We start from the raw sequence: 72089 nt of genomic DNA on the forward strand, positions 1-72089 counted from the left end.
TTACACTTTCCCTTTTTGGCGATACTGCATGAATTATACTGTTATTGATAATGCAGCAGTTCCTACTCGGTTCCTGCACAGTAAACACTATCTTGGGTGAAGAACGTGATGGCCAGAGGGCGGAAGATCCATCAATGGAGTGACGGAGATGAATATTGATTCAAAGGATGTCTACTAGCCTCTCAACCTCTAGGCAACCATTTTTCAACCAGTTTAAATAAACAGCCGTTTCACACCATTATAGAAGCAGCATCACTCTCAGACTACGCCTCTAACTTGATTACCGCAACATGACAATAAATACAGCTCCATGCGAGCTATAGAGGGGCATCACTTGTTTCAATACAATGACAAAAAAAAAAAAAAACACCATGCCTTTAGATATCAAGTATTCTGAAGTTTGACCCTGACTTGAGCGTCGTTGTCTTCTTCGCAGGTTTCACGCACTGGTCGAATTAACGAGAAATTCATAGCACGACACACAGGAAGCAGGCATTGTAGGAACCCTTTTTTGATGTCGACGAGATATATTTTGGAGTCCAATTATAACCATAATAACAGAGATTATTAATGAAACTCATAATATTAATTAGAGAGTAACGTCAGTAGAAAGTCTTAACCGAATAGAGACAGCTAAAAATACTTTTCAAATTTAGAAAAATTACAACATACATAAAAACCTTATGTGGTAATACAATAATAATTGATGGATTTGGATGCTCTAAATTTTGAAATTCACTTTAGAGTGTAAAGTGTAATTTTTCACCATTTATTTCATAAGTGGGACTAAAAAAAATATGAGAGAGAAATCATTCAAGGGTGAGAGATCACACATTACCTTTTAAAGTGAAAATTCAAAATTTAAAAAATCCAAATTCATAAATAATACGTTAATTTCTAGATATAATAAAACTTGTGTTTGAACGAACGAAAACATAAAAAGTCAAACATTACCTAACATAAGATATAACAAACATAAACATTAATAAATTTACAAAATTAATGAAAATATAGCTTAATTTCGTAAATATAAAATCTAAAAGGATAATTTTTCATATATCAAAATTAGTCATAGTCATAACAAGTTCTCGCTTTATCATTTTTTCATACTGCCTTCCAATTAAATACGATTTACAAAATAAACAAAAGTAATAACATTTATCCATGACTATATAAAATTTCATCTTCATTTTATCACATCCAGCAACAATGTGTTGATTTTTTTTAGATATAAAATGTATTGATTTTTAAATATACTTAATTTATGCTATTTTATTCTTTATTTTTTTACATGCTCATTATTAATTTGTATCTAATTAAGTCTACATAAGTTTTTGTTGCAAAAATCACAAGAAGAAGAAGACATTTAAATCAAACCCAATCTTACCATTCTTGACATTTTTTTTCCTCTTCTAACAATCCTGAAACTCTCATTTCCTTTTTTTTTTGGGCACGTGAAACTCTAACTCCTTAAATCCACTAACAATCTATACACACTTGGTCCAACTTGTTTCTTCCATAGTCCATTTTCTATACAATAACGGTTACGGAACCCGCATCCAAAGCCCGTTACGGGCTTCCCTCCTTATGAGTTATGACCACTTAGCGCGGCTCCAAGAACTCCCAGCCCCAACAACACCTGACACTTCTGCTGAGCTGCTCCTCTACAACTATCAACACGCCACTTGTCACGACAACCTTTAACAACACATAATCTCTTTAAATCTGTATAACATTACCTTTATACGCTATAATTTTCTTTATTTTTATATTGTATATGTTTAGCATAAAATATATAACTCAATAGTCAACTCTTTTATAAATTGTGTAGTCTTTGATAGTTGCAATTATAACCTCTCTAGAACTAAATTTTATTTCAATAATAAATTTGCCGTCTCCAACAATAAGTGGATCTGCAATAATACTACAAAAAGTAATTATACATTACAATTAACAACCACAGTAGAATCATCATCTCATAGAACAAAAAAATATAGAAATACTCTATTAATATCATATTCACATACTAGCATTCACATATTCGGAAAAACTCCGATGCATTCAAAGCCACAAGATCCAAATCGCGCATAAAAGACGGTTTTCTAAACAGATGTTGACTTGTTAGGACATTTGTCACTTCATCTAAAAAATGGCTCATTAGTGCAGTCAACATCATCTCCATCTATATTTAGATCATTTATTTCATAGTTACCTTCAAATTCATCTTCGTTTTCACTATTGTAGCATTCAAATTTGTCTCTATCGACTTCTTCAACACCATAAGTCAATTGTTCGAACTCAACGTATAGCTCGATGGCAAAATCATGTGATCGACTTTCGTGATATATTGAAAACATTTTTTGCATCGTTGCTTCATTAGTGGCATACTTCGTCTCGAACTGTATGAATCTTCCAAATACTGTTACAAGATATCTGTATACAATGCTAGTCACTCTTTTCAATATCTGAGGATATATCCTTTCACAAATTATACTTGTTAGTTCTTCAAATAATATGGTAAAAGTAACAACAATATCACATAAATTCTCACACATAAATCTTACACCTTCAGATGTCTAAAATAAAATTTGACCATTATAATATACTCTCAAATTAATTCTATCACCCATTTTTTTAATATTTTTTAAATTAAAAACAACAGCAACAAATTTACAAGAAGAATAAAAACAGAGAAAGAGTAGAATAGGAAGAGAAACAAAATGAACACGAAAATTCGGATAAATCCTTATTTGTAGCCGCTGCGATTCATTTTTTTTCCTGAACAAATCGCTCCAAACATCCATTGAGTCGCCCCACCATACATCAATAGCCTCCACCACTCCTAAGTCACCTCCACCATTTTTGTCTATTAAAAGAAAAATCTTTTTTGCAGTAATCGGTCTCCCTTTTCTAACTTTTTTTTGTCCTGTTCTTACTTCACACAAATTGCCGGCAGCGATTTCTGGTAAAACACAAATTAAATCTGCATCATAATAGAAAATAATATCAATCGCAGTTTAATATTAAAAAAATTTAGCATTTAGTAGATTCTCAATCGAGTAAAAATCTTATTCCCTATCTTTGTCTTCATTTTTTTGTGGGAACAAATTTCATCTCTTTTAAAACTTATTAAAAGATCTCTATTTTTATTTTCATAACGGATAATACCTGTATATACCTATTTTAATGGATTTTTTTTTTCATCCATAACCCAAGCAAAATATATAACCCAAGCAAACCAATAAAATTGCTACGTTCAGTACATGTCCACAAGCTTCTCATTCCAAGAACTTGGAATCCAAGTAAATTAAAGCTTCTTAATGATGATATACACACCATGTCCTGGCTCTACAATCATTCTATATGCTGGAGAATGGCTATAACTAGGCGAGAGTGAGAAGCTAAACTTAGAAATAATAAGTGCCAACACAACCTTCAATTGGACCATAGCAAAGTTCCTCCCCAAGCACAATCTAGGCCCCAATCCAAATGGCACATAAGCCTGTGGGAACTTGCATGCTTGAGACACACCTTCTTTGAACCTTTCTGGCTTGAATTCATTAGAGTCTTGCCCCCAATTTTCAGGGTCTCTATGCAATGTTGGAATTAGGGTCCACAAACAAACTCCTTTAGGAACATTTATGTCTCCAATTTGAATGTCTTCATATGCTTCCCTTGATACAAATGCTGCTGGTGGGTACAAACGTAGCACTTCATGAATCACCATATTCACCTATATATATGTATAGATTAAAGCAACACTATGAATAAGTAAGAGTATATATATTCTTCACATTAATTAGTTATTTTACAGTGATTATAATTTCCTTACTTCATCCACTCCATGTCTCCGTACCAATTATTTCACATTGACTCCTAGATGTCTAAAGGTTTAATTTTTCTGTTGGTTCTTATAGTTTCACCAAATTTTTAATTAGATCTTTATACTTTTTTTTTTCAATTGAGTCCCTACATTGTTTTTAATTTTGTAATTAAGATTTTTTTATATAAAAAATATTAAAATTAACAGAATATTTCTCCCAAAATACATAGAATTAAAGACGTATTTAAGTTTTTAATTATGAATACTTTTAATTTATAAAGAAATATTCAGTTAATTCTAACAAATTTTTTACACTAAAAAGGACTTAATTACAAAATTGAAAGTCGTGTAAGGATCCAATTAATATATATATATATATATATATATATATATATATATAGAGAAAACTAATTAAAAATTTGGTAAAATTATAGAGAGTAACATAATAATTAAACCATATTTAAATTGTGATTGAGGAAAACATTTCTTATACAATATACAAACTTGATTTCATAAAATTTTTATTTTTCAAAGATAATTTATCTAAGTTAATTTTTGAAAGATACTTTTTTAAAAATTCTAACATCTATAAAAAAAAAAACTTTCAATATGCATAAAGAATAATTATTATATTTGGTAAAATATTTTTTAAAATTTAAAAAAATTATAATATTCACAAATCAACTATATCCAATACATGCATATCATATCTAGATGACTAGATGTATATAGATTTAGGAACATTTTTAAAAAGTGAAAACAACACTAAATGTAAACAGAGAAAGTATATAAAGTTGTGGAAGAAATCAAAGTAGCAAAAAGAATGCATGAATTTGAACATACTGTTTTGAGGAGGGGAAGAGAATCAGCATGAGGTATGCCATGGGGGCAAACCTCAGCAACCTCAGTCCTAATCTTTTCTTGCCATTGAGGGTGCAAAGCAAGCAGCATCAAGCTCCAAGACGCGGCGATGGCGGTGGTCTCATGTCCGGCGAAATATATGTTCTTGCAGTTGTCAACTATGAACCTCCTTGAAAATTCCTTCCCTAGACTCTTATCAGCCATGGCTGCTTCTAAAAGCAACTGCATCAGATCCTTCTCCCACGATGAGCACTCTCGCTTTCGCTCGTCCACTAAACTCCAGATCAGTGATTCTATCTCTTTCTCTAAGCTGCTGATTTGCTTCTGCTTCTTTGAAGACAAAAATAGTTTGCCACTGTAATTTTTTTCAATCAGTAAGTTCGAACACAATTCAACATAGTCACTACTCTCTCAGTATTGTTAGAGAATATATCCATTATTCATATCTGGATATGAATAATGGATTCAAAAATTGGTCTACTAAAATAAAAATACACTGCACCCGCAAATTATTCACCGAAATCTTAATATTAGAATAACTATTTGCACATCAAATTAAACATCTGATACATTCATTGTTCACATTATTTAATATTTTCATTGTCAACTTATATTTTTTTTAAAAAAAAAACACATAAATAATTATATTCTCTAACATATTTTTTTGAATATGATTCTTTTTTTGAGTTTGGTTAAATTTTTTACATAAATTTTATTTTTTTATTTATTTTATACTATTTTTTAAATCCCTTTACATCTACTTTCTTTATAATAAATACTATTTTAACATCATTATTTTTTTAACCGCGCTCTCTTTATTTTATTAATTAAAAATAATTTAAGTATACAATTAATTAGTGACAACCTGTTTTATATGGGTATGAATAATATTATTTTGGAAAAGTATAGGTAAATAATGAGAATATTAAACAATATGAACAATGGATATGTTGAATGTTTAATTTAAGAGAAAAACTATGCGTACAAGCGATTAGGGCTTGTAAGTATTACAAGTCAATTAAACTCTAATTCCCAAAATTCGCTGCAAGTGCTACATTCCTTACACGCGCTACATCCCTTCTTCTTCTCCTTTTTTTTCGATCGTTCTTTTCTCCCTCTTTCTCACTGGTTTGTTCTTCGTCGTTGACGTTAGTTCCTCCACATACTGTTACGGCACGTTTTCATTGCACCTTCTTCTTCTTGCTGCACGTTCTTCTTCCTCTTCCTCTTCTTCTTCCTCTTCCTCTTCCTCTTCTTCTTCTTCTTTTCTTCTTCTTCTTCTTCTGCACGTTCTTCTTCTTTCTTTTTCTTCTTCTTGCTGCACCTTCTTCTTCTTCTTCTTCTTCTTTTTTCGTTATTCTCGATTTCTATTATTTTTTGACATCAAGCTCTGAAATCGTTTTTGAAGAAGAAGTAGCAGAAGATGAGGAGGAGAAAGAGAAAGAGTTATGAATTATGCATGATTTTGGGTGTATTTTCTTAAATCTTTTGGGTGTATTTTCTGTAATCTTTTGGGTGTATTTCTATAATCATTTGGGTGAATTCCTGTAACCGTTTGGGTGTATTTCTGTAATCTCTTGGGTGTATTTTATGTAATTGTTTGGGTGTATTTCTGTAATACTTGCCATTTTTTCTGAAATGAAAAATACACCCATAGATATCAGTCAGATATCACTCAAATATACCAAAATGATTACAGAAATACACCCAAAGGATTACAGAAAATACACTCAAACGGTTACAAAAATTCACCCAAACGATTATAGGAATACACCCAAAGGATTTAAGAAAATACACCCAAAGGATTTAAGAAAATTCAGAACTCTTTCTCTTTCTCCTCCTCATCTTCTGCTGCTTCTTCTTCTTCAAAAACGATTTTACCATGAAAAATCGAAAAAAAAAGAGAAAACAGAGAGAAAAGACGTAATAGAAGAAGAAGAAGAAGAAGAAGAGGAAAACGAGGAAGAAGAACGTGCAGAAACGAAAGAAAAGGAGAAGAAGAAGAGTAAGAGGAAGAAGAACATGCAGCAAGAAAAAGAAGAATTTCAGAAACCATGAAAATCGAAAAAAAAAAAACGAAGAGGAAGAGGAAGAGGAAGAGGAAGAAGAAGAAGACAAAGACGAAGAAGAAGAAGAAGAGAAGAAGAAGAAGAAGACGAAGAGGAACTGTTTGAGTGGGGCGCGTGTAGTTACGCTTCATTCAAAATGAGTTAATGCGCGTGTTAATGAAGTTTGGGCTGATAACTTGTAAAACTTGTACGGCCTTTTTACTTGTATGTGTAGCAGGCCCCTTAATTTAATAGATATGTAGATAATGATGTTGATTATTTTTAATTGGATGGTTATTCTTTTTATTCGATTTATTCAAACACAGTTAACAATAGCTGGATGTTCAATTCACTAGATGTACAGATTGGTTATCTTTATTAGGGTTTAGGAAATAATTTTGGGATGGAATATTTTTTTACTTTATTAGATCAATTTTAAAATCCATTATTCACATTATTTACAAAAGTTATTATCTACCTAGCAAAACCCTTCTTTTTATCTGTCCTAAATTTTTTAAGATAGATAGTATCATCACAAGTACCAAACAAAGATGAGTATAAATGCACGGTATTATACTATTATTTACCGGAAACCGTTGAGACCAAAGAGGAAGCCACCCTGGTCAGACATAGTCTTCTGAAGTTTTCTAAGCTTTGAGAATAGATCCTTTCCTTTGAAATATGAATGTCCAAAGCAAACCCTTGAAATAACATCAGCAGAGAAGTCCCTCAAATCTGCATCAACTTTAACTTCTGCCAAGCCAGTGCCAGTGCCACTAATCAATTCCTCCCACTTTCTTAGTAATGGTTGTGCTGACTCTATCATTAACCCCACCATACCCTACCAACAACAAAAGAAAGTGATGAACAAGGCCAAGAGATTCATCTATATACCAAAAAAGTAAAGGAAAAAACATGCTACCACAACTGTGCATTAACAGACCTATATATGACATTGATATATGCAAACAACTTTATATGGGCAATACAAAAAGGACAGCCTAGTGGAAAAACATATCGTATTAACGCAGGATTTAAGGAAGGACCGTGTTCAAAGGGCGTAGTGTTCAAAGCCTAACTTAATAATTATATATAATTATATCAGTAGTTATTTTCACGGTTTGAATTCGTGACCTTGACGTCAGATAGAGACAATTCGTGACCTTTAGTACGAGAGATATCATTTATGATACTGTCTAATCTCAAAGAAGTTACTGTAATATACCCTAAAGATTACACTAAGAACTTAATGGCAAAATAACATTTCGTAATAAAACCACTAGTAGTTGAAGTGTAAAAAATCTAATCTTAGTGTAAAATACAAATAAAACTAGATAATATTATGATTTATGAAATATTATTGATTATTAAACAATAATTGGTGTTGTATGTTATGCATGCATATAATATATACCTTTACTTTGTCCATGAAAAACTCAGCTGCAACAAGTTTCCTCTGGTTTGCCCAACTATGACCATTGGCTCTCAAAATGCCATTACCCAGCAATGGTGCAAGCTTGTTTGTTATGTAAGTAGGCTTACCCAAATCCAAAGTTATAGACTGATTCATTTCTGTCACGAGCTCTGGGTTGTTCACATATAAGTGTTGCTTCATCCCTGTGGAATATGTGTACACTTGACCTGGAATAAAATAATCTTGTGTTTCTTATTGAACTAACTATACATTTATGATTTATCATACATATCTAATTGTTAAATGTTAGATAATTAATACATATTATGTGATGTTTGATTCGTCATGATCACCTTAACTTTCCAGAGAAGAGACTAGTGTTCTACATATTAAAGAGATTAATGTCTCATTTTATAAAATTAAAGCTGAAGAAAATTCATTTGTATTCAATACACACAAAAATATTATATATAACTAGTTCCTCAAGACAACCAACTTGAATTGGTCGATTAGTCAGTTTACTCGTCTATTTAAACAAGTGTCAAAAATTTGAATCCCGCCTTATGCATACAGCAACCCATTGGCCAGCGACAAGACTTGTCAGATTAGGAAATATCGTGAAAAAAAAAAAACTAGTTCCCCAAGAGATATTAATTAGGCATCCTTTTATTTTTTTACATTAATGTAATTTATTCAATTTAATTTAAATATATATATATATATTATTTGAATATATACATATATTTATACAATCAACTATACTATATATACACTAAAATCAACCACCAATGTCAACCACCAATATAAAATACATATTTAAAATATAAATAGTACTTTTATCAATATTTTCCTAATTCGATATGAAAATTCAACCCATCAATCAAAAAATTTTATTTATTTAAAATTTTTTATCTAAAAATAATTTTTTTGTCAAATATTTAAAAAAAAATAAAAAATAAACGAGTCAACCCATTTTGCAAGTCAAATGGGCTATAATCCGAATTAAAAAATTACAGTCCATAATATATAAAATGAACATAAACAGACCTGTCCATATAATTCGTGAGCTTAGATGGACTAATCTGATCCATTTGACTATCCTATTTAAAGGTAAGTAAAACATATTTTGATGTGTGTTTTATAAATATTTTTAAAATATAATAAATATATAGATTTAGCCAGAGACGGATACAAGTGCAATGGTGTGGGGCAAGCGCCCCCACTACAATTTGAAATTTTTTTGAGTAGTATATGATAATAATATTTATTTGTCCCCATTAGATTATTAAATTTAACCCCACAATAATTTTTCTCAACTTTTGGTGCTTAATCATCAATTTAAAATTTTATATTAGATATTCGTTAGAATGATCAACTCTCCGATTTAAACGAAATTAGTGTTTTTTTTAAATCAACTAAAAAAATATTATTTATCTTCTTTTCAAATTAGCTTTAATTTTTGCGTAACAACTATATTAATTGAAAGAAATTTTTTAACTATGAATATCAATAAGAGTCGACTTCTAATTGTGTTGGGAAGTGAATTTTTAAATAATTGTTTAGTAATATATATGGAAAAAGAGAAATTTTGATGGTAGTGTTAAGAGAAAAATTACTTAATTTTTTTAAAAAATAAAACCTAAAAGAATAGAATTTTAAATTATATATTATTATTTAAATTACTATTTTAGTATTTTAATTTGTATATTAGATATTTTGAAAGCTAATCATATTTTACAATAACAAAATATAATTATAACAATAATCATGCTATCATAAAAAATAATTATTTGTATAAAATATATATTAAAATATAAAATACATATTAAAAATAAGTTAAACAATACATATATTTATACATAGATATATAGTGGTTAATAGATAATTTAATATTTAATTTTTTATATACACATATTATTTTTATTATAAAAATTATTATCATGTTATATAAATTTTGCCCCCACTACCAAAATTTTCTGGATCCGTCACTGGATTTAGCTAATATATTTTCTAGCTATTATGATTATTATTAAAAAATAAAAAGTATATAAAATTTTTAAGTTTTTAATACATTCATTATATATTTATCAAAATAAAATATAAAAATTTCCATTTTTTATAATTTTAATATGTATTACATATATTAGCTAACTCTGAATAAATTATAAAAACATAACCAAAAATTCAGAAATGCGATCATCATGCATGCCTGCATGTCTTTTCAAAAAGAATACCTCACTAATAAGGTTGCACCATTATCGGCTATGATGCTTTTCTAAAAGAAACAAAAATTATTATGCTATAATGAGCTAGCTTCCAAATTAGTATAGCTATAAAAAAGCGATGAGCACCATATTTTTATATTAAAAAATAGAATATAATTATGCATTTATTTTAAGAAATTTTAACTTATATTAAAAGATTACTTATAAAAATATATTATTCATCTGATTATTTATATTCTTAAAATACAATTTTTTAGATATAATTTATTTACTTAAAAATTTTCTTTTCTAAGATATAACTTATTTATTCAAATCGATCCCTAAGATTTTTAGAGTTAGACACTTTAGTCCTTCAAATTTTAAAATACACAAAAATTCTCGAAGTTTAAGTTCGTCGATCAAATCAGTATCCGACTAAGTTATTTCATTAGTCACTAGCAAAAAATGCTGACATGAAATGTTAACTCACACACATAACCATTAAGTGTCTATCTTACTTACGAGGAGGATAAATTAGTCCCTGTGTTGAGAAGGAAAACGGCATCATTTTCCCCAGGAACAAAACACAGACACAAATTAGGAAATTCCAAGATCCCATATCAACATTAAATCCAAACATTCCATCACCATAATCAACTTCAACTGCATCAATAATTAAATACAAATAAAATACTCCTAAAATCTCAAATCAACATTGAATCCAAGAGTGCAATCAGCAGAGAAAAACAGAAGAAAAGAATTGGAGAGGTGGATGCGACGGTGGCAAGAGCGCAAGCAAAATAGTAGAGAAAAGGCAAGAGGATAGGAACAAAGACAGCAAGCGGGCTAAAGAAGCAAGGAGAAAAGAGTGCGGCAAATCGGAGAGAGGTGGCAGCCTGAGCGAGAGCTGAAGCACCGATTGTTCGAAGTAGATGGCGAAAGTGAAGAGAGATAAGATTGTTTTTTAGTCTTGGTACATTTGTGGCTTTTTACCAAGGTTTTGACAACCAGTTAATGAAATGGTAGAGAAACTAATTATCGAAGAGATTTAATGGTTGTTGCACACAGATTTTGAAGGAGGTGAGAGAATACAGGAAAAAGAAGGGGCTGAAAGTATCTGGCCATCAAACTCTACGTTGTGTACCTGGAAAAAACGACGATGTTTTTTTCCTCAGCACAGGGACTTATTTGTCCTCCTCACAATACTTCGACATTTAATAGCCACGTGTGTGAGTTAATACCCTATGTCAGCATTTTTCGTTAATGACTAACGAAATAACTTGGTCGGAGATTGATTTGACCGACAGAACTAAACTTTAAAATTTTTTTGTGTATTTTAAAACCTAACGAACTAAAATATCTGACTTTAAAAACTTCAGGACCAATCTAAATAATTACTCATAGATTATAACTAAGCATTTATTTTAAGAAATTTTAACTTATATCAAAATATTACTTATAAAAAATATATTATTCATGTGATTATTTAAATTCTTAAAATATAATTTTTTAGAAATAACTTATTTACTTAAAAAATTTCTTGCCTAAGATATAACATTATAGAAAAATAAATTTTCATATTTAAAATTTAGTAATTTTATGTCAATTATTTTTTTTTTGAAAAAATTATTATGAATAGCTAAGTGTTTTTGAAAAATAAAAGAAATAGATATCAAATTTTATTCCAATTGTTTGAATAAAGCTTTTAAATATTTATTCAAATATCGGTACAAAATTTATATCAATGAGATAAATTATTTGTCAAATATAAAGGTATTTTTGACACTTATAAAAAATTAATATTTATTAATTATTTTTATCACATTTTTAAATCATTCAACAATTTGGTTTATTTATTATAAGACCCCAGATTTTTAGAAATTAAATAATAAATTATTTATGGTTTATTTTATTTATTCAAGTTATTATTTTTAGAGATTTTTATATTAATTCAGTATTTCTTTTTATTATTGATTTAAAGCTTTAGAAATTAAAAAAATAATGAGAGTTTTATATGCTTAATTTTGAATATTTAGATTTTGAGTATTATTTTAAGATTTTAAAGAAAATTGATTTTATAATCTCTAATTCTTGAATTAGAGTAATTATTTGAAAATAATTTATAAGTTTATGAATAAATAGTGCTACTTCCTTTAAATATAATTTTGTTGGATTAAAATTTGTTTTCAATTACTATATATTCCTAATTTTTATTAAAATTACCAAACTATCCAAAAATTTCTAAATTAAAAACCTAACCCTAACCTTGAATCTATTACACACACACACAAACTCACTTCCACTCTTCTCCACAGCCGCCATTCACCCTCCCAAAACCCTCACCCATCGAGAAAGAAAGAAAGAAAGAAAGAAAGAAAGAAAGTGAAGAGAGAAGAGGGAAGCGAGAGAGAGAGAGAGAGGAGTTGTGATTCGTCACTGATGTCGCCACCGTTCATGGAGAGCCGTCGCAGCCATTTCTGTCACAGATGAGAGAGCCCAGAGGAGAGAGAGATCGCACGACGCTGAGGGAGGAGGACGCAAGCCATTGATGCATGGAGGAGCGCGACCCGCTGCGTGAAGCTGTGCCGCCGTGTGCTGTCGCCATGCTTCCTTGCTGCCGTCGAGCTGTCCGTTGCCATCACCACCGTTCTGGCCACCAAAAAACCACCGCTGGAGCCCTTGTCTTCTTGGTTTGAGTTCTGAGTCTTTCATGCTGAGTTCTATGGCTGAGCATGCGACATCAAGCTGCTGCATCGTCACTGGAGCTGACATTGCTTTATTCTCTTGCTCATTCATAAATACAGCAAGTTGTTCCTCATTTTGAACCTCTGTAGTCACTGTTCTGTTATATATTACTAAGGTTCTTGCGACATTAATATCTCAAGGTTGAGTTACTATTGTCGGATGGTGCTTTTGTGGTTGTTGCTGCTGCGGGAAATAGTTGGATTTGATGCCGTTGATTGCGGTCCTAGGAGATAAGGTTTTCTTAACACGTTGGTTTAGTAGGTTTTGACTATTCGAGGTAGGAGTTTTTATTAAAATTTATTTTATATTATAAAATTGTTATAAATAGATATTGATATGAAAAATATATTTCTGTGATTATGTGAGTCTTATGGATGTCGTTGTTTATTGGATTGAATTACTAATTGCTTGAGTGGTGTGCGGTTGTTGGTAAGAAATTGATTTGGAAAGTTAATTTGGTTGAATATTATGAAAAGTAGTTTTCTTGGTTTTGGAGTTAATTTGATAATGAAAATGAATCGGCATTGGAAATTATCTGAGATATTGGAATTGATTTTGTTGATTTATTGAAAATGATTCTAAGAATTGAAAATGATTTGAGATATGAAAAGGAGTTGATTTTGGAAGCGGTTTGATTTTGAATTGGTTTGATTTTATAAATGATTTGATATTGGAACTGGTTTGATTTTGAAAAAGATTTAAAATTGGAATTGGTTCGATTTTGGAAATGATTTGATATTAGAATTGGTTGTATATTGGAAAATGATTTGAGATTTAGAAATGGTTTGGTTGGGACCCTTGAAGGGTGGCAAAAGTTCGAGTTTTAGAGAATATGCTGTCGAAATTTTTATAAAAATTGGAGGCTTCGTTGAAGTGGTTATTTAGAAAGATTTGGCAAAATTGGAGGCTTCAGTATAAAATACATGTACTTACCAAAATCCTCAGAATCATCCAACTTATCAACATTCAGTAAATCTGGTATAGATTTGAAATGGAAGGCTTCCAATGAAAAGTATGGATTCTCCACATAGATGACTCGTGTTCTGTGGGAGAAGCAAAGTATCCATTTACTTGGAGTTATGATTGTGCCCATATCATTAGCAACAACAATGAAGTGGGTCATTTGGTAATTCTGAAACTGTACAATAGAACCCTTCCACTTGCTGACCAAAGACCTGGGGATTTTAGCGTGCATCCTATCGCTTTATTAAAAAGATTTGGTGTTAGTTACTGGTGAAGCATAAATATTTTAGTTAGTCGGAAGAAAATATTTAAAAACACAGTGTACAAACCTTACTATCCTGAAGAATCACTTGAATGCTTCCAACCTCCTTCTCATTATACTTGCTTGGGACTTCCCAGATCCTGATAACATAAACTTTGAAATTCCAGGAAAGTTTTGTTGGATTCAAGTCAAGTAGGTAATCAACGTGCTCGACCATTTGGATGTTAGTATTTATATAAGATGGTATGAAATGAAATTTTTGGGTGCCTCAGAGGGATATTTAGCTTATTTCTTTGAAAATAGAATTATGAAGAATAATGGCAGAACACTGGGTCAAGATATAGTGGAAAGGTCTGTATTTATAGCCACAGCAAGGGTCTATGTACTGCTCTCCTATTATGTACTACTTTCTTATTTAAAAAATTTGATTTCAGCAAAAAGTTGGTTCATGAGTGTTTGGTTTAAGGTTGACGTCTGCTCAAACTTATTTTAATTTTTATGTAATTATTATGTGACATCAAGTATAACTTTGTGTATGTATAACTGTATTATACTTTCAAAAAAATACTATCTCGTATATTTGAGAATAGGTTTGAATTGAGCAAAAAATTGGTCACTGTGTGTCCACTTTAGATTACCACCTGTTTCAACTTATTTTAATTTTTTTTATTATTATGTGACATCAAGTATAATATTGTGTATGTATAAGTGTAAAATTTTGTATATTCAACAATAGGTTGAGACAATTATCTACGTAAGTGACATTTGTATTTAACACTATCTGTATTTAGCAATCTACTATACGGTGATGCAACAACACAATGAGAAAGTTTCTTTTACACTACCATAGTGCCACATGTCACATAATGAAGTTCAACACTTGTCAGCCAATGAACTATGTGCTGCTCTCCTATTATATAGAGAGAGATAGTTTATACAATTTTGAATTTTACAAATGCTCCTATTTTATTATTAAGTATATGGAAGTCGTCTTAATATTCCTCACTATTAGAATAGCGCAGTCGGAAGCGTGACATTCTAGTAGTAAGTGTGTTATACTTATTGTTCATATTTTTAAGGTTATTTTTGTCACCAATACAAATTTTCGAATACCATAATTTATCCAAGCAACTGTAGTTGTATGCAAAGGTGGCAGTTTTGGATTACAAGCCTAACTTGGTGGTGACTGCAACAAGATGTTGTCAGGTTAGCCATTTTTGTATCTTCAGACTTCAGAGTAAGGAAGGACCACGGTGGTTGTGTTGATGAGTGATGGTTTGGGAGTTTTAATTTATAGAAAATTGATTAAATTAAAGAAAAGGTAGTAAAATGGTTAAGTTTTTGAAGGTTTGAAATTTTGACTTGACATAATCTATGTATTATATATTATATATAATGTGGATATAAAAAATGTTGGTAGATAACTTTTTTTATATATGATTTATAATAAATATTCTTTTTTATTATTTTTAAAATTTAAACCCAAGACCTTTTAATTACATTATAAATAATTTATCATTTTAATTGATTATATTTTTATTATTTTCATACATATTTAAGGAATAAAAGAGTAAGTCAATACTCAATAGTGTATATTGATACACTGATATTTACACTTAATGCCACTTTGATTGTGAAAACTCTGTTCAGTTATAGAGTGTGATAGTGAGGCAGAGGAATTGCTCCACGCAAGAGAGGAAGACTCAGAAAGTGTGAGATAGCAAAGAGAGGCGAAAAGTGTGATTTCATTATTGTAAACTAATATATATATATATACACACACACACACACTCAATGTGAGCCACACATTGATAACTACTTGACTAAACTCCTTATACTACTCTAACTAATTCTGATGTTAATTTACTAAGTAGGACAGCTTGTTATACATGCTGCCAAACTATCAACCTAAGCTATCGAGCTACTCCACTATAATTTGGCTACATCCCCCCTAAATTTGGGGGTGTGAAAATTAATCAGACCCAACTTAACTTTACAAGACAAGAAAGGATTAGGTGCTAGAGGCTTAGTCAAAATATCAGCAACCTGATTTGCTGATGAAACAGGGAGCAGCTTCAAAGTGTCTTCTTGGACTTTCTCCCTCACAGTGTGGTAGTCAATCTTGATATTTTTTTTTTCGTTCGTGAAACATGGATTTGGTTGCGATATGTAGTGCAGACTAGTTATCACAGTACAAGGTAATTGGCTTTAGAGGTGTTGCGTGAAATCTCGAAGAAGGAAGGAAAGCCAGATACCTTCACATGTAGCGAGCGTCATTGCTCGATACTCTGCTTCAGTAGAGGAGTGTGCAACAGTTTGTTGTTTCTTACACCTCCATGACACCAGGGACTTGCCAAGGAAAAAACAAAATTCAGACACAGACCGGCGAGTACCGGGACAAGCTCCCCAATCTGAGTCGAAAAATGCTGTCAAGTTAAGGTGGTCTGAAGCTGAGAATAGAACACCTTTGGCTGGAGCACCTTTGAGATACCTCAAGACATGGAGTGCTCCCTTGAAATGGGTATCAGTTGCACAATCCAGATATTAACTTAGCTTACTTACTGCAAAACATATGTTCGGGTGAGTGTTTGTCAGATAGATCAGCCGCCCAATCAATCTTCTGTATGCATAAACATCGTCCAATCGATTCCCTAATGACTTTGACAATTTTGTGTTGTAATTCATAGGTGTGGTGACTGGTTTTTTATCTTGTAGTCCAAATTTCTCAAGGAGGTCCAATGTGTATTTTCTTTGATACATTGCTACGCCTCTGTGGCTTCTAGCAAACTCGAGTCCTAAAAAGAATTTTAATTCCACAAGATCCTTGATTTTAAACTTGTCATCAAGCAAGTGTTTCACTCTCTCAATCTCTCTAAGATTATTCCCCCTAAAACCAAGTCATCCACGTACACAAGGATGCAAGTGAATGATGCAACTGTGTAGGTATTCTATTCACCCTAAGAGGCTAAGGGGTCGGGTCAGTTGTGCTAGTCATTTGCTCTTCCGACAAGAGCTCAAGGGCTTTTCTTATACGCCTACCTATATTAGTAGTAGGTGGGATCCCCTTCCACTTTCGATGTAGCTCATATGATTAAGGGACCTAAGTCACAGTCCAGTCCTACGATAGCTGCTGCTTCAGCCAGGTCAGAATGCGGGTGTGGGGGGATGAACTGCTTAATAATGTAAAATGCGCAACGGTTGAGCGATGGAGGAGAGCAAAGCTACCTTGAGGTTGGTAGCTGATGAAAGCCTTTAGGTGGAAGTGCTCATAGCCTTAAGTTAAGGAAATATTACAAAAAAAATAAGGGTTAACCGAATAATGCGCTGAAAAGATGCCTTAGCTTCAAGGCAAAGTTTGTCGTAGACAAAGGGTTGGTGTAACTAACTGAGCCGATAGGCAATTTCGGACTATTTATATTATAAGACAGTATACCTCGACGGTAAGAACTAGAGGAATGAAGTAGCTCGACTAGAGGGCTTAATTAAGCCTTTTTCTTTCCGAGGAAAATGGCCTACTAGAAATGAAAGCACAAGGCTCAGCACTAAAACTTTATAGGTTTTCGTATTTGGAGGGACAACTACGGCTTACCCATAAGCGAGGGCCTGACCTGAACCTGATTCCAACCTTAACCCAACCCCAGCATTGAGCCTTTAAAGGTATAAGCTGTGATGGCTTTTTTGGCCCACCAAATGATGCGAGGAAAGTTACTTAACTCTAGGTTTCTAAATTCGCTTCCAACTGTAGGCTTTTTACTAGTTAGTCCAGGTAAAGTCCCCAGACGGCGTATTTTTTTGAAACGAGGCCCTCTGTAGCGTGACATAAAGACTCCCTTTTTAATTAAAAAATGAAAAATCGAAATTAAAACTAAACTAAATGACAAATATGATATGAGAAATGAAGCGAAATTCACAAAAGCATTGTAGTACAAAGAAGAATTGTATGAATTCTATCAATATCTGAACCTTATTCTGCGTTTATTCTGCAGAAGCAAATTAAGTCAAAAGGGGATGCTATATTATGTTTTTAAATAAAAAAAAGCCTAATAGATATAAAAAAACAAAGTGCACAACTAGGGCATATCTGTGGCTAGCTTGTTTGGTGTATATGGCTTGTAAGTTTCTTATCTCGCCCACTAGTTTGTAACGACAGCGAAAACTTAAGCTCTTTTATGGGGCATTGGGATTGCCCTTTCGCAAAAAGACCACTTCGAAAGAGCGGATGTTGCGCTCTGATATTACGTCCCATGCGAATCTATTAGATGAGAGCGAAAACAAAAAAGAACAGCATTCAATATCAATAAATTTCAAGTTGGAAATATATCTCAATATAACTACAATATGGAGGTCCTTTTTTTTGGCAGCCACTATTCCGTACCGACTGACAATGTAAAAAAATACTAATACACAGCAGCCAACTCATCAACGTAATTGAAATCAAGGATTTCGCTTGAAAGTCTTATTTGTTCTGCTAAACAAACGAGCCTAAACGGGTTTTCGTCGGCGGAGGACAGCTAGGCAAGCTCTAGCGGGAGAAACAAGGGCGTGGTGTGGATGGGATGGAACCGAGAAGCATTCGAGACAGGGTAAAATGAGGCCTGACAGGCCATAACCCAGAGAAAAGATTCTTGAAAGTTTTTTAGTCTTTTTATATAATATCCGCGATTCCTCTCGATTTGTAATCTAATACACAAATTAATGGGTTCTATTAGGTTAGCTATATGTTGCGTATTATCAACAATTTTCACAGAAGGTGGTAAAATGATGTCTTGAGCAGTTACATATCCGGGACCCTTGATACAAATAGATGCGTCTCGAGTCCCATACATATTACTTCTCAATACTATTTCTTTCAAATTCATTAAAATTTCATGTACTGCTTTATTTGCAGGATTTCACTATTGGGTGGGTAAAATCTTTGGTCGGACATACCCTGAAACTTTAGGTCAAATCCATTTTTGGATCACTTTTTTCGGGGTGAATCTGACCCTCTTTCCCATGCATTTCTTAGGGCTTTCGGGTATGCCACGTTGCATTCCAGATTATCCAGATGCTTACGCTGGATGGAATGCCCTTAGTAGTTTTGGCTCTTATATATCCGTAGTTGGGATTCGTCATTTCTTCGTGGTCGTAACAATCACTTCAAGCAGTGGAAAATCCATTCTGGCTTCAAAGAATGCGCCTTTTTTTATGAATAAATGGAGATACTATCGCATTTATTTCTGGCAATGTTATTTTGATATTTGGTCTCAACCCCGAATGATCCATATAAACGAATTATTTGAGAATTCATTTCATTTTTTTTGGGGGGCTATCTTTCAAATGTACGGCTAAACTTTTCAGTGGTACGGAGTCAAATGCTAGAAAATTCATTTCTAATAGAAATTGTTATGAAAAAACTTGATACAATAGTCCCAATTATTCCCTTAATTAGATCTTTAGCTAAAGCAAAATTTTGTAATATATTAGGACATCCCATTAGTAAGCCCGTTTGGGCCGATTCATCTGATTTTGATATAATTGACCGGTATTTGCGGATATGCAGAAATCTTTCTCATTATTATAATGGATCCTCAAAAAAAAGTTTGTATCGAATAAAATATATAATTCGGCTTTCTTGTATTAAAACTTTGGCTCGTAAACACAAGAGGACTTTACGCGCTTTTTTGAAAAGATTAGATTCAGAAGAATTATTAAAAGAATTCTTTACAGAGGAAGAAGAGATTCTTTCTTTGATCTTTCCAAGATCTTCCGCTTAGCCCTACCCCCCCAGGGGTATTTTAGTGATAGGTTCTATAGGAATTGAACGATCCTATTTGGTCAAATACCTAGCGACAAACTCATATTCACAGGCGGCCACCTGCTTTCCCAAAATCAATGAGGGGAGATCTGCTGCTTACTACTCACGGAAACATCCGACCTATACTATAGTCAAGTCGTCCGCGTATCTTTCTGATCTCTCTGCCTTCTATTTATCAGATTATTGGCTTTGACCAATTCAAGGTGAAAAAAAGGGGTTGGCTAAAAAAGGGGAAGAGAGGATAGCTTTGGGGTACGCTCACTTCTGTATTTTTGTTTAGGTTATCGAGATTATCAATCGCTCTTTTTAGTGGGGATGAATAGAATGGTCTTATCAATACACAAATGTATAACTCCCCAAGAATCTCAATTGCGCTTATATTCATCACTGTAGGAATTGGGTTCAAGCTTTCCCCAGCCCCTTCTCATCAATGGACTCCTGACGTATACGAAGGAGTGCGGTTCGTTCGATAAATTCCTACCTCTTTATCTATTTCTGAGATGTTTGGATTTTTCAAAACTCCATGGACATTCAATTTGTCAATTGAGAATTGATTCTTCTTAGATACAAATTACGATAATTTAGATTATTCCTTGAATTTTTCATTGAGATGAATAAAGGATTCAAAATCCCTTTAAGTAAGAAATAAAGTTTTTGATCGAGATATGAATCAAAGGAGGGCGGGATCCCTTAACTTTTAAGGGGTCCGTAGAACGAATCGCACTTTTATCACTAAACTATACCCGCTGCTGCTACAATGCTATTATTACACATAATTCGACCTTTTGTCGAACCAGAGACTGGGTCTATATATATAGAAACATACGTTTCTACAAATTAGAGCATTCTCATGTGTCGTAAGGGGACCAACCCCCCTAATCAATTAAAAAGGGGGCGAATCTCTTTTTTTTTTAATTCAAATAAATCAGAGTTATCTGGGACTTAGTAAACAAACAACTATTAGCCTTGGACTGAGAATAACCAAACTGAATGAGCACGTAATATAATTTCTGGTGCCATTGGCGGTACGGGTGCACACGGCCCGGTCCGGCCCGAAGGCCCGAGCCTGAAGGATTTCAGACGACGAAGACTCGGACCCAAAGCGACCCGGGATTAACCTGGAGAGAAAATATTAAATCTGGGAAGGGGTTGAAACTGGGACCGGGCCATAGCTCGGGTCACCCGGACCCAACCCGGTGGCTCGGTCATCATACACAATTATAGATTTCAAATTAGGGGCTAGGGCAACAACACATTCAGTCCATTCACTACCTCCCTCAGCGGCTCAGCCATTCAGCCTCACTCCCCCACCCCCACTCCCCACTCCCCACTCCCCAGTCTGGCAGTCCCCAGTCCCCACGGCACAGGTTGATTCGGTGACCCCTGACCTCATTTTCTCTCCCCACGACCCACTCCCAATCCCCCAGCACACAGCCACGCAAGACACACTCCCAGCAAGCACGCACCACGCAGTCGCCCCCTCCTCCCGTACTCGTCTTCTCAGCCCTCCGTGTCTCACCCCAATCACCAGCAAAGCTCCTCGTTTGACTGATGATGGTGACGACCTATGGTGTTGCCCTGCTTCTCGGTGATGTGACGCTGTTGTGCTTGGCCCGGTCGTCCTCTTTTCTATTACTGCCCCACCATTGCTCTGTTTACTAGTTCCGCTCCTTCTGCTCCGCTCTCTTCTTCGGTCTTCTTCTCAGATAAGTAATTAATTTTATTATTTAATTAATATTCTGATTAGGGATTAGGGATTTTGATTATCAAAATTTGTGAATTTAGGGATGTGGGTGTTGATTTTCATTATTAGAACTCTGATTAGGTGTGGGTGTTGATGCGTGTTTACTTATTTGTTTAGCTGATTTTTGTTCTGAGTTGTTCTTGATTACTGATGTGTTTAGTGATTACTTGTTCTGTGTTTACTGATTTTTAACTGATTAGGTGTGGGTGTTGATGTGTGTTTACTGATTTGTTTAGTTGATTTTTGTTCTGAGTTGTTCTTGATTATTGATGTGTATACTAATTACTTATTTTGTGTTTATTGTTTACTGCTTTTTTACTAATTAGGTGTGGGTGTTGATGTGTGTTTACTGATTTGTTTAGCTGATTTTTATTCTGAGTTGTTCTTTATTACTAATATGTTTACTGATTACTTGTTCCGTGTTCACTAATTTTTTACTGATTTCTAAATTATTACTTGTGTTTACTGATTTGTTTTTTCATGTTTTATTATAAGATTTCTGTCTTTATAATTTGCTGATTATTGTTGAATTTGTTCTTGATTTCGTTTGTTTAGATAACGAACAATGGGAAGAGGAGATAATTGCATTCCTCCACAAATTATCGAGGAGAATAAAGCAATGGAAATTGAAGCTGAAAATATTCCTGCTCTTGCTATTGATGCCGCCACAACTCCTGCTGAACCACAAGTTGATGAAGAAGATAAGGATACAAACATTGAGAATTCAAAAGCTGCTCGTAGGAGAAAGAAATCGTATGTTTGATAACATTTTACTCAACTTCCGTTAACTGAGACAAAGGGACAACACCAGGCTAAAGGTAATCATTGCCAAAAAAAATACGGTTGTCATCCTACTAAACATAGCACAAATTCTCTAAATAAGCACTTAAAAAATGCTCATAAGTGGATATTTACTAAAGCGGAGAAGAAGGGGACACTTCATGGCTATATGCCCAAAATTGAGGAAGAAGAGGATCTATGCAAAGCCTTTAAGAGTTATAACTTGGAAGATTGTTAAAAGTCTGTAGATGAGTTTGTTGTACTTGATGAAATGACATTTAAAGTTGTTGAAGGGATTGGATTTTCGCAAGATGTTAAATCAATTTGAGCCAAGATTTATAGTACCATCTAGGATGACAGTCTAAAGAAATTGCTTTCAACTTTATTTAGATGAGAAGAAAAAGCTAAAAGAATGGTTGGCAAAGTCATGTGCTTGGGTTTGTTTGACAATAGATTGCTGGATATCAAATCAAAATTATAATTACATAAGCTTGACTACACATTTTGTTGATGAAGAATGGAAGTTACAAAAGAGAATTATAAATTTCTGTCAAATTGAGAACCACAAGGGTGATACAATAGGAAGAGAAATCGAGAAATGCTTGAGAGAGTGGGGAATTGAAAAAGTTTTCACAATCACAGTAGATAATGCAAGTTCCAATGATGGAGCTATCACTTATCTTCAAATGAAATTAGGTACAAGAGGTAGTTGGTGTGTGGAGAAAAGTATATGCATATAAGATGTTGTGCTCATGTTCTTAATTTGATAGTGAATGAAGGAATTAAAGAGAAACAAACTTCAATTGAAAGCATTAGAAATGCTATTAGGTATGTTAGGTCCTCTCCTCAAAGGACTAAAAAATTTAAAAGATTGCATTGAGGCTGAATTGATTGAATCTAAAAGTCTTGTGTGCTTGGATATTCTAACTAGGTGAAATTCTACCTTTCTAATGTTGGAACATGCCAAGAAATTCGAAAAAGGTTTTGATAGACTTTATGATCAATAACCTGATTTTCTTAGATGGTTTGGAGAGGATAATGGGGAAAAAAGAAAGTTGGTCCACCTACACCACTTGATTGGCAACATGCTAGATTATTCATTGATTTTTTGAGAATCTTCTATGAGATAACTTTGAGTTTCTCATCTTCCTTGAATGTTAGATCGAACAAATATTTTCATGAAATTGCATCTGTTGCTTCTCAATTAACATCTTGGAGCCAAAATCATTCTGAATTGTTAGGAAGTATGACATGCTCTATGAAATATAAATATGATAAATATTGGGGACCGATTGACAAATTTAATCCATTGTTACTTGTTGCTATTGTATTGGATCCTCGGTACAAACTAGATTATCTCTATTGGTGTTTGGAGGATGTTTATGACAAGGAAGTGTCTACTAGTATGACTGGTTTTGTTAAACTCACATTAGATACGTTGCATAAGTTTTATGAAAAAGAGGTTGCCGATGATAAAGGAAGAGATGGTGGTAAAGATTCATCTAGTGTTGTATTAGATGACAATATTAAAATCTCAGCTAATGTCAAGGGCGTTTCTAAAAATAGAGTAAATATGTGGAAAAAACAAAAAAGAGAGAATGCTAATGCAAATGGCAAGTCAGATGTAGAGAGATATTTGGCCAAGGATACTGTAGAAGATGAGAATTTTGATATATTGACTTGGTAGAAAGTGAATGCTTCAAAATACAGGATTCTTTCTCTCATAGCCCATCACATCTTAGATATTCTGGTTTCAACTGTTGCTTCTGAATCAAGCTTTAGCACCGGTGGACGTGTGCTTGATATCTTCCATAGCTCTTTGTCACCATTAATGACTAAAGCTTTAATATGCACTCAAAGTTGGTTGTGTCCTTCTAAACAAGGAGCTGGAGATCAAGAGTTTGATCAATTTGATAGTAGTCAGAAAATTGTTGAAGGTACATTTATGATATCTTTATTATTTGTGACTTCTTTATTTCAAGTAATAATCTTTTATATGAAAAATGAGTAATTTTATATGTTTTGTAGGTTTCACTAATGAATCCACATCACAAGGAACAAGTTGACAACATTAATGGCTATTGATGAATGATGGCTATTCTTATGTGGAATTTAAGTATTGTAAACCTTAATATTTTGTGTTATTAGTCATTATAAGACTATAAATTAATGTTTTATATTTAGAATGCATAAAACTTTAGACTAATGCATAATATTGTGTTATTTGTATTGACTTAAATATTTGGTGTTATTAGACAATATTAGTATTGATTGTGGTTATGCTTTAATTTTAGAGAAGTGTTGGTTCTTGTTATATTTTTCTAAGTGAATTTTACCTTGTCAAATAATGGTTAGAGTCTTGGAAATTTGGATATTTTTACATGCTAGCTTACAAGAAGGTATCAAGGTAATATAATGTTAACGGCTCGGTTTTCACTCGGTGTAATTGTGGCCCGAAAGTGTGTAAGTTTCATCGGGTCCAGGGCCGGGTTCAGGTCTAACAAATAGGCCTAGTATATATTTTGGATTGAGTTTGGATCACATCAAACCCGGTTTAACCTGACCCATGAACACCCCTAATTGGCAGCTGGCTTGTTTGAGTCTGTATAAAGAGCGTTGTATTTTGTAGACAGAACTGGGTGGAGCTTGAAGACCTAAGGGTGGCTTTATGTACACTTCTTCGGGCAAGTCACTGTGTAAGAATGCGGTATTAACATCGAGCTGATGCACAAACCAATTTTTAGTCGAAGCAATGGTGAGCAAGACTCTCAAAGTAGTTAGCTTAATCACAAGAATAAACGTATCGAAAAAGTCAAACCTAATAGTTTGGGTGAATCCCTTTGCCACTAATCTGGCTTTATGTCGCTCAACTTCACTATTAGACTTAAACTTGGTCTTAAAAACCCATTTACAATCGATCACCTTCTTTCCTTTGGGCAGAGAAGTCAATGTTCATGTCTTGTTTTCTTCAAGAGCATTGAGTTCATCACTAATTACCTTCTTCCGACAACTATGAGTGATTGCCTCCTCATAACTTCGTGGTTCAATGTTAGTAGATAAAGCAATCGAGAAGGCCCTGTGACCTGCTGAAAGAGAATTCAAGCACACATAATTGGAGAGAGGATATTTTTTGTGGCACTAACTGGAGAATTGTTGATCAGTGGTGGTGAATTGCATACAATGGTAGTCTTGGAGGTAGGCAGGCTTGTGTTTAATTCGAGTAGATCATCGCACCTCTGGCTGCATATTAGATAGTGCTGAATTTTGTACAGGTGGGTGCGATGTATCTAAATTACAATTGTGAGTAGAATCTTATGAATGTAAATGAGGTGTAAAACGTGAATTAGGAATAATTGATGATGCATAAGGAGTGAATTGAGATGCTACCATGGGTGTGTGAGTGCAATCAAAGACCGGGGCCAGATTAAGGGGCGTATCATGTACATGATGGTGTGAATGAGGTGCTGCTGGCAACATTATATTATCCAGCCGTTGTGTATTAGTATAGGGATCCGAAGTGGGATCATGGTGGAAAAAATGATTAACATATTCATATGACTTACAGTTAGTAGTTATTTTTAAAGAAATGGGACCAATGGTATTTTTGAAAGGGAAGAATTGTTCATAAAACTTCACATTCCTTGAGACTAGTATCTCTCGTGTTTTTGTTTCTAGTAGAACATATCTTTTGGTTCCTGACTTAAATCCTAAGAAAACATGTTTTCTAGTTCTAGTGTCAAGCTTTCTTCTATGAGAAACCAAAGTTGATGGATAAACCAAACAACCAAATACTTTGAAGTGTTTAATATCCGGTAAGGTATTATATAAGATCTGATAAAGGCTACAAAGTGCTATCTTAATGTGAGGTGTTTTGTTTAAAATGTGGATAGCATGAGCCACGGCATAGTGCCAAAAATAGAGTGGTAAGTTTGAATTAAAGATGAGTGTCCTGGCTACGTTCAAGATTTCTTGATGTCGTCTTTCTACCACTCCATTATGTTGTGGAGTTTCCACACAACTGGTTTAGTGTATAATACCTTTGGTTTGGTAGAATGAAGGCATAAAAAATTCTTGACCGTTATCAGATTGAATGCACTTAATGGTTTTATTGTGTTGAGTTTCAACAAGTTGGACAAAACTTTCAATCAATTTTCTGACTTCAGATTTGGTTTTCAAAAAAATAATCAAGTAAATTTACTTTTGTCTTCAACCACTGTGAGAAAATATTTGTGGCCTGAAATAGATGGTATAGCTATAAGTCCTCAAATGTCCATATGCACTAAATCAAAAATATTTTCAGATTTGGTGTGACTTTCATTAAATGGCAAGCATTTTTTGCTTTGCATAGTGGCATGGAGAACATGGTACATCACTACTATGATATGTAATGAATGGATATGCAATTCTCATTTGTTGTATCTTATTATATGAAATATGTCCTAAACGATGATGCCAAAGTGTTGCATCATCTAATGTATGAATGATATTGTGTGTGTGTACAAGAGTCACAAATTTAGCTACATCACCCTTTATTGTATGCATCAGTTATGGTGCTGCTGCCAAAACTAGTTTGATCTGCATTGTATACAATCCCCCTTTTTGATCAGCAGCTCCAATCGTCTTCAAGGTATGTCGCTCCTGAACCTCACAATCATGTGCATTAAACAAAAAGGAACAAGAAAGTGCATCAGCTTCTTTTGAAATTGAAATAAAATTATACTTGAAAGTATGAATATATAATACATAAGTCAAGTAGAAGCTTGCTAAGAAGAAAATTGTCCCACAAACAGTTGTGACAACCTTAGAACCATTTGGCATTATGACTTGAACAGGTTTTATTGTTTTAACAGATTGAAAGAAATCAAGTGAGAATGACACATGAGCACTAGCTCCTGTATCCAAAATCCAGTCATGACAATTTAAAATATGGCTGGAAATTGATAAAAGATAGAAGGTACCTACGGACGGTGCATGTACAGAAACCAAATTTTCATTATTTGGGGGGTCACTACATTGTTTTGGAACAAGGCAAGTAGGGCTTCCTTTTGCTTGTCCGAAAGCAGCCCATCAAGACTGACTTTTTCATCCCTCTGGATTAATGCTGCTATCTTCATTGCTTGCAGCAGTTATGAAATTTACTGAGTTCATTACACTTGAGCCATCAGTATTCCCTATGAATTGGTTCCTTTGCATGTGTGGTGGGAATCCATGCATATGATAGCAGGTGTCTACTAAGTTACCATTCTTGCCATAGTGAGAGCACAATTTAGGTGTCCCTCAGCCATGTCCTTTACCTCTGCCCCCATAACCCCTACCTCTTCCTCTAATTGAACTACTTCCATTGTTCTGATAAGTCCCAAATGTATTATTAGTGACAGCATTTGCCATCATTCTTGCTTCATGATCCATATAGTGCATCAATTGTCTCTCTTGCTGGTAAAAGCGAGGAGAAGGCTACTGCTACAGTTGGTAAGGGTGTTACAAGTATGAGTTGGAAGCGTACATTCGCATATTGGTCGTTCAATCCTTGAAGGAACCTAATTACATGGGACTGTTCTCTGTACTCTTTAATCATTTCAAGATTCTTTCTACATTCACAGTTATGAAGGCAAGAACATATTGCAATAGATCTAAACTCATCTAATTCCTCCCAAATACTCTTCAACTTAGTATAGTAGGAAGTGATGGTGAGTTCACCTTGCCTCAACGAAAACAATTCCTCTTCTAGATCTGCAATTCTGAACAGATCCTCTTGATCGAACCTGTGCTTCAGGTCCATCGATAGCTCGTAAGCATTGTTGCACCATAAGACGCTCTGGAGTATTTCTGGACTGAGGGATCCGTGTAGCCATGACAAAACAAATGTACTACAACGATCCCAGGCTCCGAAGGAAGGATCGTCCCTCTCTCGTTTCATTAGGGTTTCGTCGATAAATTGGAGTTTGTTCTTCGATTTGAGGGAAAGTTTCACTGACCTTGACTACGAATGGTAGTTCAATGTGATTAATGAAGTGTTCGTGAGTGAAATTCTAGGGGCTGCTAGGGTGCAGATAGAAATGACTAGACGAATCTTGCAGCAAATTTGTCTTGGATCTTGACGCTTGTACTTGAAATGCATTGAATTGGACCATCATGCGCGCGAATTTCTGCATGTCGCTCATCGAGAACGCTTGGTTCTCCGAATTCGCCTCTCCGTCATGCACGTTCGATTCCATTGATGATCGAATCGTGTAAGCACTACTTCACACGAATCTCCTCAAGGATGTGATCTTGTGCAGAGTGGTTACACTCTTTTTGCAACTCCATGCTGACCGCACCATGTGAAAATTCTGTTCGGTTGCAGAGTGTGATGGTGAGGCAGAGGAGTTACTCCACGCAAGAGAAGGAGACTCAAAAAATGTGAGATAACAAATTAAAGAGAGGCAAAAAATGTGATTTCATTATTATAAACTGATATATATACACTCAATGTGAGCTACACATTAATAACTGTCTGACTAAACTCCTTACACTATTCGAACTAATTCCGATGTTAATTTACTAAGTAAGACAACTTATTATACATACTGCTAAACTACCAACCTAAGCTATCGAGCTACTCTACTATAATCTGACTATATTGATTCTAATCTTTTGTAAATATCAACCTAAGTGAATTTTATAATCTTGTGTAGTCAATTTTGTCCCATCTAAATTTTTCATACTGAAACATGGTAGAACATAGTAGCCTAGTAAGAGTTTCTTGTTTCTTCCGGTGTTAATTACCTTTTCTTGATGAATGTAATTTTATTGATAACTTCTCTTTTGGTAGATATTTTATATATTGATAGCTAAAATATGATACTACTAAGAAAATATTTAGCTTATTATTTGCCGAAAATTTTTAAAAAGAAAATATAAAAAATGGTAATTTTCTAGTGAAAAATACAAAAATATTAAATAAACACTCAAATTGATTTTCAAAAAATTTTTAATCAAACAGTTTAGAGTCTAACATATTTTTATTTTATCTCTACAAATTTTCAAAAATTGTTCTCATTAAATAGATATTGGTTTCCGTTATTTAAAAAAAATAATTTATTTTAAAGTATATTTTTTAGAATTTGATTATCTTATATAAAATTCATTAGCAATTTATTTGTCTAACTGTATATTAAAAATTTGATTAAATGATACGGAAAAATCAATCTATCTAATAAAAAAAATTTGAAAATTTCTAAAAAAATAAAAATTACTAAAAATCAAAATATTTAACCCAAAATTTTTTGGAGATTAATTTAAATATTTATTCTCCTAACTAAATAAAAATAAACAAGTACTACCATGATATTAAGTAGATTCTAAGTTGTCTTAACTAGGACATTCTGGAACTCTGGAAGAATATCACTACCGTACCGATGAGTACTTTTTTTTTTTTAAATGTTTCCGCTTTCCATGTAATCACTTATTAACATATTAAAATTGTGGCTTATTCAAAGAATAAAAATTAAAATTATTGACCAATATTGCCTCTCAATATTTCAACATTTTCAATACAAAAACAATTGTATTACGTAATGAATTAATACTTCAAAATAAAGTCCTTTTGTTGATGTAACAATACCACATATAATTAATAGTCTAGTAACAATAATGAAATTATAAAATAATTTAAAGCAACAAAAATAAAAAAATCAATAGAGAACTTAAACACAGAAAAGCAAGCAAAGAATAAAGAAAGAAAGAAACAAAACTGGACCAACCATAAAATATACACCTAAGCTAGTAATGCATAAACTCTTCTTTGTATAATCATAAAGGACACTAAGTTATTGATAATCTATGGGATGGTATAAACAAAGTCATTGCTTGGTTAAAGAGTGATGTCTAATTTATCTTAAAAAAATTAAAAATTAATATTTAATTTAAAAATATAAAAAAATCATTTTTAAATATTTAAAATTTATTATAAAAAATAAATTAGAGACAAATTAGATACTTATTTATAATTACCGTAGAATTCGCAATAAGAAAAGTGTACATATAAAAAATAGTATAAATTATTATTATTATAATTTATTATCCTATATATTGAACTACTAACAAATTAGATAATTGAAACGAGAAGCTAATAATCATAGGCATGAAGAATCAAGAGAGAAGAGAAGAAAAACATACCATATTTCTTTCTCCAGTGTTCAAAATATGGGAATAGAGTAGCAGTATAATCATGTGCAAGAAACTGATGATGATTAACATTATTATTGCATCTTCTTCCGTTATTCGGAGCTTCAATAAAGTTGTTAACTTGTGCTTGGATTCTCTGCATATCAGCAATATTCCCACATAGAAAAGAAGGTTGAGGCCCTTTGATCCCTTGTGCTATGAGTTTTCTTCTAACCCTTTTTGATTTGTACCAAATATTACCATACACATACAATACCCATGTAATTAACCCCAAAACAACAACACAAGAGCCCATTTTCATTGCCATAGAAGAAGAGAACTCCATCTCTCCTCTCTCTCTCTCTCTTTCCCTTCTCACTGTGCTCTGTATATGTTTGATCCTTTTGACACTACCCGACAAAGCTTGCTTATCACACATTATATAATAAACTATATATTATATTATATTATATGAGAGAGGTAGAGAGATCAGAGAACTAATAATAGATCATCAAGATTGGAATCTTTATCTGCGTTAGATAGATAACTAGTTGATGACAGATTCATGACTTTTTATTACTTTTAAATTAAAGTCGCGATTAAATTTTAAAGTAACATAACTGACGTCTTTTTTATATATAGAATTTGAAAATGACGGTTTTGCTTTAATATATACAAATCAAACAAAAAAAAATCTAAAAGTTATTCGTCAAAAATTAAAGAGTAAGTAACTATTTTCGACCATAAAATATTTAAGCGCTGACAAAATTGACCATAACTAATTTAAACAAGACTTGTAATCATGAAAGATTAACTCCACTTGATAAATCTAACCAATCGTTAAATTTAAAATTAATTTTATTAAAAATTTTATAAAATTTTTAAAATGCCATTTTCTTTCATCTTCTCCATCCCAATTTTTTACCAAAACCAAATTCATAAGGACCTCCCTTCACCATTCTCAATCTCCTTCCCTCCCCATTCTCAGATCGTCGCTGCCAGATTCTTTCTCGCCAGATCTACTCCTCATTTAGTACTATTATAAAAAAAAAAAGGACAAAACAACTCTGTTTTGATTGTGAGACAATGAGAATAAGTGTGTTTTGGAGAGAAAAATCAAATCAATGGAAGGAAAAATAGGACGGGAGCGGAACAGTGGATGTACACGCCAACAAGCTCCTGAGTGCACGTGACATGCATGAAGCTCAGTCATTCACCATCAGAGCCCGGGAGTGTGACCCACGCTTCGAAGTCACGTAACTACTTCTTACCGTAATTGACACCTCGTGGCCGGCGAGGCCAGGATCAACGATCTCGTTGACTGGTACAGCATTCTCAAGGTTATTTTCTACTAACATCATCTCGACTACATCCCCTCTTAATCCACACCGCAACCCTTTTGCATTCTCTACCTACGCCTTCTCCCTCGTAAGGATGCATGGTCCATACTCTCAAACCCTTACAAGAAAGCAATCTTTGATAACGACCTCAGGCTCCTTACCGAAAAAAAAATATTTTGTAGTTATCCAAAACTAAGCCCAATAATCATGACGACGACGCTGCCAAGGAGTAGATTTGGCGAGGAAGAATCTGGCAGCGACTGAGAATGGGGAGGGAAGGAGATTGAGAGTGGTGAAGGAAGGGCCTGATAAATTTGGTTTTAGTAAAATATTGGAATGGAGAAGACGAAAGAAAAAGGCATTTTAGAAATTTTATAAAATTTTTAATGAATTAATTTTAAATTTAACGATTGGTTAGTGTTAGAGAATCATTAGCATCAATTTAGATCAATTAGTATCGTCTATTTTTATATAGTATATCTGTATATTAATTATAGGATTCTATGCCTTTATTACTCTGATTCATTTAGCACCTATAATACCTCTTGTATATTGTACCTTTGATCAGATTCAATAATACACTTTTCATATTCCTCTCATAGTCTCTTGTTTCTAACATGGTATCAGAGCTTAGGCCTTTTTTTTTTCAATGAATATTAGTTCATAGCCCCATTGTTTTTCCTTTCCGGCAATGTTCTTTGGCCTCTTTTTCCGTTCCCTTTTCGACGCTTTGGTTCGTCACTCCCGTCACCATCTTGTTCGTCTTGTCGCCGTGATTCCATCGCAACCAGAAACGCCGCCATCCGTCTCCAGACGCGCCTCCACGCGCCGCTGAAAGACGCTGCCACGACCAGGTTGCTCTCCCTTCCAGATTCCACCTGTGCCTCTTTGCCCTCATTTTTCTCTGTGTTTCCGACGATTTGGTTCGTCACCTCCGGCATCATTGTGATCTTCTCTTCGTCATCTTTCCAACATCGCCGACATCGCCACCAGACGCCACCGGACGCGCTGTCACGCGCCGCCGGAAGTGAGCTGGCCACCTCTGTTGTTTTGCCTCCAGAAGGTTCAGTAGCCGTTGATCTCGTGCCGATCCAACGCCCTAGGTCCTGCCACATGTCGCGACGAAGCTTTCCTTGGCCAACCTGACCCGACCCGACCCGTCCGACCCGGACCACATCTGACCCGCGCCTCCAGCTCGCTGCCAGCATGTCTCTCTCCCTCCTCTCAGGTGCTACCACGTGTCATTATTCGCTGATGTGGCAGACAAGTGGGACCCTCCCTAAGGTTTTTTGGTGAGCTCTTTCCGATTTCGCGCTCCGTTTTCTCATTTTCTGCTTCGAAATTGCAGTTTTCTCTCCTCTCTTTGTTTTGTGTGACTACTGTTATGAAAAAGTCGGATGTTTTTGTTGCCACAGACAGAAAGGATACATTCTGTCAAAACTGCAACCGTTTTGGGTACCTTTTCTCCGTCTGCCCCTCTGTTGAATGTCGGACATGCCACCAGAACGGGCATATTAGCTACCATTGTTCACAGTTGTTCTGCCGTTATTGCAAGCTCTCGGGACATTTGATTACTACCTGTCCTACTCGTCCACCACGTCCTATGCCTACTTCTGCTGTTACTGCTACTACTGAACCTACCACCTCTGCACCTTTCAACCCGTCTCCTGTCTCTCTATCTGATATTGCATCTCTTCTACAGCGTCTTCTCTCTGTTTCTGGTAATACCCCTACTGCTTTATCGACCCCTCCAGGTAATTCTAAATGGTACTTTGACTCGGGTTGCTTTAATCACATGTCTCCATTGCGTAATATTTTCTCGTCCATGTCTACAACTACAAATGGTCCTTCTGTCAATACTGCAAATGGCTCCCTCTTGCACGCAACACACAAGGGTTCTATATCCCAGTCATCTCTTAATCTTCCTGATACTTACTACATTCCCAAATTAAACTTCAATCTTATTTCTGTTGGTCAACTTGTTGATTTGGGTTTTGACGTCACCTTTTCTGTTTCTGGTTGTCGTGAACAGGATCCTCGGACAGGACAAATCATCGGGACTGGACGTAAGGTCGGAAGGTTGTTTGAACTCGAAAGTCTTCATATTCCTCCTGTACCAAGTCTCTGTGCTGCTTCTTCTCCATCTACCCTTCACTTATGGCATCAACGTCTTGCCCACACCTCCTTAGGAAAATTGCGTCCTCTTGTGTCTCAGGATGTTTTAGGTCAAGTTCCAAATGAATCTTTTGATTGCATTTCTTGCCAAACTGCCAAACAACCTGCTTTATCTTTTCACAAAAATTCATCTCTTGCTTGCTCTCCTTTTGATATCATTCACTCTGATGTTTGGGGCCTCGCTCCCACTGCCTCTATGGGCGGAGCTCGATACTTTGTCGTTTTCATTGATGATTATTCCCGTTTTACTTGGGTTTATTTGATGACTAATCGCCATGAGTTACCTCAGATCTCTATCAACTTTGCTACTATGATTAAAACTCAGTTTTCCAAGGTCATTAAGGTTTTCCGACGTGATAATGCTATGAAATACCGTGATTCCAAACTCTTAGCCTTTTCTTGCAGAACAGGGTACTCTATCTGAGTTTTCTTGTCCTAGTACGTCTCAACAAAATGGAAGAGCTGAATGCAAACCCCGTCACATTCTTGACTCCGTCCGTGTAATGCTCCTTTTTTCTTCGTGTTCTGAGCGTACTTGGGGTGAAGCTGTTCTTACTGCTGTTCATGTTATCAATAGACTCCCTTCTTCTATTCTTGGTAACATTACTCCCTTTGAGCGTCTTTATCATACCCCCCATATTATAGTTCTCTTCGAGTTTTCGGTTGTGTATGTTTTGTTCTTTTTCAGCCTCATGAACACAGTAAACTTGAACCTCGGGCTCATATGTGTTGTTTTCTTGGTTATGGCACTGAACACAAGGGTTATCGTTGTTGGGATCCTCTCTCTAAATGTATTCGTATATCTCGTCATGTTGTCTTCTGGGAGCATCACATGTTTTCTCGGTTCTCATCCTTTGAGTCGATTCCTACTACTCAGTCACCTTTGTTTACTAACCCCAATGTTGATCTTTTTCCTAGTGATGATTCTACAGGTTCTATCTTGAGTGACCCTCCACAGCCTCATGTTCCTCTGCCTTCTACATCTCCCGATGATTCCAGACTGGACGATGATCCTGCTCCTACCGTCATGCCTCCTCCTCCTGCTCGTTCTTCTAGGGTAAGGAATCCACCTCCTCATCTTCTTGATTACCATTGCTTTTCTACTATTTTTCATCAACATGAACCTAAGACATTTCAGAGAAGCCTCCTCAAACCCAAATTGGCAACAAGCAATGCAAGAAGAATTACAAGCACTTGAAAAAGCACACACATGGGATCTGGTTGATCCTCCTTCTGATCAGGAAGTTGTGGGCAGTAGATGGGTATACAAGATCAAGACTCGCTCTGATGGCTCTATTGACCGTTATAAGGCCCGCTTGGTTGCTCAAGGTTGTACGTAAGAGTATGGCATTGATTATAAAGAGACTTTTGCCCCTGTCGCTCGTCTTACGTTTATTAGAGCTCTTCTTGCCATTGCCGCGGTTAAAAAATGGTCTCTCAGTCAGATGGATGTGAATAATGCATTTCTTAATGGGGATTTGAAAAAGACAGTCTATATGAAACCACCTCTGGGATATCCTTGTCCTTCTAATAAGGTTTGTCTCCTTCGCAAGGCACTTTATGGACTTAAGCAAGCTCCTCATGAATGGTTTGACAAGTTCAGCACTACCATATGCAATCTTGGTTTTACTTCTAGCCCTCATGAGAATGCGCTCTTCATTTGTAAAAGTGAATGTGGAGTTGTTGTTCTACTTTGTATGTTGATGACATGATAATTACTGGGGATGATGTTGATGGTATCTCTGATCTAAAGGCCTCACTTCACCGTACCTTTGAGATGAAAGATCTTGGTTCTCTCAGCTATTTTCTTGGTCTCGAGGTCATCTCCACCGATGATGGCATCTATCTCTCTCAGGCAAAGTATGCTTCAGATCTTCTTGCTCGCGCTGGGATTACAGATAGTCGCACTGAGTCTACTCCTCTTGAGCCTAATGTTCGATTTACCCCTATGGATGGCACTGTTTTGGATAATCCGACTCTCTATCGACAGTTAGTTGGCGGTCTCGTCTACTTGACTGTCACCCGACCAGACATCGCCTATCCGGTTCATGTACTTAGCCAGTTCTTGTCAGCTCCTTGTACTACTCACTATGCGGCAGTTCTACGCATTCTTCGCTACATCAAAGGCACTCTCTTTCATGGGCTTTATTTTTCTGCCCATTCCTCTTTGTCTCTTCAGGCTTACTCCGATGCTGATTGGGCTGGTGATTGATGAGCGGATAATTTATACGCTTTTTGGCATTGTTTTTAGTATGTTTTTAGTAGGATCTAGTTACTTTTAGGGATGTTTTCATTAGTTTTTATGTTAAATTCACATTTCTGGACTTTACTATGAGTTTGTGTGTTTTTCTGTGATTTCAGGTATTTTCTGGCTGAAATTGAGGGACTTGAGCAGAAATCAGATTCAGAGGTTGAAGAAGGACTGCTGATGCTGTTGGATTCTGACCTCTCTGCACTCAAAGTGGATTTTCTGGAGCTACAGAACTCGAAATGGCGCGCTTTCAATTGCGTTGGAAATTAGACATCCAGGGCTTTCCAGCAATATATAATAGTCCATACTTTGGCCAAGAATAGATGACGTAAACTGGCGTTCAACGCCAGCTTTCTACCCAAATCTGGCGTCCAGCGCCAGAAAAGGAGCCAAAACCAGAGTTGAACGCCCAAACTGGCACAAAAGCTGGCGTTCAACTCCAAGAAGGACCTCTACACGTGCAACACTCAGGCTCAGCCCAAACACACCAAGTGGGCCCAGGAAGTGGATTTATACATCAATTACTTACTCATGTAAACCCTAGTAGCTAGTTTATTATAAATAGGACCTTTTACTATTGTATTAGGCATCTTTTGATCATCTTAGGATCTTAGGATCATCTTTGAACGCATTGTTCTTAGACTTTGGGGGCTGGCCATCTCGGCCATGCCTGGACCTTTCACTTATGTATTTTTAACGGTAGAGTTTCTACACTCCATAGATTAAGGTGTGGAGCTCTGCTGTTCCTCAAAGATTAATGCAAAGTACTGCTGTTTTCTATTCAATTCATCTTATTTCGCTTCTAATATATCCATTCGCACCCAAGAACGTGATGAAGGTGATGATTATGTGTGACGCTCATCACCATTCTCCCATATGAACACGTACCTGACAAACACTTCTGTTTTACATGAAATAAGATAGAATGAATATCTCTTAGATCTCCTAACCAGAATCTTCGTGGCGTAAGCTAGAATGATGGCGGCATTCAAGAGAATCCGGAAAGTCTAAACCTTGTCTGTGGTATTCTGAGTAGGATTCAATGATTGAATGACTGTGACGAGCTTCAAACTCGCGAGTGCTGGGCGTTAGTGACAGACGCAAAAGGAGGGTGAATCCTATTCCAGCATGATCGAGAACCGACAGATGAATAGCCGTGCCGTGACAGGGTGCGTGAGCATATTATTCACTGAGAGGAGGGGATGTAGCCACTGACAACGGTGATGCCCTTGCATAAAGCCAGCCATAGAAAGGAGTAAGACTGATTGGATGAAGATAGCAGGAAAGCAGAGGTTCAGAGGAACGAAAGCATCTCCATTCGCTTATCTGAAATTCTCACCAATGAATTACATAAGTATTTCTATCCCTATTTTATTATATTAAATTCGAAAACACCATTATCCATTTATATCTGCCTAACTGAGATCTGCAAGGTGACCATAGCTTGCTTCATACCAACAATCTCCGTGGGATTCGACCCTTACTCACGTAAGGTATTACTTGGACGACCCAGTGCACTTGCTGGTTAGTTGTATCGAAGTTGTGAACCATGGTATTGGCACCATGTTCTTGGCGCCACTTCCAGGGAAAGAAAGAGCCATGAATTTTACATAATTGAAGTGTAATCACGATTATGCATACCAAGTTGCTCACATTGCCAGGGATTGTTCGAGCATGGACATCACAATTTCGTGCACCAAGTTTTTGGCACCGTTGCCGGGGATTGTTTGAGTTTGGACAACTGACGGTTCATCTTGTTGCTCAGATTAGGTAATTTCCTTTTTATTTTATTTTCAAAAAAAATTTTTTTTTTCAAAAATATTTCTAAAATTTTCTCATCTGTTTTCGAAAATAATAAAAAAAATGTTTTCAAAAATTTATTCAAAATTTTTAAAGAATGAATTCTAGTGTTTCATGAAGCATGTGAAGCCTGGCTGGCTGTAAAGCCATGTCCAATTCCTTTGGGAATGAGCATGTAGGGCTTGTCATGTCTGAATTACACTCATATTTTGATTAAAGCTTGGCTGGCTATTAAGCCATGCCTGACCCTTTGATTGGAGCTTTAAGACTAACATGGCAAGATTCCTGGAATTCATATTAAAAATTTTGGAATCCTTATTTTCTTTTTTCAAAAGAATTTTTCGAAAAATATAAAATAAAAATCCAAAAAAAATAGAAAATCATAAAAATCAAAAATATTTTTGTGTTTCTTGTTTGAGTCTTGAGTCATATCATAAGTTTGGTGTCACTTGCATATGCATCTTGCATTTTTTGAAAATTTCATGTATTCATAGTGTTCTTCATGATCTTCAAGTTGTTCTTGGTAAGTCTTCTTGTTTGATCTTGATGATTTTTTGTTTTGTGTCTTTTCTTGTTTTTCATATGCATTCTTGAATTCTTAGTGTCTAAGCATTAAAGAATTCTAAGTTTGGTGTCTTGCATGTTTTCCTTGCATAAAATTTTTTTTCAAAATTGTGTCTATGATGTTCATCTTGACATTCAAAATATTCTTGGTGTTCATCTTGACATTCATAGCATTATTGCATGCATTCATTGTTTTGATCTAAAAATTTCATGCATTGCATAATTTTCATGTTTCTCATAAAAATTTCAAAAATCAAAAAAAAAAAAAATCTTTCCCTTTTTCTCTCATCAAATTCAAAAATTTGAATTGACTTTTTCAAAAATTTTTAAAAATCTAATTGTTTCTCATGAGTCAAATCAAATTTTCAATTTGAAAATCTTATCTTTTTCAAAAATCAAATCTTTTTCAAAATTCTTAGTTATTTTCGAAAATTCCAAAAATATTTTTCAAAAATCTTTTTCTTATTTTTATATCAAATTTTCGAAAATAACATAATCAATTAATGTTTTGATTCAAAAATTTGAAGTTTGTTACTTGCTTGTTAAGAAAGATTCAAACTTTAAGTTCTAGAATCATATCTTGTGATTTCTTATGAATCAAGTCATTAATTGAGATTTTAAAAATCAAATCTTTTTCAAAACTAATTTCAATCATATCTTTTCAAAAAAATATCTTCTTATCTTATCTTTTTCAAAAAAAAAAAATATCTTTTCAAAATATCTTTTCTAACTTCCTAACTTCTTATCTTTTCAAAATTTGTTTCAACTAACTAACTAACTTTTTGTTTGTTTCTTAACTTTTTCAAAACTACCTAACTAACTCTCTCTCTCTAATTTTCGAAAATATCTTCCCTTTTTTTCAAAAATTTCTTTTTAATCAACTAATTATTCTAATTTTTATTTTTAATTTTAAAAAAAATTTTCGAAAAAAATACTAACAATTTTCAAAAACCATTTTCGAAAATCACTAACTCTTTTTCAAAATAATTTTCGAAAATTATCCCTCCCCCATCCTATTCTATTTATTCATTCATATCCTAACATCTCATCTCACATCTCTGCCATCCTCACAGTTGTGTTTCTTCCATTATATTACATTCTTTGTCTCCCCCTCTTCTTCTACTCACACAGGGATCCCTATACTGTGGTATAAAGGATCTCTATTATTATTATTATTTTTCTGTGCCCTCTTCTTTGTCATATGAGCAGGAGCAAGGATAAGAACATTCTTGTGGAAGCAGATCCAGAACCTGAAAGGACTCTGAAGAGAAAATTAAGAGAAGCTAAAATACAACAATCCAGAGATAACCTTTCAGAAATTTTCGAACAAGAAGAGGAGATGGCAACCGAAAATAATAATAATGTAAGGAAGATGCTTGGTGACTTTACTGCACCTAATTCCAATTTACATGGAAGAAGCATCTCCATTCCTGCCATTGGAGCAAACAACTTTGAGCTAAAACCTCAATTAGTTTCTCTGATGCAGCGGAACTGCAAGTTTCATGGACTTCCATCTGAAGATCCTTTTCAGTTCTTAACTGAATTCTTGCAGATATGTGATACTGTTAAGACTAATGGAATAGATCCTGAAGTCTACAGGCTCATGCTTTTCCCTTTTGCTGTAAGAGACAGAGCTAGATTATGGTTGGATTCTCAACCCAAAGACAGCCTGAACTCTTGGGATAAGCTGGTCACGGCTTTCTTAGCCAAGTACTTTCCTCCTCAAAAGCTGAGCAAGCTTAGAGCTGATGTTCAAACCTTCAGACAGAAAGAAGGTGAATCCCTCTATGAAGCTTGGGAAAGATACAAACAGTTGACCAAAAAGTGTCCTTCTGACATGCTTTCAGAATGGACCATCCTGGATATATTCTATGATGGTTTATCTGAGCTATCAAAGATGTCACTGGACACTTCTGCAGGTGGATCCATTCACCTAAAGAAAATGCCTGCAGAAGCTCAAGAACTCATTGACATGGTTGCTAATAACCAGTTCATGTACACTTCTGAAAGGAATCCTGTGAATAATGGGACGCCTATGAAGAAGGGAGTTCTTGAAGTTGATACTCTGAATGCCATATTGGCTCAGAATAAAATATTGACTCAGCAAGTCAATATGATCTCTCAAAGTCTGCATGGAATGCAAGCTGCATCCAACAGTACTCAAGAGGCTTCTTATGCAGAAGAAGCTTATGATCCTGAAAACCCTGCAATAGCAGAGGTAAATTACTTAGGTGAACCTTATAGAAACACCTATAACTCATCATGGAGAAATCATCCAAATTTCTCATGGAAGGATCAAAAGCCTCAACAAGGCTTTAATAATGGTGGAAGAAACAGGTTTAACACTAATAAACCTTTTCCATCATCCACTCAGCAACAGACAGAGAACTCTGAACAAAATGCTTCTAATTTAGCAAACTTAGTCTCTGATCTATCCAAGGCCATTGTAAGTTTCATGAATGAAACAAGGTCTTCCATTAGAAATCTGGAAGCACAAGTGGGCCAGCTGAGTAAAAGGATCACTGAAATCCCTCCTAGTACTCTCCCAAGCAATACAGAAGAGAATCCAAAAGGAGAGTGCAAGGCCATTGACATAAGCACCATGGCCAAACCTGTAAAGGAAGGAGAGGACGTGAATCCCAAGGAGGAAGACCTCCTGGGACGTCCAGTGATCAATAAGGAGCTTCCCCCTGAGGAACCAAAGGACTCTGAGGCTCATCTAGAGACCATAGAGATCCCATTGAACCTCCTTATACCCTTCATGAGCTCTGATGAGTATTCATCTTCTGAAGAGAATGAGGATGTTACTGAAGAGCAAACTACCAAGTTTCTTGGTGCAATCATGAAGCTGAATGCCAAATTATTTGGCATTGATACTTGGGAAGTTGAACCTCCCTTGTTCATCAATGAACTAAGTGATCTGGATCAACTGACATTGCCTCAGAAGAGACAGGATCCTGGAAAGTTCATAATACCCTGTACCATAGGCACCATGATCTTTAAGGCTCTGTGTGACCTTGGTTCAGGAATAAACCTCATGCCCCTCTCTGTAATAGAGAAACTGGGAATCTATGGGGTGCAAGCTGCTAAAATCTCATTAGAGATGGCAGACAATTCAAGAAAATAGGCATATGGACAAGTAGAGAACGTGTTAGTAAAGGTTGAAGGCCTTTACATCCCTGCTGATTTCATAGTTCTGGATACTGGAAAGGAAGAGGATGAATCCATCATCCTAGGAAGACCTTTCCTGGCCACAGCAAGAGCTGTGATTGATGTTGACAGAGGTGAACTAGTCCTTCAATGGAATGAGGACTCTCTTGTGTTTAAAACTCAAGGATCTCCCTCTGCAACCATGGAGAGGAAGCATGAAAAGCTTCTCTCAAAGCAGAGTCAACCCAAGCCCCCACAGTCAAACTCTAAGTTTGGTGTTGGGAGGCCACAACCAAACTCTAAGTTTGGTGTTGAACTCCCATATCCAAACTCTAAGTTTGGTGTTGGAGAGTCTCAACAAAGCTCTGCACATCTGTGAGGCTCCATGAGAGCCCACTGTCAAGCTATTGACATTAAAGAAGCGCTTGTTGGGAGGCAACCCAATTTCTATTTATCTAACTATATTTTTCTTAATTATATGTCTTTATAGGTTCATGATCATGTGGAGTCACAAAATAAATATAAAAATTGAAAACGGAATAAAAAACAGCAGAAGAAAAATCACACCCTGGAGGAGCATCTGTCTGGCGTTCAGCGCCAGAACAGAGCATGGTTCTGGCGTTCAACGCCAGAAATGGCACACAAATGGGCGCTGAACGCCCAAAATGGCCACCAACCTGGCGCTGAATGCCCAGAGTTGTGTGCAAGGGCATTTTACATGCCTAAATTGGTGCAGGGATGTAAATGCCTTGACACCTCAGGATCTGTGGACCCCACAGGATCATCTCAGGATCTGTGGACCCCACAGGATCCCCACCTACCTCATCATCTCTCTTTCCATTCATGATCATCCCTTCTGTTTTCCATTTACCACTCACATCCATACACCCACCACCTTCAAAATTCATCAACATCTCTCTCCCACCCAATCCCACCCATATGGCCGAATACACACTCCCATCCATCTCCTCCATATCTTCTTCTTCTTCTTCTTCTTCTATTCTTTCTTCTTTTGCTCGAGGGCGAGCAACATTCTAAGTTTGGTGTGGTAAAAGCATAGCTTTTTTGTTTTTTCCATAACCATTGATGGCACCTAAGGCCAGAGAAACCTCTAGAAAGAGGAAAGGGAAGACAAAAGCTTCCATCAAGGGTCTATAGCTCAGTGGTAGAACATTTGACTGCAAATCAAGAGATCCCTGAGATACCTCAGGGGATACATTTTCTTCCACACAATTATTGGAAGCAACTAAGGGTGGAACATCAAGAGCACTCCATCATCCTTCATGAAATCAGAGAAGATCTAAAAGCAATGAAGGAGGAGCAACAAAGGCAAGGAAGAGACATAGAAGAGCTCAAGGACATCATTGGTTCCTCAAGAAGAAAATGCCACCATCACTAAGGTGGATTCATTCCTTGTTCTTATTTCTTCTGTTTTTCGTTTCTATGTTATGTGCTTACCTATGTTTGTGTCTTCATTACATGATCATTAGTAGTTAGTAACTGTGTCTTAAAGTTATGAATGTCCTATGAATCCATCACATCTCTTAAATGAAAAATATTTTAATTCAAAAGAACAAGAAGTACATGAGTTTCGAATTTATCCTTGAACTTAGCTTAATTATATTGATGTGGTGACAATGCTTCTTGTTTTCTGAATGTATGCTTGAACAGTGCATATGTCTTTTGAAGTTGTTGTTTAAGAATGTTAAATATGTTGGCTCTTGAAAGAATGATGACTAGGAGACATGTTATTTGATAATCTGAAAAATCATAAAAATGATTCTTGAAGCAAGAAAAAGCAGCAAAGAACAAAGCTTGCAGAAAAAAAAATAGGCGAAAAAAAAATTAGAAAGAAAAAGAAAAAGCAAGCAGAAAAAGCCAATAACCCTTAAAACCAAAAGGCAAGGGAAATAAAAAGGATCCCAAGGCTTTGAGCATCAGTGGATAGGAGGGCCTAAAGGAATAAAATCCTGGTCTAAGCGGCTAAACCGAGCTGTCCCTAACCATGTGCTTGTGGCGTGTAGGTGTCAAGTGAAAACTTGAGACTGAGCGGTTAAAGTCAAGGTCCAAAGCAAAAAAAAAGAGTGTGCTTAAGAACCCTGGACACCTCTAATTGGGGACTTTAGCAAAGCTGAGTCACAATCTGAAAAGGTTCACCCAATTATGTGTCTGTGGCATTTATATATCCGGTGGTAATACTGGAAAACAAAGTGCTTAGGGCCACGACCAAGACTCATAAAGAAGCTGTGTTCAAGAATCATCATACTGAACTAGGAGAATCAATAACACTATCTGAACTCTGAGTTCCTATAGATGCCAATCATTCTGAACCTCAATGGATAAAGCGAAATGCCAAAACTATTCAAGAGGCAAAAAGCTATAAGTCCCGCTCATATGATTGAAGCTCTGTTTCATTGATAGTTTGGAATTTATAGTATATTCTCTTCTTTTTATCCTATTTGATTTTCAGTTGCTTGGGGACAAGCAACAATTTAAGTTTGGTGTTGTGATGAGCGGATAATTTATACGCTTTTTGGCATTGTTTTTAGTATGTTTTTAGTATGTTTTTAGTAGGATCTAGTTACTTTTAGGGATGTTTTCATTAGTTTTTATGTTAAATTCACATTTCTGGACTTTACTATGAGTTTGTGTATTTTTCTGTGATTTCAGGTATTTTCTGGCTGAAATTGAGGGACTTGAGCAGAAATCAGATTCAGAGGTTGAAGAAGGACTGCTGATGCTGTTGGATTCTGACCTCCCTGCACTCAAAGTGGATTTTCTGGAGCTACAGAACTCAAAATGGCGCGCTTCCAATTGCGTTGGAAAGTAGACATCCAGGGCTTTTCTGCAATATATAATAGTCCATACTTTGGCCAAGAATAGATGACGTAAACTGGCGTTCAACACCAGCTTTCTACCCAAATCTGGCGTCCAGCGCCAGAAAAGGAGCCAAAACCAGAGTTGAACGCCCAAACTGGCACAAAAGCTGGCGTTCAACTCCAAGAAGGACCTCTACACGTGCAACACTCAGGCTCAGCCCAAACACACACCAAGTGGGCCCAGAAAGTGGATTTATACATCAATTACTTACTCATGTAAACCCTAGTAGCTAGTTTATTATAAATAGGACCTTTTACTATTGTATTAGGCATCTTTTGATCATCTTAGGATCTTAGGATCATCTTTGAACGCATTATTCTTAGACTTTGGGGGCTGGCCATCTCGGCCATGCCTAGACCTTTCACTTATGTATTTTTAACGGTAGAGTTTCTACACTCCATAGATTAAGGTGTGGAGCTCTGCTGTTCCTCAAAGATTAATGCAAAGTACTGTTGTTTTCTATTCAATTCATCTTATTTCGCTTCTAATATATCCATTCGCACCCAAGAACGTGATGAAGGTGATGATTATGTGTGACGCTCATCACCATTCTCCCCTATGAACACGTGCCTGACAAACACTTCCGTTCTACATGAAATAAGATAGAATGAATATCTCTTAGATCTCCTAACCAGAATCTTCGTGGCGTAAGCTAGAATGATGGCGGCATTCAAGAAAATCTGAAAATTCTAAACCTTGTCTGTGGTATTCCGAGTAGGATTCAATGATTGAATGACTGTGACGAGCTTCAAACTCGCGAGTGCTGGGCGTTAGTGACAGACGCAAAAGGAGGGTGAATCCTATTCCAGCATGATCGAGAACCGACAGATGAATAGCCGTGCCGTGACAGGGTGCGTGAGCATATTATTCACTGAGAGGAGGGGATGTAGCCACTGACAACGGTGATGCCCTTGCATAAAGCCAGCCATGGAAAGGAGTAAGACTGATTGGATGAAGATAGCAGGAAAGCAGAGGTTCAGAGGAACGAAAGCATCTCCATTCGCTTATTTGAAATTCTCACCAATGAATTACATAAGTATTTCTATCCCTATTTTATTATATTAAATTTGAAAACACCATTATCCATTTATATCTGCCTAACTGAGATCTGCAAGGTGACCATAGCTTGCTTCATACCAACAATCTCCGTGGGATTCGACCCTTACTCACGTAAGGTATTACTTGGACGACCCAGTGCACTTGCTGGTTAGTTGTATCGAAGTTGTGAACCATGGTATTGGCACCATGTTCTTGGCGCCACTTCCAGGGAAAGAAAGAGCCATGAATTTTACATAATTAAAGTGTAATCACGATTACGCATACCAAGTTGCTCACGTTGCCAGGGATTGTTCGAGCCTGGACATCACAATTTCGTGCACCAGTGATCCCACTGATCGTCGTTCTACTACTGGTTACTGTTTGTTTCTTGGCAACGCTCTCATTTCTTGGCGTGCTAAGAAGCAAACGTTCACTGCTCGCTCAAGCACAGAAGCTGAGTACCGTGCCCTCGCTGACACCACTGCTGAAGTTGTCTCGGTTCGTTGGCTTCTCGAAGATTTGGGTGCTCCTCAGTCGTCCCCTACTGATGTTTTTTGTGATAACTGCAGTGCTATTCAGATTGCCCATAATGATGTATTTCATGAACGCACCAAACACATTGAGCTTGATTGTCACTTTGTTCGGCAACGTATCCTTATTGATGCTATTCGTCTCATTGCTGTTGGAACACTAGATCAGACTGCTGATATCTTCACGAAAGCTCATCACCCGACTCGTTTCCGGACTTTGTTATCCAAACTCAAGTTGGTATCCTTAGCTCCCACTTGAGTTTGAGGGGGATGTTAGAGACTCATTAGCATCAATTTAGATCAATTAGTATCGTCTATTTTTATATAGTATATATGTATATTAATTATAGGATTCTATGCCTTTATTACTCTGATTCATTTAGCACCTATAAATACCTCTTGTATATTGTACCTTTGATCAGATTCAATAATACACTTTTCATATTTCTCTCCTAGTCTCTTATTTCTAACAGTTAGATTTGTCAAGTGGAGTTAATCTTTCATGGTTACAAGTCTTGTTTAAATTAATCATAGTCAATTTTGTCAGCGCTTAAATTTTTTATGGTCGAAAACGGTTATTTACTCAAAATTAAAAGATAAACTACTAAAAATAAACTCAAATAATTTTAAAATATGCTAAAAATATTTAGTCAAGATTTGTTTTATTAACTAAAAAGTGTAATATGATTCACTTGATAATGTTAGATACTTGTCACGTAGGCTCTATTTGATTATAAGAATAAAATAAGACAAGATATTAAGAATAAGACATAAAAAATAGAAATATAAAAATTAATTTTCTTGTATTTTATTTGGTAATAAATTAAAACAAATTATAAAAGTCTAATTTATTTTTTTTATTCAAAAAATTTGAAAAAAAATATAATAATAAAAAATTAATAAAAATAATGAAAAAAATAAAAATAAATTTTGTCTTTTGTTAATATTTTTATATCTTTCTTATTAAGATAGATACAAAATATATCAATTCAGTATCTTTGGATAATATCTCTGTCCATATCTTATTTTTCAAATATGGGTGTCTCTATCTTAGTGTCACGTGCCTGTAAACAAATACAGCCATAAAAAATTTCATTTTGTCATATCACTTTTATTTTTGTTAACATAAAACCTCTCAGTTTAAAGATATATATTTTTTGTTATGTTTTTAAACAATTTGAAGATATTTTTGTTGATAAATATTACACTAATTTTATGTTTCGTCAGTTAAAAAAATTGAACAAAACAAAAAATATAGTTCCAATTTTAATATCTAGAAGTAAAATCTATTTCTCTTGTAAATATTAATTTTACGTGCATCAAAATTTATGCTTATTTAACAAAAAAAGATAATCAAAATATGCAGAAATCATAAACATGCAAATAAATGAAAACTAAATTGATTGTAAAACATTAAAATACATTTTGCAAAATTCTAAAGTGTTAGCAATTACAACGATCCTTCACAAAAGTTCAAAGAATTTATCGACAAATGAAAAGTGAAAGTAACAAGACATAGAAAATAAACTAGACTTTGCAACGGAAGTAAATTGTGAAAATGTAAATGATAAGAAGCAAAAAATGAAAAAAAAAAAAATCTACGGAATTTGACTGGAGACCGACTCAAAGTCCATGGAATGTGTGTGTCCAGTGGGTGAGTGTTTTCTTGAAGAGAATTTTCGATCCCATCGATTTCACTTGACATTCATATTTACAAACATTCCTGGCTCGACATATCCTGGTTCGACATCCTTGAGTCATGACTTCGACAAGAGCACTTCGACACCTTTGTGAAGTGACGAAGTCATAGTATTGCCTGTTAGAAAGTAGAGAGGGAATAATAGAAAAAATGTTTGTAAGTATTTTAGTTGTGTAGAATGATATAATATAAAATAATATTTATAAGTACTAAAATAATCGAAATAATAAAGACGTAATATCTTATAATAAATATTTAAATATGTTAAATAATACTAATTGATCCTAATTATACTCTAACATTCCTTCTCAAACTCAAGTGACAACTTGAGTTTGAAACTTATTTGAAACAACGAAATAAAAAAATGCATAAATTGGTAGAACGGGTGCAGAGTGCAGACGGAACTGCTTGAAGAAAGCATAGACAGAACTGTCAGAAGGAAGCGCAGATGGAGGAAATGCAGAACTGTCAGAAAAAAGTGCAGACGAAATTGCTGGAAGGGAACGCAGACAGAACTGCCAGAAGAAAACACAGACGGAACTGGCACAAGAGTGGCGAACTGCCGAAAAACTGCTGAAAAGATGGTGAACTGCCGGAAAACTGTTGAAAAGTGACAAAGTGCGAAGAAATAACAAACTATCAAAAGGTGACAAAAAAAACATATAGTTTCTCCATGAGAATAAGTAAGCAGTGGATGAGCTAATTGGTGAGGTCAGAAAAACATCAAAGCATTGACAAAAGAGAAAGAAGAAAAATATGAAAAGTATGGTGATTTCACCAAATGAAAATCAACTTATCCTCCTCAAGAAGGATACCATGGCTCTGATACCATATTAGAAAGGGGAAAGGGAGCAATAGAAAAATTTTTTGTGAGTATTCAAGTTGATGTGTAGAATGATACAATATAAAAAGGGATTTATAAGTACTAAAAGAATCGAAATAATAAAGACGTAATATCTTATAATAAATATTCAGATATGTTAAATAATGCTAATTGATCTAATTGATCCTAATTATACTCTAACATTGACCATGTAACGATAACAAAATTTAGAAGTATTTTGTTGACAACAAAATAATTTTGGTGTATTTTTTGTGATTTATCCAAAATTTAAAAATTGAAACTCCAAATTTTATATATATGACCCAATCGAATTTGGATCTTTTCAAATGAAGAAATTGGCAAAGTAGTAAAGTAAAAAATTAATTACCGATAATTTTGTAACTTTTATAAAATATGTACTTCACTATTTTAATTTAAGAGTAATTAACTATTTACTTTACTATTTTACCAACTTTCTTACCTTAAAAGATTTTGATCCAACCCAATCTGGTTACATTAAATCCAAAATTTTAAAATATGAATTAGAAATTTGGTTGTTTTAATTAAAATATATATAAATACGAAAATGTTTGATAACAAAAGAAAATCAGCTAAAAATAGCTATAACTTGTCTTATTTAACATTTATTAATTGTTACGACAATTAATTAATGCTAAATAAAACAAGTTCTGACTGTTGTTTTTTTGTCTACCTAACATTATCCATATAAATAATTATAATTGTTAATGTAATCTATGATGTCGTTGTTGGAATAATTTTTTTCTCTATTGTATAACGATGAGAACTAACCTGTAAATCTATAATTATTTACTGATTTGCTTATAAAGTACTAGTAAATTGGTCCATTACGGGGGTAATTAAAGGACTAGGTATTCCAAATTTTGGCCTAATAATAATAAAGGTTGTAATAGAGACTCCAGAGCAATGAATACTTTGAAGCTATATTTTGTTGGAAAATAAAATTATAGAGTTCGAATAAACTTTTATTTTATTTGAAAATTATATTTATCTTCATTTTAATTTAACTTGCTTATGTATGTTATCTTAATTTTTTTTGTAAGTCTGAAATTTCAAGATATATATAACTTAGATTTGATTTTTCTTTTATCTAAATCCAGTATAATTATAACCCAAAAGTAACGAGGTTTTATCAGGTTTAGATTCTAGCCAATAAATATTTAAAATTAGATTCTAGCCAGAACAAACATGATGTCACTTGAACCATAAACAATCCTATTAGATTTTGCCCAACCCCGTAAAAAAACATATGTTGGTAAACAATGTTGCATTAATTTATTTAGAAATTAATTATTTCAATAGAGTAATTAAACTCTTAGATTTAATTATTTTATTAATCTGGTTGAGTTTAGGGAATTAAATTATGATTAAGATGATGATTAAACATTATTAGATTATTGTCAAAATTGTTTGTGTGATTTATTTGGTTTAATGTGCAGAAAAATAAGTTAAACAACAATGGACCAAGAAGCTTGAGATGCAGTTCAAATCCCATATGGCCCATGCATACACACAACATGTATTACACATTGATCATTCATTCAGCAAGCCCATTCTATTACTCCAAGTCTTGATATAAAATGAAAAACGGTTGAATCAAGAAAAATGAAACAAGCCACATGTTATGTGTAGAAAATAAAAGTTGGCCCAATTAAGCAAGCCCGTCTTGGTCCATAATCAGATTCAGCTATTACACCAAATTGATCCAAAACTAGTGGCTGATGAAAGAAAAATAAAAAAGGCCAAATAAATGGAATCAAGCCCAATCAGCAAAGTAGCCCAAGAACCAAATGTGATGAATTAAAGAAAGAAAGTCCAAGGATTTCAAGGCATGCTTCGGTTACTTCATGACTTGAGAACTAGAAGTAAAAATTCAATTGAGTTTAATTTCATTAAAAGTATGCTTCAGTTACTACACCCTTTGGTAACTGCAATTCCAAATTCAATTGAGTTTAATTTACATTGAAAGCTTCACACATTACTTTATGTCTTGGGTAATGAAAGTGAGAATTTATTTTGGTTTAATTTCATTTAATGCTTCCATCAAAAGTTTCTTTCTTCTCTCTTCTCCCTCCTCTCTCCTTCGGTCACGTCTATCATCAGAAAAGAAGATAGAAGAAAAAATGAAGCCTCAGAGAAAAGACTATGAAGAAAGGCTCAGAAAGATATTTTTTACAGAAGGAAAAATTTGAAGAAAGGCTTCAAGATTTTGTTGTCAAGAAAAGGAAAAGATTGGCCTCGACCAGGAAGTAGATCTACCTTGGTACAAAGTTTATTTCTGTTTTTGTTCCACCAAGAAGAAGATAGCCTCTGAGTCTCAACTTGGAAGAAGCACAAATGGAAAGTTTGAAGTTAGCCTGGGTCAGACGCTCATCAACGATCAGAATCAAGACTTGGAGTCAAAGCAAAGTTCAACGGATTAGATTCAAGATGCATGAAGAAAAAGGTTGAAAGAGAATATTGAAGGTATAATTGCATGTTTGATTTAGTCACTACTTCTACCCTTTCTCTCTCTCTCTCCTCTGTCACGCCGCTACTGCATTTGTATTGGGAGAAGAGAACCAGCATGTGTTGAAGAAGGTTTCAAGCCCCATAAGCTTCACTCCTCTATAATAGGGGTGAACAGTCAAGGATTGAAGCAAAGAGTGAGAGCACACGTTTGGGTTCCTATAGCTCTTTGAGCTGTTTATTCTTCTCCTTCATGGCTTTCATTGAATACTACTTTTTCTCAGTTTATTCTGTCTGTGTTTTATTGGTAAAAGGCAAAATGTGAGGTTTTGTAAGAAAAAACCAATGAGTGAAAAAGGCAGAGAGTTAAAGAAAAAGCCATAGTTATCTTAGAAATTCTTTGTATGTATTTCTGTTTTGTTGTCATGATCTTGAGGGGATTCTCTTGCAAGTTGGGTTAGCACTTTGCGGTTGAAAGCTAGGTTTGAGTCCTAGTCAAGTTAGAATCTAGACTTGTTCCCTTACAAGTTAGGTGAGCACTTTGCTGTTGAAAACTAGGGTGAGTCCTAGTCAAGTTCAGGTTGGATTAGAATCTGGACTTGTCCCAGATAGGATTGGGTAGATCCTAGGGAGAATTGGTGAATGTAATTCTGTTGAAAGATAGTGAAATTCTGTCACTATTGTGATGGAGATTGGATGTAGGCTGCATTGCACTTAGCAGCTGAACCAGGATATATCTTGGTGTGATTCTCTCTTCTCTGCTTCGTTTTTGCTTCTGGCACTCAGGAGACAAAATAAAAAACGTCTCTCAATCTATTACGAGACAAAATGAAAATGTCTCTCAACTTCTTATGATACAAAAGTAAAAATATCTCCTGAAGTTTCTTTACAAGGGCAAAAGTAATATTCTGCAAAAGGGTAGCTAAGATTCAACCCCCCTTCTCTTAGCCACTGATTACCATCAATTGGTATCAGAGCTTAGTCTCAAAGAGATCAAGCTTCACATCTTGGAGGAAAGATCCTAATGGCAAACTACATGGGTTCCAATACAGTGGCTTATATTCTAATAGAAGGATAGTCCAACAACAGACCTACATTCTTCAACCAAAAAAAAAAAGGGAACTACAACTATGTGAAAGAAAGAAAGAAGATCTTTATTCAGTCATTTGATTACAACCTATGGAAGATAATCATAAATGATCCTCAAGTCCCTACAAAGGCTGGCGCTGGTAGTTTTGTCTCTCCCAAAGCCGAAGTAGAATGGAATGAAGATGCACTACAAGAAGTTATGCAAGCATGCGTGACAATAGAGTGGCTATTGGTAGTGTTCCATATTACGGAAAAATTATAGACATAATTGAATTGAATTACAGCTGTTCCTTCACAATGGTATTATTCAAATGTGTTTGGGCTGATACCACTACCAGTAGAGGCATCAAACAAGACCATTTGGGGCTTACCAGCGTTAATTTCTCTCGTCCAATACACACTGGTAATCGTGAAGAAGATGAACCGTACATATTGGCATCAGAAGCTCAGCTTGTATACTATGTGGAGGATGAAGTAGCTAAGGAATGGAGTGTTGTAGTTCATGTGAAACCAAGGATTTGTATGACATGGGAGAAGAGAATGAAGAAGCTGAAGTTGGTTTTTCTCCACAGCCAGGGTTGAACATGTCAGCGGAAGGTGACATTGGAGATTTACTGTTGACAAGGGAGGAAGATATAGAAGACCTCATAGAAAATGCCTCAGAGAATTTTGATGATGTCGCGTAATGCTTTGTATGAAGCATTTTAATGTAATTCAAAAATGATCTTTCTGTCATAAACTAAGTTAAATAAACTCAGCGTTGTACGTTGTTTTCTTTGGTTACTTTATACTTGTGTAGTTTTTTTTTTGCAGTTAAATATTTGTGTTATTGTGAATTCTCATGAGTAAAAGCAAACTTTTTGGTTCTTTCAACGATTTTAATACGAAAAAGTTAGTTTACGTTAAATCTTTATTCCTTCTACAGTTGTTGTTTTTCTTAGGGTTGCATTTTTTATAATCTTGCTATGTATTGCGCAATATAATTTCACTAGTGATACGTTTTGAAAACAATAGTGAACATAACATGACGGTGGAACAGGATCGATGAAAAATGAGGACTTTTCGTCATCCTCTGCAAGAACAACAATTGCTACAGAGCTTCTGTTTAAGAAAATTGCCCAAACTACAAACAAGGGTGATGGTAATTGTTGAAAAGTTGTGTTTCGTTTTAAAATTGTCTTAGCATCTTGTAGTTTGGTTGTTTTTCTAAGTCAGTATTTAATGACTCCAGAGTTCTCAATTCCTTCTATGTATACTCATTCTATTATGTGCATGTTGGTATTTTTAGTCGTACCTGAATATTCCGGAGAAATAGTTCCTGACAGTCTAGACGGAGAAGAGTCTGATTCAGAAGATATTTTAGATGATGTATCCTCTGTCGCAATCGATAGATCCATGCAGTTTGATCTGAATAAGGTTCCGGATGAAGCGGATGAAACTTTAGAAGACCAACAAGATAAACAAGATGATATACATGTTAAGAAAAGGTGCTTTGATCTGAATAAGATGCCATGGTATGGAGATGAAATATCAGATCCTCTGAAACATGAATCCCATAGATTCATAACAGAGTATTTTTCGCCAGGTCAATACGTTGTTGGAGAGAAATTTTGATCTTTTATTATAACAGTTACGTTGATTTTCTTAGTTTAATGATTTGGGTCGCAGTTGTACATGTTTATTCTTGATTTAGGTTTAGTAAGGCATAACTTCAAAGAGGAGTAACTTTGATTTATGCTCTCTAAAACTTTATTTTAACTTCATAAATATTAGAGTTTGATTTTATTTTCTTCTTTTACATCCATGATTGAATGCAATTTTTAAATGCCAATAACGTAATCAAGAAAATCTTAGTGGTAAATTTTTTCACATGAGTTAACATATAAAGGTTACAAGTAACTTGTGAATTTTTTATCGTAAAACGAATGTAGAAAAAGTGTTACGAGTTTAAGTAATAATGATTTAAACATATGTAGCTTCAAATAGTAGTCTTCACTTAACTAGATTATACCTAGATGGTTATTTCTAAAGAGAACAATGCAATATGTGGTAACACACATTTTGCAGCAGTTTAAACGTAACCGCCACAAAATGCCTAACAAGAAGTCACCGGCGGACATATCGCGGCGGTTTTCGAAAAGACGCCACGAAATGCAAACCGGACCGGCAATATAGCGGCGGTTTGCGGTTTGAAGAAAACCGCCGCTAAATGTTGGCCTGATTGCAGCCCCAACCTCTAACCGCCACTAAATGTTGACCTGATTGTAGCCCCAACCTCTAACTGTCGCTATATGTGCCGCAATTTGTCTTTTCGTTGCGATTTCACAAAGCCGCCGCAAAATAACCGTCGCTATCTTAAGGAATTGTTGTAGTGATGACAAAAAGAAAGGAAAACTAAATGCCAATGGTGTCAATATGCTAAAATGTGCAATCAGTTTTGAGGAATACCAGAAGGTTTCAAGATGCAAAATAGTAAAGAAAATCTGGGATAATCTTCAAGCCACACATGAAGGTACCACACAAGTAAAAGAAACCAAAATTGACATGCTGAGCAAAGAGTATAAGATGTTCTCTATGAAGGAAGGAGAATCAAGTGATGACATGTTTGAGAGATTCTTTATCATCATTAATAGCTTGGATGCTATGGGATTACTCATTCCAAATATATGCTAGTGAGAAAAATCCTGAGAAGCTTGACAAGAGAGCGAAAAACTAAGCATACTGTTATCTATGAAAGCAGTAACCTAAGTCAAAAGACCTATAATGAGTTGAGAGGAAAGTTACTAGCATATGAAATCACTCACAAAAAAATTAATGATACAAAAAAAAAAGGAAAGAAGTGGCTATTAAATCTTGCACTGAATCATTGGATGATGAATCCAGTGACTATTTATAAGATGACGAGTTTATATATTTTGCTAGGAAACTTAGAAGAATATTGAGACTCAAAGGAAGAAGCAGAGGTGGAAACTCAAAGGAACCAAAAAGGAAGGGACTTATGGGCTATGGCTTCTTAAGAGGATCTCAAGATTGACTCAGATGAGGAAGAAAACTCTAAAGATGAAGCTCAAATATGTTTCATGGCTGGTGATGAAGATCAACAAGAAGAGGTAAATTATTATGACTTATCTCTGGATGATTTGCATGTTATTATTGATGATCTCACTCACCATTCTGGAAAATTGCTAAATAAATACAACAAATATAAATCTAAAAATGAAGTTTTGAAAGCTGAAAATATTTTTGGAAGAAAAAGTGAAGGTGACTAAATGTGCTTTTGATCTCATGGAAGAAAATAGATTTTTTTAAATCTAAAATTAAAATTTTCAATGGAAAGCACATTATTTATCTCTCTCAAGAACCTGTTGCTGAAAATAAAAGATTAAATGAAATGATCAAAAGTTTGAATCATGATTTAGCAAAATTTGCACATGGTTCAAGCAAATTAGACAAATTACTTGCTAATCAAAGAACTTTGTTTGAAAAATCAAGTTTAGGGTATATAATGAAAAATGATGCATTTTTTGAAAAATCACTTGCAAATTCACAGCATCATCTTCAAAAATGAAATCATCATTTGATAAATCTAGTCTTGAATATTCATCTAACATTGATACTGATTTTGAAAAGTCATATTTTTTATAAAAATGCGTCTTTTTCAAAATTTGAACCTGCTTCAAATAACTCTGGTTTGTGTTACATCTCTAAAATGAGGTCGTTTTTAGAAAACTCTTCTTTCACAAAAGAGCCTCACGTTCTAGAAACCCATATGTGGTAAGAAATTCTGGATTAAGATTTTTTGCAAAAAGAGGTACTAATGTTAGAGATGGATCTTTAAAAAAAAAAAGCACCTTTTTCAAATACCAAAAAATTCAAATCTTTTGATCACCATCAGCATCATATCTTAAATCGTTTAGCAACATGCTCACACAAATCACCATTTTAATTGCTATAAACCTGGTCTCTATTCTTCCCAATACTTAATTGACAAAAGAAAAGTAGGAAACAAAACATACAAGGTTCTTTGTGATTTTAATGCACTTGGGCAACCAAGAAGAATTAACTTCAAATGATCCAAATTAGTTTGGATACCTAAGGTCACTTAAAAGATTTGTGCAATTTTGCTTAGCATCCAAGAAGAAGAAAGATATGTGATACTTGAATAGGGGATGCTCTAGACACATGACCGAAAAGTCCACTTTCTTCATCAAGCTTGATAAATTCGATGGAAGCTTTGTGACTTTTGGTGACAATGGTAAATGAAAAATTGTGGCCGTAGGTAAGGTTGGTAAGAATTTCTCAACTTTCATTGATGTTGTATTTAAAGTTGATAGGTTGAAACACAATCTCCTAAGTATTAGCCAATTGTGTGATTTATGTTGTTTGGCTATTTTCAAGAAATTGGAATGCTTGGTTGTGTGTGAAAAATATGGTGAAATTTTGTTTGAAGTTCAAAGATGCAATAATGTGTATGGACTAATCTTAGAGGAACTAAAAGAACAAAATGTAACTTGTTTTACTTCTATGGAATCTAAGAAATAGTTATGGCATAAGAAATTAGAACATGCAATCATGCTTCGAGTTTCTAAGCTTGTGAAAAAGAATTTGGTTAGAGGTCTTCCTAAAATAAGATTTGACAAAAACATCACTTGTAATGCTTGTCAAGTGGGTAAACTAAAAAAAAAATTCTTTCACACCTAAGGATGATATCTCAACCAAAAGACCATTGAAAATGCTACATATTGATCTTTTTGGTCCTATAAGGACTCAAAGTCTTGGTGGTAAGTACTATAGCTTAGTGGTGTTTGATGAATATACTAAGTTTGGATGGATTCTTTTCTTAACTCATAAGAATGATGTCTTTCTTATTTTTTCAACTCTATGCAAAAAGATTCAAAATGAAATTTTTTTGAAAATTATTTCCTTAAGAAGTGATCATGGAAATGAGTTTGGAAATCAACATTTTGATGAATTTGGTATTTCATATAATTTTTTATGTTCTAGAATACCTCAATAAAATAGAGTTGTTGAAAGGAGAAATAGAGGCCTTCAAGAAATTACTAGGGCTATGTTTTAGTGAAAATGAAATTCTAAAATTCTTTTAAACTGAAGCTATATTTTGAACCAAATCATCATTAGAAAAGTTTTAAAGAAAACACCATATGAGCTTTGAAAAGGAGTACCACTCAATCTTAAACTTTTTGTTGGATATTCAACCACTAGTAAAGCTTATGGAGTTTATATCAAGAAACATAGAATAATTGAGGAGTCCATACATATCATTCTCTTATGATTCTAACTCTATTTCAAGTGTTGTTGAGAAAATTGATGCAGGAACTGAGATTGCACAAAATTCAAATAAGAATTCAAGGAAAAGACAAATCTGAACCTATAATGAAAGATGCTATTCACAATTCTGTAGACCAGAATCTAGGAGACGATTCTGTTTTGTCTCCTCCTGACACAGAGATTTCTAAAAATCTAAATGGAATTGATCATGTTCATACTCAGCCTAAGATCACCTCACCAAAATCAAGAATGGAAGTTCTTAAAGAACCATCCACATGAAGAAAAAACTTGAAGCTCCCTCTTGGATAAAGGCGATGGAGGAAGAGCTGGTCCAATTTGAGAAAAAAAAATAATGTTTAGACTCTAATGCCTTATCTGAATGTTGGGTATTGTGATGCAGATTTTGCTGAGATCATGTAAATAGAAGTAACCTTCAGGAATTTGTTGCTTTTTTGAATAATCCTTGAATGTGTAATCAAGCAAGAAGCAAGCTACTATTGCTCTATCAACGGTTGAAGCCGAATATATCTCAACTTCCTCTTGTTCTCAATTGACTTGGTTTGAAGCACAACTTGCACATTACAAATTTCAAGTCAATAGTATCCCTATGTTTTGTGACAACTTGAGTGCAATAAATCTTTTTAAAAAAATCCTGTTTTACACTCAATAACTGAGCACATTGAAGTAAGATTTCATTCTATAAAAGAACATGTGCAAAAGGGAACAATTGACATACAATTTGTGAAATTGAGAACTACTCTAGGGACTGTTGATTGCTGAGTTTTTTGAATTAAATATGCTTAAAGATTTTTCTGGTTGTTTTTGTCTCTTAGGTTATAGGGAGACAAAACTGGACAGATGATGACTCCCACTAGGTTTCATAAAGTTCAAACTATGTGTTGATAATTTTAAATGAATTTGGATCTGAACTAAATCCTTGGTGGTCAAATATGTTTCCTTAAAACCACCACTAAGTCCGAAAAAAAGTTGTTTTGTTTTATGAAGTGGGTCTCATTGCTTGTTTTGATCACATACACCAAAAAGGAGAGTATTTGCATTCATTATTTTTTAAGTCAAATAAGTTCGTTTTCATTTTTATTTGACTTGTCATTTTAAAACTGCCTCTATTGTTTTTAAAATTCAAAATTCTTTGAATCTTATTTTATTAAATTGGTTTGTGTTTTCAAATAATTTTTTAACATTTAAAGCATTTATTATGATAACTTCTCATTTTCTTCACTACTCCCAATTTTTCTTATATATAGAATGTTTTTAACTTGCATTTTTGAGTATTTTATTGTCGATCTAAGTAATAAAACCCAAGAAAGAATTTTATATCTTAAGGGTAGTGGTGCTGTAAAGAAATCTAGCCATGTTTGATGAGGGATCTGACGTGTAGCCCTGTTTGATGTTGCAGTTTTCTTACAATCTATTTTTGATGATACATTTTACAACTTTTATTGACACTAGCACTAATACCTGCTTTGCACTTGTGGATTGCATATTGAACTATTTTTTGTGTGCAGGTTTATTATCCTTGATAACAGCAGGGGGAGTAAGTATTGTGTGAAAATAAATTGAAACAGTTATAGTGAAACAGTTGAATTTATGATGCTTGAGACTAGCTACAAATTTTTTTGTTTTAAACCATTATTTCACACGGTTATGATTATGCATATTGCTCTGATTGTGAATATTACTTATACTTATTATAGCCTTTGTCTTGTTTTGGTATTTGAGTTTCTGATTAAGGCTGCACCATGATGTTGCTGCTAAAAAACTGTTTCTAAAACATTGGTTTATCATTAGTTTTTGTTCTATTTTTGGATTTTAGTTGTTGAACTCTATTGGGTGATTGTATCTTAACATTTACACTTTTACTTGCTCTACATAAGTGTTGAACTGCTTCTCCATGCAAGTATCCATCCTTAATGACAAAAGGGAGAGAAAAAAATGAATTGAATTGAAAAGCTGTTGTTTGTTTTTATTTTAATCTATGATGATGATGTTTGAAGCTGCTGTTTATTATCTGAATTTGTGTTTAAAAATTTGCAGTTTGATCTGGTTGTGAATATTGTTTGTAGCTTAGCATCTGAGCTTTTGAATAAATAGCATTTAATTAATATTTGGATGAGCTTTGATTCATACTTAGTTCAAGGCTGGCTGATGATTTTTGTGAATTGATAATTGCCTTTTAAACTTTGACATATGATAGCATTTTTGTTTAAAAATTATTTGATGTTTGGCATTATTTTAGTGTAAAGCTTGTTGGTATCAAAAGCAAACATTCAGGGGGAGCATAGTGAAAGGGGGAGCAATTCGTGAATCATCAAAGGGAAGTTTCCAAAAACTCCTCTTATTCAATTTCAATTCATTTAATAATGTTTGTCATCAAGGGAGAGATTGTTGAGTTTAGAGAATTAAACAATGATTAAGATGATGACTAAACATTATTGGGTTATTGTCAAAATTGTTTGTGTGATTTGTTTGGTTTAGTGTGCAGAAAAATAAGTTAAACAAAAATGGACCAAGAAGCTTGAGATGCAGCCCGAACCCTGTATGGCCCATGCATACATACAATATGTATCACACATTGATCATTCATTCAGCAAGCCCATTCTATTACTCCAAGTCTTGATCTAAAATGGAAAATGGCTGAACCAAGAAAAAGGAAACAAGCCACATGTTATGTGTAGAAAATAAAAGTTGGCCCAATTAAGCAAGCCCATCTTGGTCCATAATCAAATTCAGCTATTACACCAAATTGATCCAAAACTAGTGGCTGATGAAAGAAAAACAAAAAGGACCAAATAAATGGAATCAAGCCCAATCAACAAAGTAGCCCAAGAACCAAGTGTGATGAATTAAAGAAAGAAAGCCCAAGGATTTCAAGGCATGCTTCGGTTACTTCATGACTTGGGAACTGGAAGTAAAAACTCAATTGAGTTTAATTTTATTAAAAGCATGCTTCGGTTACTACACGCCTTAGTAACTGCAACTCCAAATTCAATCGAGTTTAATTTACATTGAAAGCTTCACACATTACTTTATGTCTTAGGTAATGGAAGTGAGAATTTATTTTGGTTTAAATTCATTTAATGCTTCCATCAAAATTTTCTTTCTTCTCTTTTCTCTCTCCTCTCTCCTTCGGTCACGTCTATCATCAGAAAAGAAGATAGAAGAAAAAATGAAGCCTCAGAGAAAAGGCTATGAAGAAAGGATCAGAAAGATATTTTCTACAGAAGGAAAGATTTGAAGAAAGGCTTCAAGATTTTGTTGCCAAGAAAAGGAAAGGATCGGCCTCGGTCAGGAAGCAGATCTACCTTGGTAAAAAGTTTATTTCCATTTTTGTTCCACCAAGAAAAAGATAGCCTCTGAGTCTCAAGCTGGAAGAAGCAAAAATGAAAAGCTTGAAGCTAGCCTGGGTCAGACGCTCATCAACGATCAGAATAAAGACTTGGAGTCAAAGCAAAGTTCAACGGCTCAGATTCAAGATGCATGAAGAAAAAGGTTGAAAGAGAAGATTGAAAGTATGGTTGCATGTTTGATTTAGTCACTGCTTCTACCCTCTCTCTCCTCTGTCACGCCGCTGCTGCATGTGTATTGGGAGAAGAGAACCAACATGTGTTGAAGAAGGTTTCAAGCCCTGGAAGCTTCACTCCTCTATAATAGGGGTGAACGGCCAAGGATTGAAGTAAGAAGTGAGAGCACACGTTTGGGTTCTTATAGCTCTTTGAGCTATTTATTCTTCTCCTTCATGGCTTTCATTGAATACTTCTTTTTCTCAGTTTAGTCTATCTGTGTTTCATTGGTAAAAGGCAAAATGTGAGGTTTTGTAAGAAAAAGCCAATGAGTGGAAAAAGGCAGAGAGTTAAAGAAAAAGCCATAGTTATCTCAGAAATTCTTTGCATGTATTTCTGTTTTGTTGTCATGATCCTGAGGGGATTCCCTTGCAAGTTGGGTTAACACTTTGTGGTTGAAAGCTAGGTTTGAGTCCTAGTCAAGTTCAGGTTGGGTTAGAATCTGGACTTGTTCCCTTTCAAGTTGGGTGAGCACTTTGCTGTTAAAAGCTAGCGTGAGTCCTAGTCAAGTTCAGGTTGGGTTAGAATTTGGACTTGTCCCAGATAGGATTGGGTAGATCCTAGGGAGAATTGGTGAATGTAATTCTGTTGAAAGATAGTGAAATTCTATCACTGTTGTGATGGAGACTGGATGTAGGCTGCATTGCACTTAGCAGCTGAACCAGGATACATCTTGGTTTGATTCTCTCTTCTCTACTTCGTTTCTGCTTCTGGAACTCAGGAGACAAAATGAAAAATGTCTCTCAATCTATTACGAGACAAAATTAAAATGTCTCTCAACTTCTTATGAGACAAAAGTAAAAATATTTCCTGAAATTTTTTTACAAGGGCAAAAGTAATATTCTGCAAAAAGGTAGCTAAGATTCAACTCCCCCTTCTCTTAACCACTGATTACCATAAGATCTTTATAAAGTTTTACTAAATTTGCAATTAGGTTCCTAGATTTTTTTTTCTTTTAATTAGGTCCCTATATTACTTTGAATTTTGTAATTGGGTCATCAGTAATGTAAAAAATGTTAGAGTTAATAGAATATTTTTCTGCTAATTAAATGTACCACAATTAAGAACCTAATTAGATTTTTGATGAGTTGATCACATATTTTTTAGGAGGAATATTTTATTAAAAAAGTCCTAATTATAAAATTAAAAGTAATATAGGCACCAAGTGAAAGGAAATAAAGTATAAGGATTTAATTATAAATTTGATAAAACTATAGGGATTAACAGAGTAATTAAATATTTATTTAATTATTTCAAAAATATTCCAAGAAAAAGAAGAGTTGTTTACTGTTGCCACTAGAGATGGAAAATGGGTCGAGTGAGGCTGAACTTTGAGTTAGACAAGTTTGATGTATGTTATGAATATATGGTCTAAGTCTAGACATGTTATCTTTCATAGTTTTTTTTTTTTTTTTAGATTCGAACTAACCTTTTTAAAATCCTAACAAGTCTACAAGCCTATTGAAATTAAAAGCATGTTTCATAATTATAACTCAAAATAATATACTTAAAATAAAATCTAAATAGACATTAATTAGATACATTCTCGAATTTATAATTCATAATTCATTTATATATCAATCATTAGTCATATATCATAACTAAACTTACAATTTATAAACATAAAACTTTTTTTAATTTCAACAAAAGGAAAAAAAACCTACAATCTTAACTAATCTTACGTATAGATTTTTTTTTGGCTTATTATGAGTGAATAGTTGAAAGCCTAAATTAAGAATAATTATCTTTACAAAAAAAATATTGTGATTAGTCGGCTCGACGAGCTTTATAATTTTTTTAAAGTCTATGATTTGACCTTTTTAACTAATAGGTTTTATGAAAAATTTAAAAGGAGTCGAACTACAAACTTCTATTAGATAGCCTAACCTACTTTTACCCCTAGTTACCACCATTAGAAGATAGACCAAGCAGCCACGACACCTAAGTTATTGATCGAAGACATACTTTTGTTAAATCAACCTTTTTTTTTTCATGGTATCTCCTAATCTAGTAAGTCAAGGACTAATCCGTCATAGATCAAAACTTCATTTAAGGGTTTGTGGCTAGCTGATAAATTGCTACAAGTACAAGAATTAGTTGCTTTTTTTTCCTTGGTCTACAACCCTATTTGCTTGATTTACCGATTGTTCATTTTTTTTTTGTTATGCTTGATTTACCAATTACTAGTACATGATCTGTGCGTTGCACGAAGGAATGCTAAATCAAATTACCTGTATGAATTATTTTAGAAGATTAGAAACTTAAACTATAACTACACATACATCATTCCCCTTTCATCTTTACATAAAGCATGTTTCACAAGAACTAACACACTTAACATCTTAACACCAAATTAATAACATCAAAACTTCTAATTATAATTGTGGCCACAACTTATTAATCAATGAAATCGAATCATATAAATAGAGAAATTTTTAAACATGAAAAATCTTACAATTTTGTCTCACATATTATGAAAAATCTCTCTGTACACAACTTTCAAAGCACAACCATCATTAAGTGAACCATTGTTCTTGATTAGAACTCTCAAATCACTTTTAGACTTCATCCTAGACAAAGCAACATATTATTGACCATGAATAAAAAGAGGTTTTGGTAAGTATAGGCCAACTGTGCTCAAAATTTGACCTTGTGATTTATTAATTGTCATCGTAAAAGAGACTATCAATGAAAATTATCTGTGTTGGAACTTGAATGGTAGAGTTTCATTGTAGGTATCATATTCATGCATGAAATTATAACTACTTTGCCAGACTTATCACCTCTCAAGATATTGCATTCAATGACATGATTTTCTAATCTTCTAACTTGTAATCGAGTACCATTGCAAAGTTCATTACTTGGGTCTATATTCCTCAAAAGCATAACATGTACACAAACTTTGAGTCTCAGTCGGTGGTTAGGTAAGCCTGAACAATTTATTGAATTCAAAACATCAGTTGTGATAACATGCAACTCATATTCCACGTTGCCCTCTTCAGCACATAATCAATCTGAACTAAGATACTCTTTTTCATCAGTGTCAAAGTATTCCATAATTGTATTGTTCACCTCATGCACAACTTCAAGTGTGGGTGCTAAAATTGTGCGCTTCTTAAAGTAGTCAATGTTATTCAAGTTCGGCAATAATTTTGCATAGACAAATGAAACCAATTTTTGAAACCCATCATCAGTATCATTAATTAGAATGTCTTCAGGTATGACTATCTCAAACTCACCATCAGTTGAATCACCAGCCAAAACACCACCAATCTTAATTAACCATTCTGCAAAATATTTGATATCATCATCAACAACAATAATACCTCCAGCAATAAGCCTCGTATACATTGAAAGTTTTAATACTCTACAGAATTGCCATAGATAAGAAAAACTAATGGATGCTTGCACTATATCTTGATGCGAGCCCATAGGTATTACTAGAAGTATCTACTTGAAGTCTCTGTCAAGTACAACAACTTTGCCTCCAAAGGGAGGTCTGCATTAAATGATGGTTCAAATCTAAGGATATCTTTTAGAGACTTGTCGAGAGCTTCATAATAATACTTGCTTAATATTGGAGCCTCATCCCATATAATGAGTTTTTCTTTACAAATCAGTTTAAAAAGAGGTGTGCCTTGCTTTATGTTGCAAACAAAATCCTCATTTATACCTAATCGTATCTTGAACCTTTTGTCACCAACAACCAATGTTGTAACTTATGATGCAGTCTGCAAGTTGTATCGTCAACCATCTTTTTTCGTGCATCTAATCAATTTTAGCTTCATATTAACAAAATGTGAATCATTGAATCTATCACAAGCAAAATGATGCATGAGCATCATTCATGACTTTTCTATATGATTTAGATGGTAATTTGTTAATTTGTTAGAAGAATTTGGTGAATTGTATAGTAGTATATGCTACTTTAAGTTGTGTTGCATTTTTGTTGATTTCAGGTAGCATTTGACAAAGAAGTAGCAAGAATGAAGAAGGAAGAAAGTAGAAAAATTCACATCTAATAAAAAAGCTTCAAATTTCCTTCTTCCACTTCGGCACTAAACGCCACATCACCGGTGTTTAGCGTTGGCACCTTAAAACTCACCATTCCATTCGGCCAAGGTAGAGCTAAACACTACAACCCGATGTTTAGCGCCGGAAGCATGGATTCGCATGCAAGCCTCTCGAGATGGGTGGCCCTAAATGCCACATCACCGGCGTTTAGCGTCGGCAGCGGATTTAGTTATGGTCCCTACATCCTCATGCAATCAACACGGAAGGCAGTGGATTTGATTCTCCAATCAAATTAGCAAATAAAAAAGATATTATTAGAGCTAATTAGTTTTATTTTTGAATCAATTAGGATTTGATATAAATAGAGAAACAATTGCCCTGCGGGCTCTTCCACTTTTGCACTTTCTGTTTTACACAATTTTACACTTTAGGATTTTCTCTGCACCATAAGTCACTACACCTCTAGTGTTAAGGTTAGGAGCTCTATTTACTTTAATGAATTAATATTATTGTTCTTTTACTCTTTGATTAATGCATTGATTTTTATTCAAGAATTAGTTTCGTCTTTCATTCTACGAATTAGAGTATATTGAAAAATAACCCTAATCTAAATTGAATCCCTTTGAATTTTGGAAAAGTTACATCATTGGAATTTAAGCTTGAAACCCTTTTCTCATAATTATTTAATTATATGGATTTAATGTGATGCATGACATTAATCGGATTATTTCTAGGTTCTTAAGAATTGTGTGGCTTATAAATCAGAATTTGAACTTAATCTTTTAACACAATTGATTGATCAAGGAATTGACGGTTGATTAGGTTAGAAGAGACTGAATTGATAAGGAATTAGAACTCAGTCACCTAGGGTTTGTCATGAACTAAATCTTTGCATGATTAAGGCAGTTGACAATGATTGTTAATCTAGAAATTTAAATATCTCCAAAATCTTAACTCTCTTCTCATATTATTTTCTCACACGTTTATAGTTTGCATTCTTCAATTCACTGTCTTTTATGCTATTTGATATTCAAAAATTTTAAATTCACTTGTCTAACTAGAATAATTAGTCAACCATTTTTTGCTTAGTCTATTAATCCTCGTAGGATCGATACTCACTCACCGTGAGTTTATTACTTGATACGACCTAGTGCACTTGTCGGTAGTTTGTGGTGTAAAACCCGCATCAAGTTTTTGGCACGTTGCCGGGGATTAACTGTGATTAACAACTACCAGTTGATTGATTACCTAGATTATACTTTTTTCTTGTTTTTAATTTCACTTTTATTTTAGTTTTCCTTTAATTTTTTCTATTCTATTTTCTTAGTCATTTTTCTTTTATTTTCGTGTGCTTATTGGGGGTTTTCTTCACTGTGACATTGAGGATCCCGATTTTCTGTATTTTCTGATTGTTTATGCAGGAAAATAAGGATCAAGAACCTCTTCTATACGATTCTAAAATTAAAAGGACTTGTAGGAGAAACAGAGCACAAGTCAGAGCTCAGAGAGCTACAGGAAATCTCAGGGATGAATCAGAAGAGGAAATTGAAGTCAGTATGGCTGACAACAATGAGCATACTATTGTCAACAACCCTAATAATGTCTCGCCTGTTAGGAAAACTCTGGGGTCATATACTAACCCCAACCCTGGGAATTATGTGGGAATCATTGTGCCATCAGTTGTGCATGCCAACAACTTCGAGTTAAAGCCTCAACTCATCACTTTGGTCTAACAGAATTGTCAGTTTAATGGAAGCCCTCAAGAGGACCCCAACTTATTCATATCTAATTTTCTGAGGATTTGTGATAAAGTCAAGACCAACAAGGTTCCTGCTGTTGTTTACCGGTTGTTGTTATTCCCTTTTGCTATGAGGGACCGAGCTAGTTAGTGACTTGAGACACAACCCAAGGAAAGTATAGCAACCTGGGCAGATTTGGTTAGTAAGTTTTTAACCAAATTCTTTCCGCCTTAGAGATTGACTAAGCTGAGGACAGATGTTCAGACGTTCAAACAACTTGAGGGCGAGTCTCTCTATGAAGCTTGGGAGAGGTACAAGACCATGGTGAGAAAGTACCCTCCAGACATGTTCGCAGATTGGGTACAACTATAGTTTTTTTATGATGGAATCACTTTGGCTTCGAGACTTTCATTGGATAATTCTGCAAGAGGTTTTTTGCACATGAAGACCACTGATAAGGCCTTGTATTTGATAGTGATAGTGGCCAATAATCAGTACTTGTACTCTTCAAAAAGAACCATGAGAAAGGGTGTTATGGAATTGGATGCTTTAGATGCTATTCTTGCTCAAAACAAAGCCATGTCTCAACATATTAATGCCATTACTCAACACTTGGGAGGCATGTAAGTTTCAGCTGTAAATACCCAAGATACATCATATGACATAGTGGCGGAATGCCTCAATTTGGAAGCTATAACTATGAGCAACCCTCTTTTGAACAAGTCCATTATATGGGTAATTATTCAATACCACCCAACAATAATCCATTTTTCAAGACATACAATCCGGGATGGAGAAATTACCCAAATTTTGGCTGGAAAAATCAAAATCAAAGGCAATCCAATTTCAATAACAACAACACCTACAAGAATAGGGATGGCAACGGGCCCATGGGAGCGGGGACATGCCCCCTGCCGCCAATATCTGTCCCCGTCCCCACGACGGGTAATGGGGACCCCGTATCCGCCGGGGAACTGGGTCTTCGCGGATATCCGCGGATTTTTGTAAAAACCAATAAAAATTGAAAAAAATGAAAAAATAGAAAAAATTAAAGATAATCCTCAATTGTCATTACAAACATAATATCCATAGTCTTTAAAGACTTAAATAGCAATAACAACAAACATAAACATCCAAACATATCCATAAACAACCAAATATTACATAAACAACCAAACAAAGTTCATCACATCGTAAAAACATAATTCCACCATCTCAATCTTCCTTTCATCCCGTAATGGTAGTGATGGTAGATTCCGACTTACTTGAATCCTACATCGACAAGAAAATAATTTAAAGTTAAAATCGTATAATAACTCAATAAGTCAATAATATAAAAACATAGTGTGTTATATGCTAATTCAAAAATTCAGAAATCAGAACCTAATTACCCTAATTTAGAAATTCAGAATCTAATTACCCTAATTAGAAATCAAAATCACAAATTCAAAAATTCAGAAATCAGAACCTAATTACCCTAATTCAGAAATTCAGAATCTAATTACCCTAATTAGAAATCAGAATCAGAAATTCAAAAATTCAAAAATCAGAATCTAATTACCCTAAATTAGAATCAGAATTCAAACATTCTTGAACCAGATCAACCTAATTCAGAAACATAAATTCAGAAACCACAGGACTGACTTACCTGACAGAGAAAATGTGCAGACCAGCAAAGACCAACGATTTGGCGGACGAACGGCAAAGAGGAGAAGAGGACGAACGACGAGTCTGTCGCGACAAGGAGAAGATGACGATCCGCGACGACGCGACGAGGAGAAGAAGACGACGTGGCCATGACAGTGAGCTCGAGACCTGCAATGAGCGACCGAGCCACTCAGGGGGTGGGAGGCAGCGCTGAAGGACCCAGAGGGTGGGAGACGGTGGTTGGTGGTGTTCGAGAAGGAGACAGGAGGGGCTGAGGGTTTGAACTTTGAGGAGGAGTGGAGAGGGGAGAAGACGAGACTGCGACGCTGAGGGTGGGAGGTGGCGGTCGGCGGTGTTCGAGAAGGAGACAGGAGGGACTGATGGTTTCAACTTTGAGGAGGAATGGAGAGGAGAGGAGACGAGGCTCTCACTCTCTGTCTCTGAAGCAGTGAAGCATATGTGAGTATGTGACGGCTAGGGTTTCTCCAGTAGCTCACATATTATATGTATATCAAGGGTATTTTCATCTTTTCACATAAATGGAGATTTAACGGGTGTCCACGGGGCCGGGACCTCTACCCCCGTCCCCTGTCCCCCATCCCCACAGGTAGAAATTACCCTCCATACCTGCCTCCCGGTGAGTAAATCCCCGCGGGTACTCGCCCCGCCGGGGATTTTTGCCATGCCTATTTCCAGAATAACTTCAACCATCAATATCAACCACCTCAATCACACAACCATCCCCGAAAGCCACACCTATAGAGAAGCACACCCCTCCTAGCTCCTCTTTTATCCCAGTTCAAGTTTAGACAAAGCAACCTAAGGTGAGGACCCTAGTGCCTGAGTATAAGCCTAGAATTTCATATCCTCAGTGGCTTCAAAAGGAGTCTAAGGACAAACAGTTTTCAAAGTTCTTGAAAGTTTTCAGGAAATTACAAATCAAATTCCTTTTGCTGACATTTTGGAACAAATGTCTCTGTATGCTAAATTCATGAAGGAGCTTTTAACAAATAAAAGGAATTGGAAGGAGAGGGAGACTGTAGTGCTTACTAAGGAATGCAGTGCAATCATCCAACAAAACCTCCCAAAAAAGATGAAGGACCCGGGGAGTTTCTTGATTCCTTGCACTATTGGTGATGTTACCATTCAGAGGGCATTGTGCGATCTTGGAGCAAGTATCAATCTCATGCCACTTTCTTTGATGAGATAGCTCCATATTGATGAGGTAAAACCGACTATATATTCTCTTCAACTTGCTAATTGTTCTATTAAATTTTCACTTGGAGTCAGGGGCGGAGCTAGATGAAATATTAGAGGGGGCTAAAAATATTTACACAATAAAATAAGACTAAAATAAAATTTTAAGGAGGACTAAACTGAAATTTACATATAATTTACATGTAAAAAATTAAAATTAGCGAGGCCATTGCTCCCTTTTCCTTCTACATAGCTCCGCCCCTGCTTGGAGTTGTTGAGAATTTGCTAGTGAAGGTGAGAACATTTATATTTCCTGCTGATTTTTGTGATCTTGGACATGGAGGAAGATGTAAATGCCTCTATTATTCTGGGACGACCGTTTCTAGCAACTGGGAGAGCTCTCATTGATGTGCAAAAGGGGGAGCTCACTTTGAGAGTTAATGATGAGCAAATAGTTCTTAATGTGCTTGAGGCCTTGCAGTATCCCAATGATTCTGAGAGATGCATGAAGATTGATTTGATTGAGCCATTGATTCAAGAGGTTTTAGAAATAGAAGAATTTGACAGTTTCTTAAAGCCTCCCGGGGAGGAAGTTTCAGCTGAGATTGATGATTCTCCACCCTCCAGGGAGGAGCCACATGTGCTCAATGAGGAAAAATGGGCACCAAAACATGAATTGAATCCCTTACTTCCTTCTCTCAAGTATGCTTTTCTGGGGGAGAAGGATTCATATCCAGTGATTATAAGCTCTTCTTTTAGTAGTTGTGAAGACTGAAGAGGAGGCGTTAATACATGTGTTGAGAGACCATAAAACAGCTCTCGGATAGATCATTGTTGACTTAAAAGCGATAAGCCCAGCCACGTGTATGCACAAGATTTTGCTTAAGGAAGACTCTAAACCCGTTGTGGAACCACAGAGGTGGCTTAATCCAACGATGAAAGAAGTGATCCAAAAAAAGGTTATGAAGTTTGGGAGACCGGGTTCATTTATCCTATTTCTGATAGCCCTTGAGTGAGCCCGGTGTAAGTTGTTCCTAAGAAGGGAGGAGTCACAGTGGTTACAAATGAGAAGAATGAGCTGATTCATATAAGAGCTGTCATGGGTTGACGTACGTGCATTGACTATAGGTAGCTCAACACTGCTACTAGGAAGGACCACTTTTCTTACCTTTCATTGATCAGATGCTTGAAAGGTTAGCTGGACATGCGTTTTATTGTTTTCTGGATAGCTATTCAGGATATAATCAGATTGTAGTGGACCCTCAAGACCAGGAGAAGACGACATTCACTTGGCCTTTTGGTGTGTTTGCTTACTGCCGGATGCCATTCGAATTGTGCAATCCCTCAGCAACTTTTTAAAGGTGATGCTTTCCATATTCTCTGACATGGTTGAAAAGTTTATTGAGGTATTTATGGACGACTTTTCTGTATTTCGTAATTTTTTTAATACTTGCTTGCACCATCTATCCTTAGTCTTGAAATGATGCCAAGAGACAAATTTTATTTTAAACTGAAAAAAATGCCATTTCATGGTGACTGAAGTTATTGTTCTCGGGCACCGGGTTTCAAGCAAAGGAATAGAGGTCGATTGGGCCAAGGTGGAGGTAATTGAGAAATTACCACCACCCGCTAATGTGAAGGCAATACGGAGCTTCTTAGGCCATGCAAGTTTCTACAGAAGGTTCATAATTTAATCATCACCATTCCACAAACGTTCGAATCACCAAATGCACACCAAATAGAAATCCAGCATCCAAGATCCAAAATCAAGCTCTCAACACCACCAATTTACCTCCAACACTCATAATTCAATCTAATACCATATAAATATCACTAAATCAACATCAAAGCTTACTAACTCAATTATTCACAGAGGGTTTGAGAGTTCTCACCTTACTCATGCACCAATTGAACAAAACCCAATAATTTTCCCAAGTTAAGTTGATTCTAAAACACCAAAATAATCACAAGTCTTAATATCCAATGTCCAAATTTTGAAATTAAGCGAGT

At 34.8% G+C, this 72089-nt stretch overlaps 1 protein-coding gene and 1 non-coding gene across 3 annotated transcripts; both read right to left on the bottom strand.

The window, feature by feature from the left end:
- Positions 1–2603: 2603 nt before the first annotated feature.
- LOC107609469 (cytochrome P450 714A1) lies at positions 2604–31299 on the bottom strand. 2 transcript variants are annotated; one of them, XM_088493741.1, is made up of 6 exons: positions 30799–31297; positions 8147–8373; positions 7320–7573; positions 4667–5039; positions 3434–3733; positions 2604–2983 (listed from the first exon to the last, which is right to left on the bottom strand). In XM_088493741.1, the coding sequence occupies exons 1-6, from the start codon at positions 31223–31225 to the stop codon at positions 2978–2980; spliced, it is 1587 nt and encodes a 528-aa protein (XP_088349867.1). In that variant the 5' UTR covers positions 31226–31297; the 3' UTR covers positions 2604–2977. The 2 variants fall into 2 exon arrangements, with proteins under 2 accessions (XP_088349867.1, XP_088349866.1); XM_088493740.1 differs by lacking the exon at positions 2604–2983 and having other exon boundaries at positions 3222–3733; positions 30799–31299.
- Positions 31300–40651: 9352 nt separating this feature from the next.
- Positions 40652–40759, bottom strand: LOC148550780 (small nucleolar RNA R71). The gene has a single exon (XR_015893171.1). It is a non-coding gene; the product is annotated as a small nucleolar RNA R71 (small nucleolar RNA).
- Between the last annotated feature and the right edge of the window lie 31330 nt (positions 40760–72089).

The sequence above is a fragment of the Arachis ipaensis genome, chromosome B7 (genome assembly GCF_059453495.1).
Source record: "Arachis ipaensis isolate K30076 ecotype BB chromosome B7, ASM5945349v1, whole genome shotgun sequence".
Classification (NCBI taxonomy): Eukaryota; Viridiplantae; Streptophyta; class Magnoliopsida; order Fabales; family Fabaceae; genus Arachis; species Arachis ipaensis.

Excerpts from the sequence above, each read along its gene's own strand:
- LOC107609469 (XM_088493740.1), bottom strand. The coding sequence starts at position 31,225 with ATGTGTGATAAGCAAGCTTTGTCGGGTAGTGTCAAAAGGATCAAACAT. Across the intron at positions 7,574-8,146 it reads TTTTCATGGACAAAGTAAAG|GGTATGGTGGGGTTAATGAT; the intron begins GTATATATTATA and ends TGTTGTTGGTAG. Across the intron at positions 3,734-4,666 it reads CTCTTCCCCTCCTCAAAACA|GTGAATATGGTGATTCATGA; the intron begins GTATGTTCAAAT and ends ACATATATATAG.